A 72,089-nucleotide genomic window follows, 5' to 3' on the forward strand; every position below is an offset into this window, starting at 1 on the left:
AAGAAGAAAATTGAAGTAAATAAGATTAAGGAGCAGGGAAGATATGAGATTTATATTTTTCTAGACCAGATAATTATGATCTGACTCCGTTTAAATTGGACTCTATGAAAACTGGTCCAATAAGAGTTGCCTAGGCAAGACTAATTTGTGTTCAATGAATTTTAGATATTTTTCAGTTTCCTTACTTTTTTAAAAGCCTGACTAATTGGAAGGAAATTTAATTCAGCATATTGTATGAACATTTATTTTGATGAGTTTAAGTTGGCAGGAATGTATTTATTCTATTGGAATAAATTACTAGATTTGTCAATCCCCCTCCCAGCCTCTGGTAAAAGCACTTGCCCTCTTGTTAGGAAAATGTCCTCCCTCCTCCCCCAACTGTCTCTTTGCCATGAGATTTAGTGAATGCTGTCTTTTTTTTTTTTAATTTTTTAAAAGAACCTTTTCTTCCTGGCCACAGGGTCTGGGTGATGAGGAGGCAACTGTTCTAAATTGGGACAGCCTTGGTAAGTAATCCCACAGCTATACACATTGGTTTAGGAATAGGCATATCTGACCCAAACTAACGCAAATCAGAGTCTTTTCCCATTTTTTTAAAAACTGGAGCTAATGAAAAATAGTAGTCCCTCTTGGAGGCCAGGACTTGTAGGAGGCCATGTACCTTGTGTGGAATGTAGAATTGCATAGGAGATAATGAACTGCCAGGAGAAGAAAAGCAGAATGAGAATCCTGAACTCGGCTCCTGGATCCCGTTGTCTTTGAACCCAATCCTATGCACATCCTTTCAGGTAGTTGGAGCTGGCCTTGTCTTTTGGGCTGAGATTAGGAATGACCAAGGCCTAAGATCTAGATCTTTGAGATAAGATAGCATCTTATCTCTGATTGCAAAGGCTGGACAATATTCACTTAGTTTTTTTTCTTACTGTTTAGAAATCTTGAAAAACTCAAAGGTAAGTTTATCTTCTCAGGTCAAGTTCGGTACTTAAGTTGCTTATTTGTGTATATTCATGGTGACTTAAAGTACCTTATTTATGTTTGTCTACATTCAGATGCAACTAATATGCTGTATAGGTAGTAGGCATTTTAGACAGAAGCTGAAATTACAAATGAACAGGCTGTATGGAAGGCAGCTTAAAATATGACCTTTAAATTTTTTATTGTGCATTTTTGGACTGCCCGTTCTCATTCTATGTAGTTTTATCTTTATACAGAGAATTCCTGCTATGATAACCAACAAGGATTTAGATTTGTATCTGGGCATTTTTATTGTGCTACATATATCTGTTGTGATGTAGAAACATAAAATTTATATTACATTGCGCGCACGCACCCGCGCACACACACACGCGCAGGCCCCTCAATGAAACCCATAATAATGCAATTTGCTATTACTGAAACTAAGATCATCTCCACTTATCACCGGCTCTTTGTAAAATATTCTAATGATAAATGGAAGCTCACTGGTAAATTTTTCAAAGTCAGTTTAGATGATTTTTGTTGCAAAGGGTCCATATTGCTCTGAATTATATGCTGGCCATTTATGAAAACAGTTACTATCTGTGGCCTGCCAGGAGTCTGTTGAAGCATACCACAATCATCAATGTTCATATGTAGATAGACATATTGCTATCTTTGACATCAACAGATGTAGCATTTTCATACCATACAAAAAGTAATGGTGCCTGACATTTCTAGGTTGAAAGACCTACTTTGTTTCTTGCTCTAATGAAAATAGACTTTGTGGCCGTCTTGTTCACTTCAAGATTGTATGTAAATGTTTCTATAAAAATAGAGAGGGTTCTTTTTATTATCTCATGGAAGCTGGGAAATGAAAGTGAAGAGACAACATTGACAGACAAACCAAAGATGATTTTAAAAATAGTTTAAATTCTACATATCAAAAATAGAATTGAGATACAAGTAGTACTATTTGTTTTTTCTTTTCTTTCTTTCTTTCTTTTTTTTTTTTTGGTAGATGGTGAGCTTGTATGACATTTCCATCAAGAACTAAAGGATAGAATACTTTAGAATAGAGAGATTCAAACAGCTGAAATGTCCCTACTCCTAGTATCATTTCATATTTAGGACATTATTCTGCTGCTGAGAACAGAATGAAAACCCTATGACTTTGATTCTGAAGAGAGACCCTCGCAGTATCAAATGAGACATCAGCACCCAGGATTTTCACAAAGTCCACCTGAATCAGCTATATTCTGACCAATTTCTTTTCTAGTGAAGTGCTGAAGTGTTAAACAAGGTGACATAATTTTTTTAAAAATTTTTTATTGTTATGTTAATCACCATACATTACATAATCAGTTTTTGATGTAGTGTTCCATGATTCATTGTGTGTAACACCCAGTGCTCCATGCAGAACGTGCCCTCTTTAATACCCATCACCAGGCTACCCATCCTCCCACCCCCCTCCCCTCTAGAACCCTCAGTTTGTTTTTCAGAGTCCATCGTCTCTCATGGTTCATCTCCCCCTCCGATTTCTCCCCCTTCATTCTTCCCCTCCTGCTATCTTCTTCTTCTTCTTTTTTTTTTTTTTTTTTTAACATATAATGTATTATTTGTTTCATAGGTAAAGGTCTGTGATTCAACAGTCTTACACAATTCACAGCGCTCACCATAGCACATACCCTCCCCAATGTCTATCACCCAGCCACCCCATCCCTCCCATCCCCCACCACTCCAGCAACCCTCAGTTTGTTTCCTGAGATTAAGAATTCCTCATATCAGTGAGGTCATATGATACATGTCTTTCTCTGTTTGACTTATTTCACTCAGCATAATACCCTCCAGTTCCATCCACGTTGTTGCAAATGGCAAGATCTCATTCCTTTTGATGGCTGCATAATATTCCATTGTATATATATACCACATCTTCTTTATCCATTCATCTGTCGATGGATATCTTGGCTCTTTCCACAGTTTGGCTATTGTGGACATTGCTGCTATAAATATCGGGGTGCACGTACCCCTTCGGACCCCTGCATTTGTATCTTTGGGGTAAATACCCAGTGGTGCAATTGCTGGATTGTATGGTAGCTCTATTTTCAACTTTTTGAGGAACCTTGCTACCTGAATATTTTGACTGGTGAGGACTCACTGGTCACAAAAAGGATTAACAGCTGAATATAGTACAATTGTAGGTTGAGGTCGTAGTTGGTACAACTGTAGAACAATTGTAATTGGTGTTTATATCTTGGGAGAGAAAGTGCATTTTTATTCTTAGATCTAATGTGGGTGATATTCTCTAATACTGTAAAGTTTTGAAGCTGACCAGCTATGTTATACCCACATGGTACAATAGGGGGCCCTATGGCAGTGGAACCAAGTGGGTGAAGGTCCCCTGACAGTTTTCAAAAGGAACTTTTATCAAAAATTTCCTGATGATAAGCCTTAGTTTGTATTTTTTTGTTTTCAAAGATTTTAATATTTGTTGTGAAATTCTTTTAGTAACAATACTAACATTTTAGTTTACTTAAAGGTATACATGTTTGAGCAGAAAATTTAGAATATACAGAAAAGTAAAAGTAAGGAAAAAAAATTGGTACTCATTATCTCATTGCCCAGAAATAATGACTGTTAAAATATTGACAGTATGTACTTTCATTTGTCTATGCAAAGCCACAATAAAAAAAATCAATCTTTTAATCATATAAATTATCGTGTTATTTCCTTTTCTGCTTTTTAAATATAAAGTGATATAATAAACATTCGAATTAACTGTTTTCTTAAAAGATTTATTATAATGGTTACATGAGATTATATCCTGTGAATGTACAAAACTTCAATTAATTTTGTTGTTTTGGGAAACTTACATAGTTTATAATTTTTTGATGTATATAATGATGCTCCAGTTCATCTTTTTGTAGGAGTTTGGCAATATCTAATAGCAGTGGAGCTGTGCCTATCCTATAGCTTTGCCATGTCATTTTAATAATATACTTGAAAGAAATTCTTGCCTATGTGTTGTAGAAGGAAAAGTGTACATTGCTGCACAGTTTACAGCAGCTAATTGTCCTGTCAATAGGGAATAGATAATACATTAAGGTTCATTATACCATGGAATAATGCATAGACTTGTTCACTGAATATAGGAAGCAGTAGTACAGTACAATGAGTAAAAGTGAACAAATCAGGTGAGTGAGTCAATGTGGACAAATCTCTAAATCTTAAGTTCCAGATCAAGAAGAAAGTGGCAAAGAATTCCTAGTATTTCATTTATGAAAAATTTTAAGGCACAAATATACTGAATCTTGCTTATGGATAACCCACCTGATAGCCTTCTCTACTGATTGCTAGAGATGAAAGGTCATTGATTTGTATAAAGCCAGTCCTCCCACTTGTAGACAAGACCCGAAACTTTTTCCCTACTCAGGGACTCTGCTCCAGTAATTCTCCCTGATCTTTTCTGCATCATCATTGTTTCCTGCTCTCCTGGATCACTGCCAACATTTAAAAAAAAAATCTATTTACCTTACTCCCCCACCCTTCCACTACATTGCTAGCTAACATTTTGTTTATCTGCTCCCCCTTGAAGCAAAATCCATAGAAATCTCCAATTCTCTACTCCCATTGACTCCAGTCAGGTTTTCACTCTCCTCATTGCCCTAAAACAGCTTTTTTCAAGGCCATCAGTGACCTCCCAGTTGCTAGATCCGATGATTGGCTTTATCAGCTTCATGTGATCATTTCTTCTCCCTGATGTACTTTCTTCACTTGGTTGCCAAGATACCCCATTGTCTTGTCTTTCCCCCTACTGATCTGGTGTCTTTGCAGTTCCTCCCCTATTCTCAGTCCTCTCGATGTTGGAGTGCTTCCGTCCCCAATCCCAGGTTCTCTTTCTTGCTTCTTATGCCTTGGACCTTTTGTTCTTTTCTAGTTCAGTGGCTTTAAATACCACCTCCAGATCCCTCTCCTGCTGTATTTTTTAAAAGATTTTATTTATTTATTTGTCAGAGAGAGAAAGAGAGAGAGCGAGCACAAGCAGGGGGAGTGGCAGGCAGAGGGAGAAGCAGGCCCCCTACTGAGCAAGGAGCCCGATGCAGGACTCGATCCCAGGACCCTGGGATCATGACCTGAGACGAAGGCAGATGCTTAACCAACTGAGGCACCCAGGCACCCCCATAATAAAATATTTTATTTTTTTATTTTTAATTTTTTAAAAAGGATTTTTATTTATTTGAGAGAGCAAGCGAGAGCACAAGAGCAGGGGGAGGGAGCAGCAGACTCCCTGCTGAGCAGGGAGCCCAATGCAGGGCTCTATCCCGGGACACTGGGATCATGACCTGAGCCGAAGGTAGACGCTTAACCGACTGAGCCACCCAGGCGTCCCTCTCCTGCTGTATTTTGTCCATTACCTTCTAAAGTACTATAGAATATATTTGTTAATGTGCATTTTTTATTTTCTGTCTCTCCTGCCATGTAGAAAGTAAGCCTCCCTTAGGGCAGGGATCGTTGTCTCTTTGTTCACTGATGGATCTCAGACACCTAGAACAAGCTCTAGCAGCAACAGTAGACTCCCAACCAATTCTGTTGAATATATTATCTATTAAGAAAGCTAGAACATGTTATGGGCATGATGATCAGCAACCTTAGAATAGTGGTACCTTTGGGGAGGTAGGAGAGGGGAAAAAACATGGGGAGCTTTAGCTATAGATAATATTTTATTTGTTGAAATAAAAAATGAAAGATAAAACAAAGTTCATCAGAAACTATAACAAATTTTAATACCTATTAAAAGAGTATTTTTTTAATTTTATGCATTTTTAACATACTTCAAAATTAAGAGATATTGTGATGAATATCTTTGCATATAAATCTTTCATTTTCCATTACTTCCTTGGGTTATATTTTTAAAGGAACTGCAAGGTTGTTTTTTTTTTTAATTTTATTTTTAGAGAGAGAGAGAGAGAGTGAGCAGGGAGAGGGACAGCGGGAGAGAGAGAGAGAGAATCCTAAGCAGGCTCCACGCTCAGCACAGAGTCTGACATGGATTCGATCCCAGGACTCTGAGATCATGACCTGAGCCAAAATCAAGAGTCAGATGTTCAACCCACTAAGCCACCCAGGCGCCCCAGGAGCTGCACGCTTTAAGAATGCAAAGACTTTGAGGTTCATGATACTTACTGATAAATTGTCATTAACCACTAGAGTACAAGGGGGCTGTGATACTGTGATTTCTAATGAGAAATTGATACTTGATCTTTGTCTTGTTTCTAGCACAGGGCTCCTAAAAAGCCTTGGAATTTCCTAAGTGAGGAGAGCAATAAAGGTGTCCTTTGTTATGTTAATCAGTAGCTTTTGGAAAGCCCCTCAGGTAATCTCAGGTTCGGGGCTGGTTGCCCAGAGAGCCAGTTTGTGATTAGAGGATTGGAACTTTTCAGTCCTACCCCCAGACCTCCAGTGAGAACAGAAGGGCTGGAGGTTGAATGATCCATCACCAATGGCCTGTGATGTAATCAATCATGCCTAGGTAATGAAGTCTCCATAAAAACCCCAAGAGGTTTGGGGGATTCGGGTTTGGTGAATGAGTGGAAGTGTGGGGAGAGTGGCATGCTTGGAGAGGGCACGGGAGCTCTGTGTTCATTCCCACATACTTTGCCCTATGCATCTGCTACATCTGGCAGTTCCTGCGCTATGTCCTTTTAAATGGTAATCTAGTAAGTGAAATGTTTCTCTGAGTTTTGTGAGCTATTCTAGCGAATTAATGGAACCCAAGGAGGGGGTTGTGGGAACCTCTGATTTACAGCCATTGGGTCAGAAGCACAGGTGACAATCTGCATTTTCGATTGGCATCTGAAGCAGAGGGCAGTTTTTGTGAGACTGAGCTTAAACTTGTGGGATCAGATGCTATCTCCAGGTGGACAGTGTCAGAATTGAGTTGAGTGGTGGGACATCCAGCTGGTGTCAGAGAATTGCTTGGTGGCGCACACTCCCCAACCCCACATATCAGAATTGGGTGACAGAATGGTTAGGCCCAGGGAGCCTGGGTGGCTCAGCTGGTTAAGTGTCTGCCTTCAGCTCAGGTCATGATTTTGGGGTCCTGGGATCGAGCCCTGCATTGGGCTCCCTGGTCAGCAGGGAGTCTGCTTCTCCCTCTCCCTCAGCACCCCCACCCCACTCGTGCTCTCTCTCTCCTCAAATAAATAAATAAATAAATAAATAAATAAATAAATAAATAAAAATAGTAGTTAAGCCCATTTTACCACAACCTCACCAGAAATAAGTAGAATAATCCTAATCATTACTTTTTATGGAGTACTTCCTATAGACTGGCACCATCACTTGACAAAAGTATCTAATGTATTCTTTCCAACAACCCTATGAAATTAGCACTATTATAAGCCCCATTTTTCAGATGAAGAAACCAAGGCATGGATACAAGTATCTTGCCCAAGACACTCAGCTTAAAAATGACAGAGCCAGTATTTGAATTCATATCTACATCCCACTAAAGTTTATGCCCTTAACTAGGGCATGATAAAATTTTTGCTAACTTGAAATGTAAAAAGTTATCTTGTGTATTTAGGCAACTTGTTTTCACCCTGAAACAATGCTTATAGAATTATTCTTATTCTTGAAATTCAGTTTTTTTTTCTCCCAATGTTATGTCATTTCCATTCATTTTCTCTGGAACACAGTGGACACTTTTGATCTGTCCTGAGTCTTATTTCATTTTGTTTCCATTTATTCTTTTTCCATTGTCCTACTTTCCTTAATATTTATTCTTTCATTTTATCATGCTTCTTTCTTTTGTTCTCTACATTTTGAAAACACTTCTAAGGTTTGTCTTCTATACAACTAATAACTTTCTTTTGTTTTCTTCTAAACAGCTTCCAATGTGGGTTAAAGCCCGATAATTTAATACTCTCTAAATGCATCTTTATCTCATCCCACTCTGTTTCCTTTCCAGATCTTACTGTTTTAAGCTCATCCTGCTTTCCAACTGCATCACCCTATTGGTCCCTTATGGCTCTTTGTACCACTTTATGGAGGTGATGTCTGCTTATATTTTATTGAAGACATTGTATGTTAAGGAAAGTATTTACTTCTCTTTCCTGTGATAAAGTTTTATTAAAGACATTTTCTCCTCTAGACCTTTATAATGATATTTCTTTTTCCTTGTTATGGTTTATTTTTCCATTGGTCCTTTGGATTTCTTCTATATTTAGCAATAAAAAATGTGAAGCGATCTATCTAATTTTTCTTGACTTCTGTCCATCTTCTTGACTGCAGGATGAACTCCTTTCTGGGATTTGTAGGTGGACAGCCAGTGGGAGGGCCTAGATCCCAGGATATTAAGTTTACCAGTTTTCTTTGAATCAGCTTTATTGTACAAAGGTGAGATCTTTATCTATCACCACTAACTCTCTGCATTGATCCTTACATCTGGGTTCCCTGGCATGCAGAAGCAATAAGTTCATTAAAAATTGTATTTTTCATCATGCATTAATGGCCCCATATTTGTTTTTGCCTATAAATACTTTAATTTTGAGAAATTCAGTGCAAGGCATCCTAACAAATCTCCCTTGTTGTTCTCCTTTTGTTTTTTGGGAGCTGTAATTACTGAATTGCTGTAGAAAGATGAATGGTGAGAAAGAGAAAAAAGAGTACTCTAACTTACACCCACTCCCATGCTCCCCATCCTCTCCCCTTACAAAGTGGCAATAAAGCTTCAAGGTTTTCTTGTTGACATAGACCTGGCCTCTATCAGGGGACAGGCATATAACCTACATATAAAATGTTTTCCTATATTGTTAACGGCAAATGAGGTATTATTTGATGAGGAAAACCATAGTTAACTCTCCATATGTTTTTCTCCATACAGAGCTAATAAATGGTAGCCAGAAAAAAATTCTAAAATATTTTTGTGAAAATGTTCAGATTATTGCCAGAAGCAATAGCATGGCTTTATCATTTCTTTCCCTGACTTTTTATTTTGGAAAATTTTAAGCATATAAAATGAGCTGAATAATAATAAAATGAATACTTTTGTAGTCTTAACACAGATTTACTAGTTAACATTTTGTTACATTTGCTTTCTCCCTCTTTTCCTCTCTATCCCTATGTTATATTATTTGACACTAAGTTGCAGGCATCATAACACTTCATTCATAAATACATTAGCATAGATCTCCACTTCCAGGCATGATGGAGTAACAAAGGCTAGACTTACCCTCTTAAAGAAACTTAGAAAATGGACCAAACATAAAGAGCAACTGCTCTCAAACATTGAACAACAGATAGCACAGGGGCATGATTACAAAAAGAAGAAACAAACAAAATAAGCCCTATAATCACTCTGGGTTTCTTCCCACGGCCAGTTTCTGGAGAGAAGACATGGGAAGGGGGGTACTTAAAAAGAACCATACAAACATGCTGAGTTAAAGAGATGGCGATTAGAGTTTAGGGGGACTGGTGTTGCTAGAAGTTGCAGAAAGGTAGGAAAGAGAGATCCAAGAATATGTATAATGATTTTTCTTAACACTTTGCTGAGTACTATGCCTCACATGGCTGAGTAAAAGTGACCAGATAACTGTAAATTGAACAATCACAAGAATTTACACAATGTGGGGGAATTTCATGTTCCAATCAGTCAGAGTGTAGTTGCTCCACTAGGACATTCACTAGAGACCTCAGATAGGTTATGATTTAGTGATTCTGAACTATTCCTGGAGTAAAGGCTCCTCTAGACCCATCGTAGAAAATTTTATAAACAAGTCTTAAAGGGAGAAAATTGATGTACAGGTAACACTGTCTGCTAAAATAAAGCCCCAAATTCTTTAAAGGATACAACAAAATCCACAGACCCTACCACATAGCATTCACAATGTCCAGAATCCAGTAAAATTACTGGATATGCCAGGAAGCAGGAAAACATGACCTGAAACCAGGAGAGAAATCAGTCAGTAGAAGCAGATCCAGAAGTGAAATGATGATGGAACAGCCATGATAACACTGTATAACTATTTAAAAGAAAAAATATATATAATGGGAAGAGAAATAAGAAATAAGAGAAATGAAAGCACCATGTAGAACTTCCAGATACTAAAAATTACAATTTTTGAAATAAATATTTCACTGGATGATATGAAAACAGATTTTATGCTGCAAAAGGACAGATCAGGGAAGTAGAGGTCCTAGAATCTAAAACGAAGCAAACAGAGAAAAAAAGAAAGACCAACCAACCAACAAACAAACAAACAAACAATGCATTCTCAGGTACCTGTGGGATAATATCAAGCAGTCTGATGTATGTATAATTGGAGTCCTAGAAGGATAGAAGAGGGGCAGTAGAAATATTTGAAGGGTTAATGGCCAAAAATTTTCCAATTTTATAAAAAACATAAACTGACATATCCAAGAAGCTCAACAAATGACAAACAGAATTTTTTCTCTCTTTCTTTGTGTCTGCTTGTCTCTCTCTCTCTCTCTCTCACACACACACACCCCAAGACCCATCATAACTAAATAGCTAAAAATCAGTGATAAGGAGAAAAATACTAAAATCAGCCAAATTAATATAGACACACTTTGTACAGAGCAAGGTTTCTCAACCTCAGCACTATTGAAAATTTGGTCTGGACAATTCTTTGTTATGGGAGCTGCCCTGTTCATTGTAGAATGTGTAGCAGTATCCTTAGCCTTTCCCCATTAGATGGCAGTAACAACATCTCTCAATGACAATGAAAAATGTCTCTAGAGGCTGGCAGATGTCCCTGGGGTGGAGGGAGGAGAGTTGCCTCATATCTAGAATTACTACAGGAACAAAAATAAAATAGATTGCAGACTTTGTACCAGAAATTGGCAAACCAGAAGACAATGATATAAGATCTTTAAAATGCTGAAAGGGGGGAAAAACCCTCAAACTAGAATTTTGTATCCCTTGAAAATATTTTTCAAAGGAAAAAGTTTTTATTTCCATGAAACTAAACCCAAAAGAATTCATTGCCAACAGGATTGCACCAGAAAAAATGTTAAAGTAAAATTTTCAGACTAAAGGAAAATTATACTAAATGAAAACATATTTTTAAAGATTTATTTATTTATTTATTTATTTATTTATTTAAGAGAGAGAGAGGCAGAGAGAGAGACAGAGAATGCGGAGGGGCCAAGGGAGAGGTTGATAAGCAGATTCCCCACTGAGTGGGGACCCTGACACAGGACTCGATCCCAGGACCCTGAGATCATGACCTGAGCTTAAATCAAGAGTCAGACGCTTAACTGACTGAGCCACCCAGGCACCCCAGAAACATATTTTTATAAAGGAATAAAGAACACTAGAGATAGTATATGTGCAGGTAAATATAAAATACTTTCCCCCCTTTTTCATTTCTTTAAAATGTCCTTAACTGTTTGAAGCAAAAGGAATAATATATTGTGAGACTAATTGCAATAGGACGAAGGATGAAGGGGAAGAGATGGAAGTATACATTATACACAAAGTAGTATAATAGCATTTGAAGGCAGCCTGTGATAAGTTAAATATGCATATTATAACTCTAGAGCAACCAGTAAGACATATGACTATCAAATCAAGATGGGGGGCACCTGGGTGGCTCAGTCGGTTAAGCGTCTGCCTTTGGCTCAGGTCATGATCCCAGGGTCCTGGGATCGAGCCCTGTGTTGGGCTCTCTGCTCTGTGGGGAGCCTGCTTCTCCTTCTCCCCCACTTGTGCTCTCCTGCTCTCTCTCTCTGTCTCTCAAATAAATAAAATCTTTAAATCAAGATAGGGATAGAATGGAACACAAAAAATTCACTTAATTAAAAAAAAACCAGAAGGAAAAAGGGAATAAGATAATGAAGAATAAAAGGGGAAAATAGAAAACACCTAGCAAGATGATAGATTTAAACCCAAATGTATTGATAATTATATTAAATGTAAATGATCCAAATATTCCAATGTAAAGATAGAGATTGTTAAACTGGATAAAACCTGATTCAATACTGTCTAAATATATTAGCATTTATCTCTTAGGAAACAAGAATATTCTCCTACTCACTTAGCATACCCAAAGATTTTTTTATCTTTGATAACACTGACATTTTGTGAGTGCAAAGCACTTGTCTTGTAAAATGCCCCATATTTTTTATTTGTCTGATTATTTCCTCCTGATTAAATAAGGTTTAAAAATTTTGGCAAGAATACTATATAAGTGATCATAAATGATCTCGATTACAACATATTAGAGTCATATTATCAGAAGAGTTCCTGTACAACTTATCATTTAAACTGGGACATTTTTGAAGGGGAAAAGAGGTATTGCTAACAAGTACTCTAAGATATGAGGTGAAAACAGGGCATGTCCCAGGTAAACTGGGAAATTGTCACCTAATTATTGGTGAAATAGTAGCCCTCCCTGCAGTTACTGTGTCAACAGTGGCCCAGAAGGAGATGATCCTTTTTCTGACATATCATCAAGAGGTCAATAGTAGCCTAACAGTATGTCAGAGTGCTTATGTCACTTACCTCACTTCATCTCATCATCTAGGCATTTTATCATCTCACATCATCACAAGAAAAAGAGGGATGAGTACAATGTGGTATTTTGAGAGAGAGAGAGCACATTCATATAAATTTTATCATAGTATTTTGTTACAATTGTTCTATTTTATTATTGTTAATCTCTTACTGTGACTAATTTATAAATTAAACTTTATCAGAGGTGTGTATGTATAGGAAAAAATATAGTGTATATCGAGTTTGGTTCTATCTGTTGTTTCAGGCATCCATGGGGGCTGTTGGATAAAACTTTAAAGGGAATACTTTATAAAAATTAAAAATTTTAGAGTGAATAAAGTAAAAAGTTAAAACTTTATAATGAATAGGGGGACTACTGTACAAAGTTTGATCACTTGGTTAAAGTGGCATTTATTAGTGGAATCAGTCTATTTTTTTCCTTTGCAATTATTAAAATGTGGGATAATACATTGAGAACATGCAAATATTATGTTCCTCAATCATATTTTACATAACGGTTTTAGTACCCACTAATGAGCTGAAGTAAATTATCACATTTGAGTTGGAAAATGGCAGCTTTCTTATTCTATCATTTCTTTTGAGTTTCTTATGTAAAGAAGATCTTTCCTTAACTTCCCCCTTGCCCTTTTAATATTCTAATGGACTCCTATATTAGAATCATCATTCTTTATTATGCTCAAATCATCAGAAAAATTGATCAATGGGATCCCTTGCAATCTGGCTTCTTTGTTGTTTTGTTCTGTCCCATTTGTTTTTGAGTACTTTCTTCCTTATGTTACAAGATGTTCCCATTTAAATTTGTAAATTTCCTTTCCTATTGGTTTATCTATTTATGTACTGAAATTATGTTGTTTTAATTATTGATCTTTATAGTTTTAGTATCTAGTGGTGGTAATCTCCTGTTATTATTCTTCTTTTTCAGGATTTTTGGATTTTTTTCCCATATGCACTTTAGAATTAATCCATGTAGCTTCGGAAAAAATATGTTGGTAATTTTCTTAGAATTACACTGATTAGTATAGTAACCTGGGGAGAATTAGCATATGTTTAATGATACTAAATTGCCCTGTCCAACAAGAGGTAATGTCTTTCTATTTGTTTTAGTCTCCCTTACTCTCTTTCACTCTCCCTTTCTTTCTCTCTTCCTTCCTTCCTTCCTTTCTTTCTTCCCTCCTTCCTTCTTCCCTCCCTCCCTCCTCCCTCCCCTCCCTCCCTCTTCTTTCTTCCTTTCTTCCCTCCTTCCTTCTTCCCTCCCTCCTTCCCCCTCTCCCCTCCTTCCCTCTTCTTTCTTCCTTTCTTCCTTCCTTCCTTCCATAGAGTGTCAATGTTTTCTTTTTCAAGTTTGTTTTTGTTACTTTAAGTGAGTTTTTCTCTTTCAATATATCTTCCAGCTGGTGTCATTTTTAGTTTTATGAAGGTTATTTACTTTTTGTGTGATAATTTCATATCCTAATAGATTACTTAATTTTTTTAATGTTTGTGTTAGTTTTATCATTGGTTCTCTAGGTTCTAGGTTTTGAAGGTCCACTATAATGTCATCTACAACATAGAGATAATTTTAGTTCCTTTCCCCCCAATTCTTATGCTTTTAATTGTTTTCCTTTTCTAGATAGCCATGGCTCATGACTCTAGTGCAGCTAAATATAGTAGTAGTGGTAGGGGATGTTAGCTTTATTCTTTTTTTTTTTTAGATTTTATTTATTTATTCATGAGAGACAGAGAGAGAGACAGAGGCAGAGGGAGAAGCAGGCTCCCCGCGGAGGCCGATGCGGGACTCGATCCCAAGACCCTGGGATCATGACCCGAGCCGAAGGCAGACGCTTAACCGACTGAGCCACCCAGGCGTCCCTGTTAGCTTTATTCTTGACTTAGTGGGGTGGTGTCTAGTTTGTTCTCATTATGTAAACATATATATAATGTATTTTTAAAATGAGCATTGAATTTTTTTGAAGATATTTCAGCATTTATGGAGATAGATGATTTTCTTACTTGCATTTATAATACGGTGAATCACATTAATGTGATTTCTTATATTCCTGAAATGAATTTTACTTGGTCATGGTGTATTATATATTTTTATAAATGTGCTCTTTGATTCTGTTTGCTCATGTTTTCTTTAGTAATTTTTTACTGATGTTTGTGAGATTGTTCTGTAGGTTTGTATGTGTATGTGATATTTGTCAGGATCTTTAGGTAAAAATGTTGTACTTATTTCATAGACAGTAAACCCTGAAAATTTCCTTCATTTTCTCTACCTTGAGCAATTTAAGAAACATTGCGGTCATCTGGTCTTTAAAGGATTGGTAGATTTCCATTCAACCATCTTGACCTGGCACTTTTTGTAAGGGTCAGGGAGGGTACTTTGATGACATGATTTTTTCTGGGAAAAATTTTCTGATTATGTTTTCTCTCTATGGTCATTTTTTTGGAAATTTTTTTTTTAAAAGATTTTATTTATTTATTTGAGAGAGAGAGAATGAGAGCGAGCACATGAGAGGGGTGAGGGTCAGAGGGAGAAGCAGACTCCCTGCCGAGGAGGGAGCCCGATGTGGGACTCGATCCAGGGACTCCAGGATCATGACCTGAGCCGAAGGCAGTCGTTTAACCAATTGAGCCACCCAGGCGCCCTGGAATTTTTTTTAATAAGAAAAAGAAGCCTTCATTTTACTAGTTGAGGTTGAAGGTTTGGATGGGCGTATGTATTGAAAATCATTCACACTGGAAAATAATTATTAAATCAATGAAGAATTACAACTGACTGCCATATCCAAAGCTTTCTGATTTTATTGAGAGAGAGGCACTTTTTGGAGTAAAGAGGTTAGCTAGTGAGTAAGAGAACAAATATTGGACAGTAAAATTCGATTTTGCGAGGCAGGGGTGGAGAACACCAATGAGTAAAATAGTGAAGAAAGGAGAAATTGAAGAAAAAAAAGGGGCTAAGAATATCACCATTTTTTCTTCAACTGACCCATTTCCACATAAGCATGGAAAACTTCCGTGAGGAAGCTATAACCCAAACAGAAGTTAAAGAGGGAGTTCTTGCCCTTCAGGAAATGCAAGCAGCTTGGCCAAACATGACCCCTGAAGATGTGGACTATCTCAACTCGAATTTCATTGAGAGACTATGAAATTAACTAAACAGTTTTGTGTATTAATCCTCACTGAACTGTTTGTGAATGAGTTTGTATGTTCTTCATTGCCATCAAAAAGCACTTTAATGATCTAATTTCATACACAGACACATACATATGTGGTGCATTGAAATATAGGCCATTTTGTAATAATTGGGGAATTGAATAAAAGTTAAAGAAAAATAGTTCATCTTTATTACGCCAGATTAGTCTATGTTCTGAGCACTTTGCATACGTCAACTCATTTAATCCTCACTCTACCTCTCTGAGATAGATGTTGTTATATAATACTAATACTTAATAATAATACTAATTTTACAGATAAGGAAACCTCTGCGGGCATGGAGAGATTCACTGGCCCACCTAAATTTACATAGTAGGAGATGGAGAAGACATTGATTCAAATGTAGGGGTTTGCTTTGGAGTCACTCTGCTAAGAGTTCATGCTGTGTACTTTCTGCCTTCAAGGAACCTGAACACTGTTATGAACACAGCTCTGTCTACACACAGTAGGCACCACAAAGAGGCGGTATTGTGCAGTGGGTAGAGGGATAGCTCTGTGCTCAAAATCTGCTGCCATCAGCAAAGAGACCTTGGGTCAAGTTCTCAGGCCTTCTAAGCTTCAGTCATCTGTTTGGAAAATGAGATAATGATTAAAGTAACTTCAGAGATTTATGATGAAACTCAAGCAAGATACACCATCCGAAGCACCAAGCAGAGGTCTCTCACATTTTGAACCACTTCATAAATGACAGCAACCATTTTGTTCCAGAGCTTTGCAAGGTGTACAACCTGTCCTCTGGAAACACAAATTCGGAGATCAGCCAGATAAATCAAATAGCTAGACACAGGCTAACTGGGGGCCCTGACTTAGGAAAACAGAGGCTGTGAAGGGGATTGTCAGGAGAGAGACAACATGGCTGGTTCTGGGGGCTAAGATGGTGGAGAAAGTGGTATTTGAGAGACCTTGAGTTTATAATGCACCTCCTGGTGTGGGGATGAAAAGTCTGTTCTGCTGAGATTCTTCTTGAGAAGTGCAGAAAACACAGAAAGGGGAACGTGTCATGTGACTGTGCACTCTGGGCCCAGATCGCCTGGGTTTGATTTCCACTAGTTGTGTAATCAGTAGTTAAAGCTTATGGATCTGGTTTCCTCCTCTGTGAAGTGAGAATAATAGTAAAACTTACATGTGATATTGTTGTATTTAATACATACAAAGCACTGAGTGTGGCTACCATAGAGTAATATATATAAAAGTGTTAGTATAAAATAATGAAAGTTAGCAACTAAGGGTTTCACTTTCCTCTTGATCAAGAAAGATAAAGAACTAGAAGATGCTCATAGGACCAAACCCTGAGTGTAGCTGTGCTGGGAGAGGTCCAGAAGGGATAGCTGAGAAAGAACCTGGTGAGTGGGATCTTTCTCCAGTGTCCCATATCCCATCAGCGGTAAGCTGGGACATCTTAGCAGACAGCAGTGCCCAGTGTGATTGAGGGGTGGTGGAGACCATGAGAAGAAATGCGTAGGTGGATGTGAAAAGCAGCTCAGCTTTCAAAACCTAGAGAGACCTCTTCAGCCTTAGTGACACTAGCCCTCCTTGGGAGTGGCAGGGCTTGGTATATTCCTGCTTTGACTGGTTCTACAGGAGGGACATTCTATTTTTGTGCCAAGTCACCTAGAGGCAGGGATAGAAAGCTTTTACTTCTTGGGTCATTATCTCCTGGAAGAAACTTATCTAAGATGTTAATTACCCAGAACGTGGGTTTCAAGGAATGGGAACAGCAGGTGTTTAGAAAGGCTAAGTGGCTGAATGGCTTCTTTTTGGGGGAAGGACCCATGCAGAAGAGGCTCCAGGGGACACAGCACTTGTCCACTTGTAAGCACACCTTACATTGGGTTCAACTCGTGGTCACGGGAATTGACTCTGTTTTTTGGACCACGGCTGATACTTGAGTGGTGATGATTACAAATTCTGCACTTCAACCATTTCAATGGTGATAGACAGTACAGAGATTTGGAAAGAGCTGTTTTTAAGACAACTAGTCAGGACAAGAGGGGATGGATTTGTACTGCCTTGCATACTTAAGAGTTGAAAGAAGATGATAGAGAAAAATGCCCCTTTCAATATTAAAGCAAAATGCTATGTCACCATATCTTTGCTAAGTCTCAGTCAAATATATTTTTCACTTTGGTTTGCATCTGGCTCCTGACACATTTGCCCATTGTCCAAGGAGGTCCAGGGCCTTCTTATCTTTGTGGGCTCCTGACATCTTGATTTTCTGTAGCTGCCCCAAGGCATTAAAGGACTCACACATGATGGGGTTTAAGTCACTATCTCTTGTCCAGTGAAATTCTGACATTAAAAATATGTTGCATACGAAAGAAAAAGTTGAAAAAAAATTTAAGACATTATGAGTGGGGGTTATCATCAGGTGACTCATGCAGTTTTGAGGAAACGCAGGTGTTATTTAAACAGGGAGGCAAGATCTGTAGTGGCCCAGGGTTCTTGTGGGGAGCCCAGCACATTCACCCAAGACTTCATAACTTGTCTTTGGACATGTCGCTTCAGCTCTGAGCCATGAGTTTTTCTCATTTGCAAAATGGTATAAATAATGAATGTTTTCCTCATAGATGGATCTAATAGACATCTATTCACTACTTATTATTACTGTTAGCTCTGTGATGTGATGTTTCATTAATTAGAATGTTAAACTGCCTTTGTTCTCGCCATGATTCTATCTTCTTATTTAAGTCACAACAGGATTCTAAGGTGCCTTTTGAATCACCAAAAGAAGGTTAGATTATGCTCATTAAATATGAATGTTTAGGGCAAGGATTCTCAATTGAGGGTGATTCTGTCCCCCTGGGGAACTTTGGCAATGCGTGGAGACATTTTTGGTTCTTACAACTGGAGAATAATACTGACATCTAGTAGGTAGAGGCCAGGATGCTGCTTAACATCGCACAATGCACAGGACAGCCCCTAAGACAATGAATAATTTAGCTTAAAATGTTAATAGTGTTAAAGTTGAGAAAGCCTGGTCTAGAGTATTTTACTGTAACTGCTTTAGTAATTATAACCCATTTTCTTTATGGCCAGAAACTGTTTACCAAACACAATGCTTTATTAACCAGAAACCCTTTTCTTTAACCTTGCTGGATAATAAATTTAATATATATTATTGAGGCATACATGTTAGGAATACCATCTTGATCACAAAGTTTGAGAAGTTCTGAAGTAAACAATTAAGAGAGCATGCAATGATGTCCACAATAGCCAAACTATGGAAAGAGCCAAGATGTCCATCAACAGATGAATGGATAAAGAAGATGTCATATATAAAGAAGATGTCATATACATATATATATATAATGGAATATTATGCAGCCATCAAAAAAAGAAATCTTGCCATTTGCAGTGACATGGATGGAACTAGAGGATATTACGCTACGCGAAATAAGTCAATCAGAGAAAGACAAGTGTCATATGATGTCACTGATACGAAGAATTCTTAATCTCAGGAAACAAACTGAGGGTTGCTGGAGTGGTGGGGGGTGGGAGGGATGGGGTGGCTGGGTGATAGACATTGGGGAGGGTAAGTGCTATGGTGAGCGCTGTGAATTGTGTAAGACTGATGAATCACAGACCTGTACCTCTGAAACAAATAATACATTATATGTTAAAAAAAAAAAAAAAGAAGATAGTAGGAAGGGAAAAAGAAGGGGGGCAAATTGGAGGGGGAGACGAACCATGAGAGACTATGGACTCTGAGAAACAAACTGAGGGTTTTAGAGGGGAGGGAGGAGTGGGGGGATGGGTTAGCCTGGTGATGGGCATTAAGGAGGGCACGTACTGAATGGAGCACTGGGTGTTATACGCAAACAGTGAATCATGGAACACTACATCAAAAACTAATGATGTAATGAATGGTGACTAACATAACATAATAAAATAAAATTAAAAAAAAAAAGAGAGCATGCAATGTACTTTTTCCAGAACTCTAAAGAATGAGGTGGTTTCTTTCTGTGTCCGTGGCATAGTTTGAGCTAGAGGGGCTGGTGCCATCAAGGGTGTTTAATATTTATTTATTTTTGTTATTATTTCCAGTCTCAGGACCCTGGCTTCATCCAGAGCACCCGATGTAGCACTGGACACCTTAGGGGATACATAGTTGCTCTGGAAATGACATGGAAATAGCATTGCCCTAAAACCAAGCCTGTCCTTAAATAGCCAACTCAGTCACCTGCCATTTTAACCTTGCTCATAAAAACCCATGAGTGTAATAATGAACTCTTCCTTAGTTTTTATCTCCCTTCTCTTCTTTTTCTACATACAGGCCTGAGAAGGTCTGTAGAAATCCATGGAAGTGTCGTTAAAAGGGCTACTCTCCCCAGGCATTTGTGGAAAAAAAAAAAATGATGATGAAGAGTCTAGACTTTGAACTCAGAGTGTCATGTGCTTGATTGAGCTCAAGCACATACATACATCCATGACCTTGGACAAGTCATTTACTCTGGAAGCCTCAGTTCTCTCACTCAAAAAATGAGGTTTATTATGAAAGTAAATGCCTATGTGCTTAGAATAATAGATGTTAAAGGAATAGTAATGGTGTGTTATGATGATGACCATCTATCAGAATCTGTCCCAGATTACCTTTTTCTGTTTCATTTCATGGTATGCAGTGTTCAGGACACTGGACCACTTGCTGATCATGGTGCTTTATCATGCTCTGATAATTTGTTCATCCTACCCTTCTTCGTGGAACACTCACTCATCTACCTGTCAAAAGCTAAGCCGTCCTGCAGGGCCTAGTTCATACGACATGTGTCTTGAGAAGCCTTCCCTGAACTCTCCACTCACAATCAAACTCCTTTGTGCTCTTGGGGCAATTAAGACTTCCTTTACACAGCTCTAAAAGGCTGCTTACAAAGTTGCTCTAGGTGTGTGTCTCTGAGCTCCATGAGGGCCCACAGACCCATCTGGCTCACGGGATGCTCTGTGAGTATCTCCTGAAGGAACGGATTGCACTTTGCTTTGGTTTGAGCAAGTAGAACATTCAAGAAGGAATAGACTATGATTGGATCAAGGCCCTTTCGCATGGCCTGGAAGACAGAGAAGAGAAAGCACTTGAAAGTGGAGGCCTTCCTGTTCTTACTAGAGAAAGTGATAGAATAGGATGGAAGAGGAGAAGATGGTATTTCCAGGGAAGTTTTTAAAAATCCTTCTGTTCCCTAAATCATGGTTGCTTTCATAGACCAAGTAAATATTCACCAAGTATCGACCATGAGCCACGGACTGTGGAAGGTGCTGGAAATATACTGAGGAACAAGATAGTCAGGATTCCTGGTCATACCTAGTAATAGTCCTTTGTCCTTTCCTACACACGGATTGTGTCCTCCTGTGATCTGGTCTCCTTTAAGGCATATTTCTCTAGATTTAAGTAAACCAACTACCACATGACTGAATCTTTCATTTGGTCTTTGGAGCCTACAGCTGTCTCTGGGTGGCACTGGCCCAAAGGATCACCTATTTTGAATGTGTCACATCACCAGGTATAGGAATTATTATCGTTTGACAGATGTTAATTTGTCCACATTATTCTCCTCCAAACTACAAGCAGAATAAGAAATAATTACTCCATCTCTGGAAACTATCAAAGCTTTAGGACTGATGTGAACATTGAAATAATTGTAGAAGGCTTGCTTTTATAATCCAGTAGCTATTTGTTTGCAGTTTAGCATCCCTGGTTTGTGTTCTTTGGAGATTCAGGGTGTTCTTTCGTGATTAGGACTCATTGTGTTTATGATACATATTCACTCACGTTTTTCAAAATGGATATGTGCATGAATTAGGCTGGATTTCATAGTTTCCTTTTCCTTTCCAGGTGAGCTTAAAAATCTGAAGGGGGGAAACCCCACAGCCGAACAGGAGCATTAGATGCATGCCACCCCCCCTCCTTTATTCATTTCTAACTAATGCTTTTCATCTCAGAGAGTACATGAATATGTAAGTGCAAGTGCTGCTTATTGTGAACTCGGAATAAAGGGGAGTGCTGTAGATTTCAATGCGTTTGGACCATAATGTGCTGCTTTCTTGATAATGGGCTCTTGGCATTGAAATGAAAAGCAAACATATCATTAAGAAGGCGCTCCATAAAAACTGTCTGTCATATATCTTAAGCTTCATTAGTTTAGATTAATGACTTACTTGATATACATGACAATAGGTGAAGCAAATCTTTGTTTATTTATTGACAATTAAATGTGGCGGTGACATGCATAAACAGGCTTCCCTCTGATTAGTTCCATGTTTTAAAGTAACTTTGTGTTATAAAACTTGTTAACTACAGTATCATTTTATTGAGCTCTGCAGGGTGAATGATGTGATCTACATTGAAAGACATCAATATTGCTGCCATTCCTGGCAGCCACTGGAGCATTGTGCTCACAGATTGGAGTTGATATCTCATTGTACAAATTCAGGGACCCAGAAAATGTCCAGTTATTGAGCCTCTGCCCTGTGAGGACAATGTTCTATTCATGGAATCTGGGTGCAAGGTCACAGACTGAAACCTGAATGAAGGATACGATTCAAATTCGCTTCACAGTTTTGCTGAGGACCTCCCTGAAATTCGGTGTTTGGAAAGCACGGAGCTTTTCTCAGAGTATCCTACTGGAGAATAATGCTTCCTAATGCTATGCAAAGGAGTGTATAAATAAATACAGCACATTCTAATTAGGAGGCTGCTATGGACGAAGCAAGCTTACCTTTTATGAAGATGCTCATGTGTCTGTATTATGTTGATTCTGTTGACATAAGAAAGCTTCCAAGAACACCTCTCTCAGACATACTATTTTAGAAGAAATTGGGAAGGCAGGGGAGAGAGGAGAAAAGGGGAGAAGGGCAATGTGGCATAAAATTTATCTGCATGCTAGTCTCTCTGAAATATTTGTGGTTTGCCTTTCCATGAATTCCAAAGTTGGAGGCTGTCAGGGATAATCAGCCCTTCCCATCACCGACACCCCGTGGTTCTCCTTAATAGCTCCCTTTTATGTGCCGTCAGCCCTCCAAAATATATTTAGAAAAGACTTATTTAGAAGGAGGCATAAAATAAAATCCATGTTGCAGTTGAGTATTACAAATGATTTCTGGACTCTATTCTGTGCTATTAGGTTCTCTGTAGAATTTTCATACAAAGTAAAAAATAAACTCAGCCAGCTTGAAAGAGAACTCGTTTGATGAAAGAAACCAGCTTATTGTACAAAAGCCACTCACAACATCACGTGAAGGCAAATCTCCCTGAACATGGGAGTCCAACGAAGCATGTTTGCTTTACTTGGGAAATACTGGCCCCCAAATCCACACCTAGTGATCTTTCCTATAGAATATCCTAAGGAAAGTCCAAATGCGAAGGAGAGGATGATGTTCATCTGAGTATTATCTGATTTTACCCACAGCCCCTAATTTACCTCATGCACAGACCTTGTCCTAAGATGACTTGGCAATCATTTTGTTCGTAAGTGTTGATAGCGTTTCATTTGTTTGTTATATAAGATCAATGCCTATTGATAGAGGAGTAGCCAAATTCTGCTCCTTGAATTACACTTTTCCTTTTCTCCTCATTCAATAAGCCATTCCCCTCTTTCCTCCCCCAGTGCCCCAGTCTTGATTAGAGCCTCGTCAACTGTCACATCTTCGCCTGGGAAGAGCGAGCTGGTGCGTCTAACCTTGTGGACAGGGTCTTCAGATGATAGCGTGGTGGGAGTAATAAAAACTTGCCCTCATAGCATATCCGTCTTCTACAGAGTTTGGCCTTTGGGATAGTGCTAAGCCCTCCCAGACGAGCAAGACCCGTATGCTGAGGTCTGGGTGTGGGGACTTCCTGTAGGGGCCCTGGGGATTAAAAAAATAACTTTTATCTGTGTCCTGGCTGCTGACTCTTCTCTCTTCCTCCTGTGTTTGAAGACCTGAAAGTCCTGCTGGAAACACTGATGTGGTGAGTTTTGGATTTCTCCAGCACGTCCATGCTGTTGCCATCGAGTCCTTCTGAAAGTTCTCACATGAGTAACCATTGCCCTCAGTTAGCAATGAAGAGCCCCTGGGTGACCAGCCACGACCCATTACTTGTCATGGTGGGTCACATCCTTATTTTTAAAAAGACACTTTTCTGGTATAGAAAAGTCTGTTTGTGTTTGGAAAGAGAAAAATAGATGGACAGCATTTTCCTAAGAAAGATGTGCCCTCTCCCGGTGAAACATTGAAACTTTTTCTTCCTTGTGATTTTGGAAACATATTTTGAATTTCTGTTTTGATATTGTTTCATTATCTTTTATGAAGAAATAACAGTCTTCATAGATTTATCTGTGGTTTATATCTCTGGTTCATGTTTATGAACTAGGTTTTTTTTTTTTAATAACTGGGAGCTGTTAGATTGTAATATACATCTGAAGTGATGTAAGAAAACTGGTCAAAAGATAAATTGGCTAAGGCGTGTTTTATTATTTGACAGTGGTGCTGAAGCTGACACAGAATTATGTAAAAGAAATCGGTGTGATAAGGTTTTGTATGAGACCAGTAGCAGCTGAGCTCTTGCAAAGCACGATCCTTACCAAACCACAAAATTAAATGTAAAACATTGGCACTTTCAAGATAATAAACATTTTTTTTTTTTTATCAAAACAAGCAAATGAACATGCTAAACTTTCCTAATGCCAGATTAAACCGAAGCTGTAAACATTTTTTTCCCCTTCTGAGGAGAAAATTGTTGTATTTGTCCATGTTTCTCCAACTCTGCCTCATTAGGCTTGATTTACCTATTAGGAGGGGCTATTCACAGGCTAGCCTGAGCTCCTAAAGCACTAATTCTTTCCCTAAAATGCTTTGCTTATTTTTTAAATTTTTTTATTTTTTTGCTCTCCTTTGTTCACAAGACTCAGCCTTTCTTTCAAAATTGCACCCTCTCTTCTCTGTTGCAGTGTTCCTAGGATCCGAACACAAATGATCATTTACAAATTGAAGGTTAACACAGAAATGCATTGTACTTGTGATTTGATGAGTAAAAACAAATCACAAAATAAGGACAAACAGCAGTATTATCCTATGGGAACGAGCCTTGTGTATTGATCTATTATTTCCCAGCTTGAAATGTGCCACTATTGTAGTTTCACTTGATTATGAGGCTTTTTTATCACTTTCCCTGGTTGATTCAACTTGAGTGCTTCTGACATTTGCAAAGTTCCTCACATATTCTGCTGAGCAGCAGGGGAAACTTTGTTAATGAAGAAATAACAAGCTGAAGATTTGAATAAATATTTAGCTGATTGAAAGGAGGTATACAGTTAATTTTTTTTTTTTTTTTAATGCTGACAACTGAGGAAACTCACCGACATGCTTTGCTTGTGTTAGCTAAAAATGGGTTCCAGTGGATTCTTTACTGCACCACAGGGCACTTTCATTTCCTGATTCTATTATAAACTAAGTGGCCACCTGAACCTGCCAATGAACTTGTTCTATTGTGTTTTTCTATTTTTAATCCTGAAAGAGTAAACACATTTCTCATCAGATGTGTTACAGAGCACCATACATTGGAGAGATTTATGAAGGTGCCATTGGGTTATTACAGACCATTCATTTATAAATAAGTGTCTGTTCTGAGAGGAAACTGTGAACGATAGCAGCATTTCCATCATTCCACAAATCTATATTATAAAAGTATGTAGGTATTTTTTTTTTAATACTTGCTACAGTGGCATGGAAACAATCTGGATTTTGTGCCTTTTTAGGCTGTGTTTTCAGCCCTAATGTATGATTAAAGTTCCGGTCTCATAACCAAGGTGGTGTTTTATGAGACTCACAGTGGCAGCTGTGGGAAGGAGCAGAATGTTTCCATCAGGCTTCAAGGATTAATTCTGAGAGCTCCGTGAGCATGGCTGAGCTGTTTAAGGAGTGGTTGCTTGTGGACATGGACATCTGGTGGAAACTCCTGTTTTCTCCTGCAGTCTCCGCGCAGGTTCTGTCCCCTGAGAGAGAGCTTCCTGTGTCTGTTTCTAAGACACGTACCTATGTTGGCAGAGCATTTTTGGCACACAAGATTTAGTATCCTCATCTGAGAATGTCTGAAGCTATCTTCCAAAGAACCCCCCATATACCAAAATCTTTGAAAAAGACTCTTCTTTGAACCAGTGTATTGGGTGAAGGTGAGGAAGACCCCAGCACGTTTGGCATGGATGTTACTGAGTAAATGTCTCCTTCCATGTGTGACAGAACGTTCAGGATCATGACACTTAAGGTTGGAAGGTGGTCTACAAACCCCGAAGTGCCCTCTAAAATATGATGGAAAAGTCTTCAATTAAATGAATGATCCCAGGCACAAGGGGGCAGACATCTCTTTCTCAAAGAAGCCTATACAATCTTTGCATAGACATTGTTGTTGGAAGGTTTTTTATATTGAGCCAAAATTGGTTTCTCACTTTTACCAAGACCCTAGTGTTGTGTTTTGGGCCAGATAAAACAGGTATCCTCTTGTTCGGCTCACCACCGCTACTGATCCTTGAGAGTAGCAGTGACGCTCTTCTTTTATATACTAAATATCCATTAGTTCCTCTGGATCAGTGTTTCTCTCTACACTTGCATGAGAGTCACTGGGGGAGATTAAAATGCAGGTGGTTTTTCCAGATCATTAGATTCAGTTCTGTATTACGGTCGAGAAATCTATTCACCCAGGAAATAGAGGTATTGCTTTTATTCACGTTTTATAAATGAGGAGACTGAGGCAGAGACAGTGAGTAATTTGCCCAGGGTCCCCTTGCTAGTAAGTGGCACAGCTAGGATTTGAACTTCAGATCTTTAACTTTTGAACTTTTTGAACTTTAAACAGGGGTTTTCACTGCCACCATTTTAAGGGGGAAATGTAAGGTAGCAGCAGATAGTAAAGGATCTTGAATTATAGAAAAAGAACTTAAGACTTAATCATCTATGAATGGTACTGATATAGTAATAATTATAAATAGTACTAATACAGTAATAATTATTCTTTACTATACTGAATAATTGTGTCCACTGTGGTACCTACTCAGGGGGCACTTACCAGATTTTTTGGAGCAGAAATTCTGCAGGATTTTAAAATTTTGTCAAAGATAAGAATGAAAACAAACAAAAAGGAGCGATTTAATCTTTAAATAAATCTGTGGAATAGTTGGTTAAAAAATTTAAGCAGGTTTCTTAACTGCAGTACTTATCAGAGTCTTTAATGTGTTAATATCCATTTTTATATTCAGGAACATAATATATTATGTGGGGTTCTCAAATGTACTTGACAAATGCAGTTTTTTCTCTCTCTCTCTCTTCCTTGCCTTTTTAAGGAAGATCTCTTGAGGGGAAGCATCTTAGAAAATTCTTTGGGGAATGACCTACTAAGGTATGCCTTGAACATTTGAACGCATAATATCAACCGTAACTTCTGGTCACCTACCTAGTTATTTAACCCCCAGTACTTCTCCTACAAAGGTTGTTCGAACAGCAACATCGAATAGTCATGGCTTTGGAGTTTGTTTGTATTTACTTATTTATTTTTAAAGATTTTATTTATTTATTTGAGAGAGAGTGAGAGAGAGAAAGCACAAGAGAGGGGAGGGTCAGAGGGAGAAGCAGACTCCTGCGGGGGAGCAGGATGTGGACTCGATGGATCCTGGGACTCCGGGATCATGACCTGAGCTGAAGGCATAAACTTAACCAAGGATGGAGCCACCCAGGCACCCTGGAGTTTTTAAAAACTTACTTTACATAAAAGAGTCCATCTAAGCAGCCTTACAGGCCCATGTGACAGACTGTACTGAAGTATTCTGGAGCAGGAAAGCTGTAGGATTTGGTAGCATTGTCTGGATAGAAATAAGAGGTCAAGGGCAGCAGTTCAGATCAAAAGGTGCTGCTAGAGCTCCCAGCACAAGAATGTTAGAACCTGGTGCTGGAGTTTGAGATGTATGAAAGGTCACCAATGGTGCAGAGTAATGAGTGAGTGTGAAAGGAACGGAAAACCTAGGAAGAATTCATGGTCTGAAGACTCTAAGACCAGGGGAAAGAAATAATGTTGATAACAATAGGGAAGTTTTGCTAGTTATACCAGATTCTGGCATAGGGTGAGGAGGGGAGGGAACAAAGAATAAATGTTCAGCAAGCACTTGATATGTGCTCCATAGTTACTCCCCTTTATCAAAATTCATAAGAGCTTCAGGGGAAATCATTCTATAAAACAAATAAAAGAAGAATTTCTCTCCTTGAAGGGAGCTGGCCAAGTCTTGAGTTCTACATGATTCCCTCTTGACTCTGTGGCTTCATGGTTGGCTCTGAGAACCCCTGGCATTTCTCATGAACATGATTGATCAATTCTAAACAAACATGTTGAGTTTGAGGTGATGGCAAACTACTCAAATGTGAGACATTTCATTGTGAGTTGTAAATCCAAGAATTGAGTGCTTAAAGTAGTTAATGTGGTTCCAAATGGAGAGCTACTTACTGGCTCTTCATGCATTGAACATATATTCAATAAATGCTCAAATAAATACATTTCTCAAGAAAGACTTGTGTGGCCATGTTTTTGGGAACTGGAGTTGTGATATTGACATGAGATATTGAATATTTAAAGAGACAAAGCTCTTTTGCATATGATACAGTTAATGGGTTGAATATTTCTCCATCCTCATCTAACGAATCACTTAATCCCAATCTGTAATATAATGAAAAGTAGTTTGCCATGGGAGGAAAAACAATCATAAAAAAAATTGCATTTCCTTCATGAAAATGGAATTTTGAGAGTTTGGCCTACAAGTTTCATAGAAAGAAATGCTATCTATAAAATTCACATCTTCCATTTCCCAGACAATGTACTTGTTATCTTAAGGCCCAAACAGAAACACGAACTCTTACTGAAGAGTATCAGTAAGTGCCCCTTACCCCATTTTGTTTCTGATTGACTGAAAGTTCAGGAATAACAGCAGTTATTTACAGTTAGTTACATTTGTAGAGTGTATGAATTTCCTATGTAAATGACCTTAATAGACTGCCTTAGAGGATGCAAATCCTTGTTGTTTAGTTTTAATCTTGATGCTGGGAAGCAAATTTGCAATTGCTGATGGATACTGTCCTTAGGTTCAATCATCAGCAGATGTTAACTAAACTACAAAGGCATCATTTGGCTGAGGCAACCTGTTAGCCATGGGGATTATCAGATTAAAAATGGAAGTGCACTCATTACTGAATCAACATTATGTGTCAACAGTACTTTCTGGGTCATGCATAATAAATATGAATATCATCTTGGATGAAAAAAATTACTGGCTTTATGCAACACGTAATGTTGAGAAAAAGTTTTGACTTTCATTCTTAATCCTGTTCATAATCTTTGCTAGTGAGAATAATGTTATATCAGTGCTTTTCTAGTCCTATGAAGAGGCAATGTTGCTGTAATTCAACAGAACTGAGTCAGTTCTTAAAATAGAGATGTTTGTAGAACAGAGAAGAACAATTCATCAACCTTAATGGAAGTATCCAGTGAGAATATCCAGCTCCCCTTGTTCCAAATTTGTGTTCATAAAACAACCTCTGCTTTTATAATTTGTTTTCCTGGGGAGATTTATCTACCAAGATTGGGTTTGCAAATAGTCTCCATTTGTAAGTCAGGTATGTGTGTCTTTGTAAACCTTTGAATTTATATATGGTTGATGAAGTTGTCTTTTGTAAGTTTACTTAGCCCTAGTGTTCCCTTTTAGCTTGATGGATAATGGGTGTCCTTAAAAAGTTTGAATTTGGGGCTCTGCAATCCTAAGGTCAGTACCTGGAATTATACCCTTCTACCGAGGAGTAAAAACCAGAAGGTCTATTTTTCTGACATTGTAAAATCTTGTCAGCACCATTTGTCTTATCTATGACTATTGAAATAAGAAGATGTCTGTATATGACATTTCTAATGTAAATCAGAATTGAAGAATTTTCTCACTCTTTGTGCCTGCTGAGTCGCAAATCCTTTATGGATCTATGGTAGACAGTCCCATTGCTGGCCCTGCCTCTTGGTGTTTATGTCCACATGTGGTCCCTCTCATGCTGACCATGGGTTTGGCCACTTGATTTGTGTTGGCCAATAGAACATTAGCAAGTAAGATGTAAGCAGAACATTTATAAATGTTTGAACAATGGGTCTTGTTCACTCGGAAAGCTACCTTTTGGGAGCCGGTTGCTATGCCATAGGAAAGCTTATGCTAGATTTGAATAGTGATAGCCAAGTAGAAGTAACCAGAGGCCCTGGAGGATGAAAGGACATCTTAGAAATTCCAGCCCCAGCCATGGCCCCAGCTGCAAGTGCTATGTGAAAGACCTCAGCTCCATCCTGTGAAGCAGAAGATAAACCCAGAACAGCCCAGCTTAGTGTACAGAATTGTGATAAATAATACATCATTATCCCTTCAAGCCAGTAACTTTTGTTGAGTGGTTTGCTGCACAGAGGTAGATGAATGAAACGGTTCTTTTGCCATAGTTATAGACCCCTTTATCTTAAATAGATCAGTATTAAATATTCAAAGGACATGATATCCAGTTTCTGGGGATAGCTTACTGAGTAGTACTTATCCAAAGTCCCTTAAGCCCATTTTTTAACCTCTTTCCATACTTGAATGGTATTATACTGCCACCTGGTGGCAAAGACTAATTGTTCTGGATGTTTCATGGAATCTGGTGAGTTGAGCCAGTAGCATTTGTGAAACTGTTAAAATATGAAAATGTGCACATAAGCACAGAGAACTCCGGGGACCAAAACGAACGAGGAAAACCATTTTGTGAAGTGAAAGGGCTGAAAATGACCGAGTGCATGCCCCTTGCAAGAGGGCTGAGGCCAACTCTTAGCTCTTAGCTCCCAATCTCTCTAGAACTGCTGGGGGCTGTAGGCCAATATGGCGCCACGGCAAGCAGGCTAACTTTCATCTCTTTTCTCCTAGGCTAAGAAAGAGAAGGGCTGGTACTCAGAGGTGAAAGTTCACTGCCTGCTTCTTTCTTCATCATCTGAGTATGAAGTGAAACGTTCCTCAGCACTCTTAGGGATTTGCTAAACCTTTTTGATGTGGGCAAAGACTGCCGTGAGTGGGGTGGAGAGTGGGTAGGCAGTGGAAAATGAGAGTTTTCAGGTGCTGACTTACTTTGATATCACCATGCCGGCTTTGCAGTCATCAGCAGGAACCCATACTATCAGGAAGCGAAGCAGAGAAGCCTGCTGCGGAATGACTCAGCAAGCATGGCCACCTGGCTCAGCCCTCCTCATGCCACTATGGGCTCTCTCCCCTTGTAACTGAGCTAGTCTGGGTTTGTGTCTAGGGTTCTGTCATTAGGAATACCCTTTCTTTTTGCTGATTGATTGAAGGGGCTACTCAAATACTTCTGGGGCTTGGGAGGATACCCTGTGTCAGAACTGCAAATTTCTTTCTAGAGTTAATTTTTTTTTTTTGTCAAAGAAAAATAAGTAATTATATTTTTGTTGTGTGTTTACCACCAAGATACATCAGCACAACACCTATTGTAATAAGTAGTGGGTGTTTATTTACGCTCATGCTAAGTCTAGAGGAGAAAAAAAAAACTTTCTTCCAAGTAAAATGATTTTATCTGAACTTAGGATGTTGAAGGAAACACAGTACTTATTTTATCTTTTCAAGTTGAAGTAAATTTCTCTTAACATAATATATGTTACAATAATAGCATCTAGTTAAGATTTCATTATGACATTTCAGTTCAATATAATACACAGTCCCTGCCATGTTTTTATAAAACATTACTCGGTATGAGATATTCACATTAACTACAATTGCTGAAATGACTGATGTTTAAATCTAGCGACAGTTTCTATCATTATTAAACTTCATTATAAAATAACGTATGTGGGTGGAATTGTGGCTTGATGCTTTTGTAATTTGCTCTCTACCTTTTCAATGTACTTTTCAGTTACATCAACTGAATCATTTCATCTCATAGACGTAAAGATGAAGGAAAAGAACAAAAACATGGCCATTAACGGAAGCAGTGCAAATGTGCATAGTTAATGGAAACCATTTTGACATTTTGTATTTGATTCCATGGTGTACCTACTCAAACAATTTCAATGGCGTATTAGAACAAAATGCTACATTGTGCTCTTCACTAAGAATGCAAGTAATAGACTTCAAAAATTACCTTTTCACTGGAAGTATTATCTGCTGGAAATGAAGAAATGTTTTACATTATGAGAGGCTAATAGCAGCAAGAGGAAGCCGTGGGCTGGCATGGTAACTCAGGCAGGGGAAGGATTTGACTCTTTACTCTCCAAAACGCATTCTTTCATTTGATAAATACAACAACAATATTTTTCGAATTCGTGGGTTCTAATTTTTTACATCTGTTGACTAAATTGTTACTAATCCAAGTAAAGGCTTGTGCTGGTTAAGATGGAGCCCAGATCTTGACTTGCTAAGGCAGAGTGACTGCTTTGGAATATGCTAATTTTGATTCTGAGACGCAGACTCGTAAAAGTAAAGAGAAAGTTTAAAAATATCTGACTGAAAGAAAAATAGCTCCTTGGCCTTCCATTGTACATACTAATGGGCAGCTTATTTATTGGGAACAAATATAGTTCCTGTGGATTTTATTAAAGATGTGATTTATAGGAGAATTTTGATATAGGACAGGAATGAAGATGCCAACACGTTAAGGAAGTAGCCCCAGTTTTAGGAAGTATACACACACTCTATCTTTCATTAAACTATTTTCTCACACAGGAATACCTTATCTGATTTTCATAACAACTTTGTGAAACAAGCATGATTTCTTTCATTTTCTTCACGTGAAAACACACTCAGAGAAAATAGGTGGTTTGCACAAGTTTACACAACTAATAAGAGACATTTCCAGGGAATGAACCTGCCTCTTGAATCTGAGGAAAACATGGAGGTGGGGAGAAAAAAACAGGAAAAAGATCAGTGCTACAAGACCAAGTGTAAGAAGGCTTTTAGTCAGGGCTGGCCGGGTTTTAACTCTGGATGTTGACACTGATTTAGGGTGGAAGCAAGGCTGGTCGAAGAGATGTCAGTGATAAAACTTGATGATGGTTTTGTTTTCAGCAATATGGATAACATAAATTAACCAGGTACTAAGTGACTTGATATCTGACTGTAGGTTCCAGCAGAACGAAACATCAAGATCTGGCTTCCCATATACCTAGCACCTACCCTGTAGCTAACTGTATTGATAGAATAACACACACTGCCCATGGTTGGCAAAAGCCCAATGCTGACCTCAGTGAATCTCTGCTCTGGTGTCTTGGCAATTTGATGGAAAAGGGAGAGGTAGAATCTAGGTCAGAACTACAGGGAAACCCAAAGACCTTCTTCTGTAAAAGATAGGCTTTGAGGAGAGAAGGCAAAAGAGAGGAAGCCTGGTGCAACCTCCCTTTCAATACCTTCTATTCTCTCTGTGTATTTTTGCAAGGCAGCGGGCAACACAAGTTCCTAGCTCTTCGTCCACTCCAGGCATCGAATGGACACCAACGATTCAGAGTGTCTCATGGTCCTGTTGCTCAAGATGGGGCCTTCTGTGAAAATTTACCCTCCTCATTGCTTGTCCAGCAGTTACAGATTGGTTGGAAGCCTTTCCTTATGTAAAGGTTAATAAGAGGCCTGAACACCAAAAAATATCAATTTCTGTGTTGTTTGAGAGAAGAAAAATGATAAAGGTCTACAAACACCCAGGTGGCCAAAAAAATTTTTATTTATTTTTTAAAGATTTATTTATTTATTTTAGAGAGACACAGAGAGAGAGAGTGAGAATGAGTCAGGGGAGGGGCAGAGGGAGAGATTCCCAAGCAGACTCCATGCTGAGTGCAATCTGATGTGGGGCCGGTCCCATGACCCTGAAATCAGGACCGGCCAAAACCAAGAGTTGGATGCTTACTCAACTGAGCCACCCAGGCACCCCAACCAAAAAAAACCATTTTAACATGAAAATAAAAATTAGTCAATTCACTGGTTGTGCTGGTCTTAAACATAAATCAATTCTTATTGTCCTGGCCAATTCCTCAGACAATTGAAACAATTGTGTGTGTGTGTGTGTGTGTGTGTGTGTGTGTGTGTCTTGGGGAAAGAGATGCATAGTGTGAAAATTTTTCTTTAAAACTAGCTCCTTCCTTGGCATGGAAAACTTATTCTTCTAGAGCACTCATCAGACCCCTTCATGTTGGAAGAGGGCATATGATTATAAGCATCACCACGCAGAGTGTACAGCCCCCAGTGAGGTTCCTTTTTTAAATATCTCCATTTGAGATTAAATATGTCAACAACTAGTGCATTTCTCCTAGTTGAGAAGGCATAGTGTTATTTCCTCAGCTCTAATTCATCTCTGCAGATTCTGTTTTTAAAGCGGACACTTCTTCAGTTCTGAGGTAAAGTTCCTATCTCTAGAGAGGGCAGGCTCTAGTTTCTCTATGAAGAAGCAATCGCCACATTTTCTGGTTGAGGGATTTCTAAAGACCAATTTCCATATAAGAACATCGGCCAGCAGCTGAATTGCTAGTGCTCTTAGGCAAGCAGGGGACTCATCTTTAGCCATTTGGATAAGTGGTTTGTCACAGAGGCATTGTGGGGTGTGGGGACTAAGCCAGGGCAGGGCGGTGGTGCTATCCAGGGAGGGCAAACACAGTGAATTACAAAGGATCAGGAGAACAGTGGAAGATGTCCCCTGGATATGTTGGGGGTGGAGGATGGAAAGTCCGTGCTCAGGGGGTCTTCAGAAGCTCAGTCCCAAGCACATTAGATAACAGGCAAGGGGGCAGAGACTTAGTAAGGGTTGGGATTGGGGCTTTTAGGACACTCAGGGGCTGGACTCTCATTGGCTCACTGTCAGAAAAATACTAAGCCTCACGTCCTGGTGGGGTTGGACTGATGGGACTTTCTCAGACTAATAGACTATGGGCAGTCAACACAGTTGACTGTTTTGTAAAATGGGAACCGTGGAAACATGGAAGGTTGTTGGGCTCCCATACTTACACATGGAAGGTTAGGGAATTGGTTGGGACAGATTTTGGTAGGATTTTGACTTGATGGACACTGTTTACAAGGACAACTATAAGGTTTTGAGAGAGTTCTCTTCTGGAACAATTCAGGTGCTGGAGCTACAAAAGGGATGTCTGGACCTCAGGTGCCCCAAGTGCAGGGAACAAGTTTTGCTGATTCCTGGGAGGAGGGGGCACTTGCTGCCTGCCTGTTGCCAGGTAGACAGGTGTGTAGGCAGAGACAAGTGACCTATTAAAGCATATGCTTCTTTGTGGAAGCTAACAGTAATAATTCTCGTGATAGTTGTTATTCCAAAAACATACACACACATTTTGGTTGTTCACATAAAGGTATTTATGCCAAGAATGTGTGCCATGGTGCATCTACAACTTACATTTGGACCACTACCTATTAAGACACTGCAGTGTTCTCCAAAATGAGAAACAGCAATTTTCCTTAGAGAAACAAGAAAAAAATAAACTCTAGAAAAATCTGCCATTGGATTTCAGAGATTTCTGTCTAAAACTGTTTAGTTTTCATCAAGCAGTACTTTAAAGTATAAACTGTTGTTACTTAAACCAATAAGCCATGTCTTCAGCTCTAGGCATATGCATTGGAAACTATATACAATGAAGAAAAAACTGGAAAAAGGATGATCACAGGATGTGAGAGTAAAGACAGACAATGATGCCAGGTGGTGCCTTGGAGCATAATAACCAGAACAGTATGTCAAAGCACAGCAATCAATACCAAAGAAAAATCAACACATATTCAACGTCGTCCTTACAGTGTTAAGCTGATTATCCACTTCAAGTAATTGAGGCAGTAAGATGAATGTGTTCAGCAGCCTTTATTTTTCTGTTTTAGAATGCAGAGCTAGGTATAAAGGTTAACTGGTGTCTTATATTGCTTTTCGTTCCTTATCTCAGTCATAGATTTCCAAGGAGAGAGATACCTTTTCCAAAGACTGAGTAATGCCTGCGTAGTTTCTATTATTTTAAAACCATGCTATCAGTGTAAAAGAATGTAAAAAGAGCAATTTACGATGTTTTCAGTTACATACACATATACATAAATACATATAGACAAGCCTGAAACATATAGGCAAGCTCATATCCATACACTAATACACAGCATTTATATCACTTGAAGGCTTCAGGTGCTTGAATTTCAGGTGCATGAAACTTCAAACAGACCCTTTTAGAACAGATATCTCCACCTTTATTATTTTTATTTTTTTATTTTTTAAAGATTTTATTTATTCATTTATTTGAGAGAGTGAGAGAGAGAGAGAGCACATGAGAGGGGGGAAGGTCAGAGGGAGAAGCAGACTCCCTGCCGAGCAGGGAGCCCGATGCGGGACTCGATCCAGGGACTCCAGGATCATGACCTGAGCCGAAGGCAGTCGCTTAACCAACTGAGCCACCCAGGCGCCCGTATCTCCACCTTTAAGGAGGAATCATCATCTGTATGGACAGGAGACTTGCACTCCACTTGCTGAGCTAAAAAATGGGCTTGGATAACTCCACACTGAGGACATTTCCAGGTCTCCATTAGGATTGGAGAATGTCTGTTCTCTTTAACCTTTCTTTCTTTTTTTTTTTATTTTAAAGATTTTATTTATTTACTTGTCAGAGAGCGAGAGAGAGCACAAGCAGGGGGGAGCTGCAGGCAGAGGGAGAAGCAGGCTCCCCACTGAGCAAGGAGCCCGATGCGGGGCTTGATCCCAGGACCCCAGGATCATGACCTGAGCCGAAAGCAGATGCTTAACCAACTGAGATACGCAGGTGTCCCCAACGACTTTAGCCTTTCAAGACAATATGGTTGTCTTCACTAGTGAAACATTCTGTTACTTTATCACTCTATTTCATCATTATTAACGCTTAAAATCCCTAATGTGTTAGCTTGTGAACTCTGTTGTTTTTTACTTGCTGGGGAAGCACCCTTCATGAAGGAATATCATGATAACATGATTGTCTCGACTTCCTGTTCACAAACCTGAAGTTCTCAGTCCTTTAACCTCCCATAGAAAATCCCTTCACATCCCTTCATTTTCAAGATTTTAATCTGAATCTTTTCTAAGCCTACATACGTATCTTAAGTCCGCATGCCTTATTTATACCTCCTCAACGACCAATACCCTGAGAATGGCCAACTTCTCGTTCTTTTGAACATCTCATAATAATTCTTCTGTAGCTCATGTCAAGCACAGCATAGAGGTTAATAGCATAGCCTCCGTAGTCAGCAGACCTGAATTTGAATCCTAGTTTTGTCTTTGTACAAGTTGCATAACATGTCTAAGCTGTATTTCCTCCCTTCGTGCAGATGAATCATTCAAGTCAAGGTACGTGATAAGTGTTCCATAAAAATTAGCTTTCATAATTACTGCATTGGTATTGTATTTCTGTACTGCATAGATTTCCTTATGTATAAATGCTTTATATATGGGTGCTTCCAAGCAGAACCCCAAATATGTATGTTAGGGGATCAGACACACAACCAGGCTTATTAAGAGGGCTGTGGGGCCGGCAAAGCAAGCATCTATTTTTATGAGGATTCTAGGAGATTCGAGGGAAGGAATGTACCTATGGGTGGTTGAAAGTCAAGGAAGCAATTTTTAAGCACGCTTTTTCTCAAATGATCCTTCAGTCCAGATCCCCAAGGTTTCTGTCTAAGACGTGGGATAAATGAGTTCCATTTAATAGCGTATAAAAATAATAGGAGTGTGTCAAGAAAATCTCTAAAATATACTGAAGGCAAATGTCAACATGATTTTGTGCCTCAGGTGACAGACTATGATGTTATTGGGCTGAGAATATTTTTTCATCTGTTTTAGTGAAGTGACTGTTGAAGCATTCACAGCACAAGTAGAGCAAAGAGGACTCTCTATGGCATAGAGTTGGCCATGGGAAGAGGGGAAAGCCACAGTCATCTCTGGAACCCAAGGACCTTGGGTGCTGGACCCCACTTCCTATGCGGTGGTGTTAGTAAACAGGAGAGACTTGAACAGAACTCACAAGGGCACAATAAAGTATGCATGAGGAGCAAACCAGTTTCCAGAAGAACTCGATGTGCCAGCACAGTTTTGATACCATAGCAGAACCTGAGGATTTCCTGAATTTGTTGGGTGAGTTTAAGATAGAATGGGATTGCCATATTCTGTGGAAGGATGTTCATCTGGAAAAGGACTGTTATTGTGATGCTAGTGTATAGCCTGAGCTGATGAGGCATGAAACAGTGGATTAAACATTTTCCTCACAACTCCCTGTAGATCCCTTGAGGGCAGAGCCTTACTCACCTGTATTAGTCTGCTCACCTTATTATAAATGACTGTAATAGAATCCCACAGATTGAACAGCTTAAAAACAGAATTTTATTTTCTCACAGTTCTGAAGGCTGGAAGTCCAAGATCAAGGTCCTGGCAGGGTGGGTTTCTGGTGAGAAATTTCTTTTTGGCTTGCAGATGGCCACCTTCTCCCTCTGTCCTCACATTGCTCTTCCTCCCTGAGTATGCACTTCTGGTGACTCTTTCACTTCTTATAAGGACTTCTTATATAGGACTTTTACCAGTCTTACTGGATTAGGGCTCCACCCTTATAACCTCATTTGACCTTAATTACCTTCTTAAGAGGCTTATCTCCAAATACAGTCACATTAGGTTTAGGGCTTCAACATAGGACTTTGGTTGGGGGGGGTGGTGGTGGTACACAGTTGAGTCCATAATCTTCTGCCCTATGGTCCATCAAAATTCATGTCTCTCAGGGTGCATGGGTGGCTCAGTCAGTTAAGCATCTGACTCTTGATGTCAGCTCAGGTCTTGATCTCAGGGTTTTGAGTTCAAGCCCTGCATTTGGCTCCATACTGGGCATGGAGCCTACTTAAAAAAAGAAGAGAGAGAGAGAAAAAATTCATGTCTCTCTCATATGAATAATACATTTACCTTATCCCAACAGCCCCTAAGTCTTAACACATTCCAGCATTAACTTTAAAGTCCAGAGTCATATTTAAATATCATCTAAATTCAGTATGGATGAAACCTGAAGTATGATTCATCTTGAGGCAAAATTCTTCTCTGGCTGTATACCTGTGAAGCCAGAGAAGTACTTCCAAAATACAGTGGTGGGATGGGCATAGGATAGACAGGCTTATTCCAAAAGGGAGAAATTGGAAATAAGAAATAGATGATGGGCATCAAGGATGTCTAAAATCTAGCAAGGCAAATTCCATTAGATCCTAGACCTTAAGAATAATCCCCCTCCATGCTCTGCTTTCCAGGCCCACTGGAATGGTTGTCTTGCCTTCTAGAGCCACTGCGGTGGCCTTGCCCTTTTGGTCATGGGTTGCAGCCTTGTCCAAGAGGCCTTTGTTGGGGGTACAATAGGCCTTTGCCTGCTGAATCCAAGGAGGTGGCCCCACCCTCTGAAACTGAGGAGGAAATGGCCTTCCCTGGAGGCCCGTGTACTCTGAGCCTGCGGTGCCATTGGTAGCCCTGCCGACCCCTGAATCACCTTGGGGCCATTATTCTCTTTCTTTGAAGGATGCAATATGCTTGTAGCTGGATAGCTCTATTGTCCCAGCCTGTAGAGCCCTAGCAGTCCAGAAGCCTTTCTGTCCCCTTAGTCCAAATGGGCAGTGTCTCTGCTAGGAAAATCTCACCTGTTTCTGGCTTTTGCTGAGATGACTGATTAAATCCATAGGTATAGTTTCTTGATGGACTGCTTGTCCAGCTGCACCTTTGGTGTTCTCTTCAGAACACGCTTTCTCATTTTTTGGAATATGGATAGGCTGAGAATTTTCCAAGTCTTCAAGTTCTGGTTCCTTTTTGTTTAATAATTCCTTCAATTTATCTCTCTCCTCTCACAACTTACTATAAACAGTTAGAAGGAGCTAGGCCATGCCTTTAACACTACTCTTTGAAATCTCCTCTGCTAAAAGTCCAGGTTGTTACTCATAAATTCTACCTTTCACAAAACACTAGAACACAACTCAGCCAGTTTCCAGCAACATGTTTCTCATTTTTGTCAGAAACCCCATCAGAAGCACCTTAAAAGTTCATTTTCCTATCAACAGTCTCTTAAAGCAATGTAGGCTTTTCCCAACATGTACCTCAAAACCCTTCCAGTCTGTACCTATTAGTTTCCAAATTACTTCCATATTTTTAGATATTTGCTATGTCAGCACCCTACTTCTTGGTATCAAAATCTGTCTTAGCTTGCTTGGGTTATCATAACAGAATACCAAAGACTGGGTAGCTTTAATAATGGAAATTTATTTTCTCACAGTTCTGGAGGCTGGAAGTCCAAGATCTGATGAAACCAGGTCTGATGAGAACTTTTCTTCCTGGCTTACCGATGGCTACCACTCACTGTGCCCTCAGGACCTTTCCTTTATGCATGTGAACTCCTGGTTTATCTTCTCTTTTTATAAGGACATCAATCCTTTTGGATTAAGGCCCCACCCTTGTGACTTCATTTAACCTCAGTTACCTCCTTAAAGACTCTATCTCCAAATATAGTTACACTGGTGTTAGGGCTTCAACATAAGGATTTTTTTTTGGGGGGGGGGCATATTTAGTCCATAACATAATTTTTATTTTATTAATCACACATTCACTGCAGGGGATACATCTTTATTAATAAGCCTGGCTTGCTACAGCAGACCATCAGAAGAAATGGAGTGGGGGCTGAACATTGAAAGTATGAAGATTAAATTGGTCTAAAATAATCCTGGACCCAGCATATTAGAACTCCATCAGTTCTCACCAGAAAAGTCACCCCTATACAACCAAACCTGAATGCACAAGATGTTTATGAAATCCTTAGGAGATGAAATATTGGGAGCATTTTACTCTTTTATTTTTTTATTTTTATTTTTTATTTTTTTAAAGCTTTTATTTATTTATTTGACAGAGAGAGACACAGTGAGAGAGGGAACACAAGCAGGGGGAGTGGGAGAGGGAGAAGCAGGCTTCCTGCAGAGCAGGGAGCCCAATGCGGGGCTAGATCATGACTTGAGCCGAAGGCAGACGCTTAACGACTGAGCCACCCAGGCAACACGAGCGTTTCACTCTTTTAGTGAGCTAATTGAGAAAGGTGGTAGGAAGGAACAAAATTAAGGTATCTGTGACTTAGACAAAGAGTATGAGAAAGTGCAGACTCTAGAAGACCCCAGAAGGATTTACCTGGGCATGTGGTTCTAATACTCAGTAAATCACACAGCAGCCACAGGACAACAAAAACAGAGAGTGCCAAAAAGTATCAGAAAAGCTGATATGAAATGTAACTTGGTACTCATTGATTTTGATACAATTTTTTTATATCCTGGAAAGGTTAATTCTACTTGGTGAATGTATTTTAAGAAAATAATTCAAAAGTGGAAAAGCTAGTAGATACCATTTCTTAACATTTAGTGTCTGGTTTACTGGGTATTAATTAGGGTATAACCACATTATAAACAATTATACAATCTTTAAAAATGATAATTATACATTAGTGCTTATGTAGAAAGTATTGTGTTGTCACATTAAGGGAGGCAATCCAGAATTAAATATATATATATATCACATGTTTTTGGTTATATATCTGTATATACACACACACACACACATTTATACAATGTTTATATAAATGTGTGTATAATGTTTATATAAATATATATGAATATATACCAATTTATATGTAAACTTGTAAGTATATATAATTTTACATAGATGTTATATATAAATATACAGTGTATATACAGTGTATATATGTTTTTAAATATCTATACATAAAAAGCAGCTATGTTATATAGCTGAGAAAAGCTTGAAAAGTGTATGCCAAAATTAAGAATGATTATCTTTAGGTGGTGAGACTATGAATATTTTTAAAAATATATTTTCTTTCTTTTTCAACATTGTGAAACATGAGCATGTATTGTAAGTGCAATAAAAATGAGATAAAATTATTTATCCTTCAAAAAACATATTCTGCTAAGTTACCCTATCAGATAGTTGTATGGATTTTATCCCTGCCTGTGAGAGAGCCCACTTGTCACACCCTCAGTTGTTGGGATCATATTTTGCCCATTTTTGCGTTCCTCCCATGCAAACTGACAGTGCCTGCCATTTTGTTGAATGAATGATACCCTAAGGTATTTTCTGCCATCAGGATCCTTCTCTTCCTTCCTGCTGTCCCTAGTTGTACTCCTTGCCGAGATTTCTGCAATGGGCTCTAATATTCTTACAACTTGTTTCCCTTTCTCCTCCTACTTGCGCGGCTTGCGTTGTTTCTTGAATAAGTCACTGAAACTGATTGAATCTCCGTTTCTTAATTTTTAAAAAAATAAAAAAAAAGTGGGAAAGGGGTAAAGTGCTCGAGAGACATTAGAAGGAAGAACAAGGGGATGCTACTTATTTCCCTATGAAACGGTAGCACTCGGTGCCATGCACCCACACCTCCTGGAAAAGCTGTTAAAGATTGCAAATCAAAGGGAAAGAAAATGAATCATTTCCATGCCTATGGGACAGGAGAGAAGTTAAAGATAAGTAAAAGATAGTCTCTGAAGAAAAGACATAAAGTAAATCAAGATTAAAAACTGTGCTTTTTTGTTCCCCTTCTTCACAGAATCCACTCCCCGTTCCTTTATCCTGCTATAATGTGGCACAGGCACTCTGGAATGCTATGAGACGGGAGACAAGAATATGAACAATGAGCTGAATTTTTTCTTGCCTCCTCTAAAATTGGTCTTCAGCAAAGTGAAAAGGAAGGTTTGATTGCTACATATGAGTATCTCCCCAGAATTCAAACCAAGACTTAACTTCTCTCTAACAACATGAACCTGAAATGAAATAAATCACAGCTCACAGGAGACATTTTTGCTCCTCCTTTTAGAAAAAATAATATTATAATCTAGTTCATTGAAATTTGAGGGGCACTAGGGTGAGCATTAATTGTACACAGGTAACAAACGTTAGGGACTTACATTTTCTGAAATTTTAGCCTCCCACCCCCCACCCTGTGTTGCCTGGAATCCGAGATTAAGAAAGGCTACAGAGTTTGCTTTTGAGACTTTGGTGTGGTTGCTATGACAACAAACTTTAGGGCATTGTTGTCTACATGGAATCGCAAAATGACAGATGGCCCATTATGAAACTGTACATATTTGGAGATGAAAAGAAAATACATCACTCTCAAGTCCGTTCATTGTGCTGGTATAAAAAAGTGGGGATATGATCACTGAGAGGGGTGAGAATAGGCGCCCGGAAAGGAAAGGTTAAAATAAAACTTTATTCATCTTGAAACCATGTCCACTGACCTGTAGATTGCTTATAGATCGCTGCCTCTCCCTGCTTATATAAAGAATTCTATCTAATCAGGTATTTATTTGGCACCATTCAGGGCAACTTTGAAACTTTCTGTATTATGACTACAGTTAGGAGGCCAAAATGAAATGGTGTAAGGACAACAGGGTAAAACTCTCATGTAATGACCACTGGGAAAGTTTGGATTCCTTCCCCTTGGGTGCTCTTGACAGTATGCTGGGTGATATAGAGGATCGAATGGCCAGAAAATCTGGGTGTTTTTCCTTGTAGGTCTGTATCAGATATAACCTATTGGGATTACAGGTCAAATGGAATAATATCAAACTTCAGACACATGATGTGAAGTTCTGAGCCAGGTCCTGAAAATCAACATTGCAGATCAAGGAGATAAGTTTAGGAACTTACTGTAAAAGGCTTAGCGATGTTGGCTAAGCTGGTAAAGCTCAGTATGGGCAAACATTGATATGTCTGCCAAAGGATACTGTTTATTACCCAAATCTTGATACCTAGTCGAGGAAAGTGATAGTCTTGTGATTCAGTGATCATTTTTCAGAATGTCTGCAGAGGTGTACTTACCTGTCTACTTTCTATTATCTATCTATCTATCTATCTATCTATCTATCTATCTATCTATCTATCTATCTATCTATCTTCATCTATTTATAAATGACTGAAAATCCCTGATAATGAGTGTGGATCTTGAGTCATGCCATAGGCCACGTGTTAATGGAACTAGACACATTTGACCTGTTTTCAAATACAAAGGATGATGATGAAGAAGGGAATCCTCTGTGGTCCCAAAGGGGAATTTCCAGAAGAGATGTCTCAGCTCAATATTTTGAAAACTTTCTGAAAGCTTTCTCAAAACAGCATGCTGCCTTAAAAGGTAGTGAATTCCCTTTTATTAGAAGTTATTAAGCATCGGGCGCCTGGGTGGCTCAGTTGGTTAAGCGACTGCCTTCAGCTCAGGTCATGATCCTGGAGTCCCTGGATCGAGTCCCGCATCGGGCTCCCTGCTCGGCAGGGAGTCTGCTTCGTCCTCTGACCCTATCCCCTCTCATGTGTTCTCTCTCTCTCAAATAAATAAATAAAAATTAAAAAAAAAAAGAAGTTATTAAGCATCTGTGTTTGGCCTCATGGCAGGTATGTTGTCAGAAGGACTTACTGATCAGATTGGAGCCTTGGCTAGATGGCTGCAAGCCCTCTTCCAGCTTTGAGATCTACTATTCTCCAGTTCCTGAGCTGGGCCTACCATGCTCATCAAACTCCTGAACCATCAAAGTCCTACATTCTTCAGGCCCAGATGCTTCTAGGCAGGGTCCACAAATCATTCACAAAATTGGATAGTGCAGTTGAGAAGGAGTGGATATAAGGACAAGGCCAGCATGACTAAATTTATTCTTTTTGATGACTCTGTGGCATATTTTTAACCTTGGCCTCTAAGGATATAAAGTCAATACATTAACCCTGATGACACTACCTCTTTACAAAGATTCTTATTTAAGTAATAGAAACTTAAGGCTTGTCAAAACAAGGAAATGAGGCCATTTCGCCTTTCTAAAGAGCTCCTGTAGTAAATCAAAACATATTACGTTGAATAACGCTTTCTCATATTTTAGCAGCATAACATTCATCAAGAAATAGTTTTGCTGGTTAGAATTTTTGTTGAATGTCATAAAATGTTATTAAAAAATCTCTAATCTTGGGAGATAGCTGTATGTGTATTGCGAATACACACACACGCACACACAAATGTGTAAGTACTACTCATTTTTCGCATGTTGGCATGTTGTAAAATTCTGTTTTCTTTTCATTCCTAGATGTTGTAAATAAACTGGATCTGTACAGTAGGTTTTTGTCAGACTCCCAGAAAGACAATTTTATTTTATAGCACATCCTAGAGTGACAGCCAGAAACTGTTCTGCACCACCTCAGTACAAACAAAATTAGCTTTTCACAATATTTTTGCAGATGTTAAAGGTCATTAATAGAATGAAACCAGATGACTAAAGCAATACATTTGGAATGATTGGGTTTTATTTTTCTCTCTAGCTTAAAGACACAGAGTTCCATTTTCTCTGTTACTTGGCTACATTTCATTTTTTTTTTTCAGTTATTTAATGGTTTCCAAAATCATAGAAGTAAAAGTGGTAGGATATGTATTTCTTGGCTGATGCCACCTTCCTTTTTTTGATGGAGTTGGAATTTTATGAGGATGAAAATAGTATTAACTGTTCAAAAAACCACACTGTTTAACAATTGCCCTTGCTTTCTGTTTTTACTGAGGTCAAATTTTTGTTATGAGTCATTTGAAATCCTCTTTCCAATTAAAAAGAGAAGAGATAATTAACTGGAAGAAATGCTACTAGATTTTTCTCTCAGAATAGAAAGGAGAGAGCTCTTTTTTTAAGTACCGGGACTTGATTAAGAGGTGCTGTGTGCTTTGTTAGGACAGACTGGACATGCTGCCCGTCCTATCTGTTTTATTTGCAGCGTCTGGGCCACAAGGAAGAAGCTACAGTTAACAAACTACAAGTGCGTATGATTATGACAGCAATACTTACAGATCAGCTGGAAACACCTATACTTCTGGAATGATCCTGCCTTTTTTATTCAGCAAAGGATAAGTTGGAAAAAATTTTTCCATCATGTTAGTTAAACAAAACGCAACATGACTCACTCCATTTTTTAGTGAAAATGAGGTAGCAACAAAAACCTTCTCCTGGTTTCCCAGAATGCCTCGTGGATGTATGGTGCCTATTGAAGAGGTTAATGGGTTGCCCTCCTATCTGGGACAGTGTAGCCCTTCCCTGCCTTCTTCCTCGCCCTCCCCAACATAGCAAACCACACAGGAAAGTGAACTTTTCTGCAGGGGAAGGTCCTTAAGAAAGTGGGAGGCAATAAGATGGAAACACAACTGGATGGGCTGGATTGTGGTCAGTGACACTTTTCCTATGGAACCAGACGGAAAGCAGAAGCATCAGTCGGCAGCTGAGGAGGTGGGCCAGTGAAGGCATCTGAGGCCTGAACCAGATTGTTCCATCATAGCACTGGGTTCAGTCTCTCCCTGTGGGCTCCCAGGACAGTTTCCTCCACTATTTAACCCAGTAGTCATGATGCAGATAGTCATGAAAATAATAGTGTGTACTTATTCGAGCCAGTGCAAAGGAGAAGCATCCTTCCCCCTCCCCCACTGAGGTTAGCAGGGCTGGTGGCTGAAGTGAATTTTGAAAGAAAAGTACATTTCTAGGGAACAGAGTTGAGCTGCCTGGTCTGTCTGTCCCTTCCGGTCTGAGGTAGGTCTACCAGATTCTAACTACTGGAGATGCTGTTGTTGAATTTTGTGAATATTTAAAAATATTTAAAAGTGTAAAAATAGTTTATTCTTATCTTCAAATGTGTTTGATGTGAAAGAAAGATCTACCTTTGTAAGGTTTCATAGGAAAACCAGTTGTCCATGTATTGAAGAAATAACCCCCCCTTATTTCAATGCTATCATATTCCAAGTTCATGTACGCACAGGAAACTGTTTTTGATCTTTTATAGCCCTTTCCCTTCACTAGTGCTCCCTATTAGTACTATAGCTCTGTAATATATTTGAATTCTTGGTACTCTTCTTGTTATATTTCAAAATTATATTGGTTATTCTTATGCCTTTATTAGTCCTTACAATTTTAGATTTAGTATTTCAAATTCCGTAAAATCTTATTGGCATTTTGATTATAAATGAGTTGAATTGATAGAAGAAAGTGGGGAAAATTCAACATCTTCAAGATAATGGACTTATCTACCCCAATTTTTCTATTTCTATCTCAATTATTTTATGTCCATGAATACAGTTTTACATTTTTTCCCCACCCAGGTTCTGCCTGTATTTGTATGACAGATGCTAGTACCACTCCCACACAGGCTGAGCCAGATACCATTTTAAGTAGTTTGCATGTATTATTTCATTTAATCTTCACATTAACCCTCTGAGAAAAGTGCCAATTATTATTCTCATTTTTTCAAATGAGAAAATCAGTCTAGAGAGAATGAGTAATTTGACCAATGTCATGAGGCTATTTATTGAAGGAGCTGAATTGAAACCAAATTGATCTGACTCCATGGATTCTAATCATTATGTAAAGGTAATTTCTGGCTTTCTTCGTGCTCTATGGATTATATTGTTATTGCATATGAAATATTTTTATTATATTTTTTATTTGGATATAACTGGCATATAGGAACGTTATTAATTTTTGTACATTGGCTCATCTCTAGCAATCTTTCTGGGCTCCCAGACTACTTTTAAAAGTTGCCTGCAGAAGGAAGCAGTCAACAAAACCAAAGGACAACCTACAGAATGGGAGAGGATATTTGCAAATGTCTTATCAAATAAAGGGCTAGTATCCAAAATCTATAAGGAAGTTATCAAACTCAACACCCAAAGAACAAATAATCCAATCAAGAACTGGGCAGAAGACATGAACAGACACTTCTCAAAAGAAGACATACATGAAGAAATGCTCAACATCATTCAGCACCAAGGAAATACAAATCAAAACCACAATGAGATACCACCTCATACCAGTCAGAATGGCTAAAATGAACAAGTCAGGAAACAACAGATGTTGGTGAGGATGCAGGGAAAGGGGAACCCTCTCAAACTGTTGGTGGGAATGCAAGCTGGTACAGCCACTCTGGAAAGCAGTATGGAGGTTCCTCAAAAAGTTGAAAATAGAGCTACCCTATGAACCAGCAATTGCACTACTAGGTAATTACACCAAAGATACAAATGTAGTGATCCGAAGGGGTACGTGATCCGGAGGGATATGTAAACCCCATGTTTATAGCAGCAATGTCCACATTAGGCAAACTATGGAAAGAGCCCAGATGTCCACTGACAGATGAATGGATAAAGATGTGGTATATATATACAATGGAATATTAACCATCAAAAAAATCAAATCTTGCCATTTGCAGTGACGTGGTTGGAACTAGAGGGTATTATGCTAAGCTAAATAAGTCAATCAGAGAAAGACAATTATCATATGATCTCACTCATATGTGGAATTTAAGAAACAAAACAGAGGATCATAGGGGAAGGGAAGGAAAAATAAAACAAGATGAAATCAGAGAGGGAGACAAACCATAGAGACTCTTAATCATAGGAAACAAACTGAGGGCTGCTGGAGGGGAGGGAGGTAGGGGGATGGGGTAACTGGGTGATGGACATTAAGGAAGGCATGGGATGTAATGAACACTGGGTGTTATATAAGACTGATGAATCACCGAACTCTACCTCTGAAACTAATAATACACTATATGTTAATTAATTGAATTAAAAAAAAAAGTTGCCTGCAGATTCTTTTGGGTTTTTGTACAAACACATTGTATGCAAATAATGACAGTTTTGGCCTTTCCTTTTCAATTGTTCTACTTTACTTTTTATTTTGTCTTATTACAATGGCTAGTACCTCTGGTACAGTGATGAATATTAGGAATGCTAGTGGGTATCCTGGTCCTTTTCCTAACTTAAACATTTCTGCTTCAAAAATGTTACTCAGCATGATGCTAGACATAAGGTGAATCCTCTATTTTGGCTATTGAATTTCCCTTCTAAAATATATTTTCTAAGAGCTTTTATCATGAATGGATATTGAATTTATTGAATGACTTTTTTTTCACTTTTAACCTGGTAACATGACAATTAACATAAATAAATCACCAAATGTTAAACTGTTCTTGAATTCCTGGGTTACATGCTACTTTGTTGCAATATTTTAAGTTTTGAAACATTGTTGGATGGGATTCACAAAATTCTTTTTTCTTCTATTTCTCCCCTCTATTTCCATTCTCTGGAATATTTTGTTTAAGTTAGGAATTTTGGATTACTCTAAGATTTAGTACAAGAGTCACCTTGTGACTCTCTTGGAGGGAGTTTTCTTTAATGCTTATTCAACTAGTTTTTTTTTTTTTTTTTAAGATTTATTTACTTTTAGAGAGCGGAGAGAGGCAGAGGGAGAGGGAGAGAGAGAACCTTGAGCAGACTCCCTGCTAAGTGCGAAAACCCATGCAGGGCTTGATCCCACGACCCTGAGATCATGACCTGAGCCAAAATCAAGAGTTAGATGCTTAACTGACTAAGCCACCCAGGTGCCCCTATTCATCTATTTGCAGATTTTATTTTGTCTTGACTAAATTTTGAATTTTTTAATTTCAGTGAAAATTGTCAATTTCAGCTGGGTTTGTATTTATTGACATGTTATCCACTGTATTCCACTATGAGTAAAAATATTAAGTCTGTTTGTAGTTATCCTTTTCTCCAATTCCTATTGTTATTATTTTCATGATTAATTTTGCCAGAGATTTTTCTGTTTTATTTTTTCAAATGTCAACTTTTCTGTTGTGTTGTTGATATCCACTGTTTGTGTACATATGTGTGCACATTTGTGTGCTTTCTGTTTAATCAAAATTTTCTTTAAGTCATGTTTACTTCTTTCTTTTTCTTTGAGTTTATCTCATTGCTATTTTCTACTTTCTTGAGTCAAATGCTTAACTCATATATTTTTAACTATTATTATATTCTAATATGGGAATTTAAAAGTATAAATTTGCTTCTAAATATTTCTATATTCATATTATATAATTTTCAATATATATTTTTAGTGCTCTAATTGTTATGTACTTTTTATTATTTTTGTGGCTAATGAATTATTTAGGAGTTTTTTTTTTTTGCTTTTTTTAGGTTTCATACAATTTTTTGGAAGAGCAGGAGAGCTGTATTTTAAGATTTATGCCCAATTTTACTGCATTATGGTTAGAGGTAATGTATATGATATCAATTCTTTACAATGGTTGAGTGTATATGATATCAATTCTTTGGAATTGATCTCTTTCTGGATCTATCTTCCTGTTAATGTTGTTATTCAAATATCTGTCATTTTTGTCTCCTTGATGTATCAGTTTGAAAATTAAACTAAAACTTTCCTATTATTATGGTATACATTTCTCCTTGTGATTTTTTAAAAAGATTATTTATTTATTTATTTGACAGAGAAGGAGACAGCGAGAGAGGGAACACAAGCAGAGAGAGTGGGAGAGGGAGAAACAGGCTTCCTGCTGAGCAGGGAGCCCAACGCAGGGCTCAATCCCAGGACCCCGGGATCATGACCCGAGGCGAAGGCAGATGCTTAACGACTAAACCACTCAGGCACCCTTCCTTGTGATTTTTAAATTTTTTGTTCTGCTTATTATGAGGTATGTTGTAAATTATAGTCAAATTCATAATTGTTATATATTTTCGGTGAAATTTCTCTTTCTCAACATGAGCTGTTCCTTTTGGTCCTTTTTATTGCTTTTTGCCTAAACTCTGTTTCGTCAACCTAGACTTTCTTTAGGTGATTATCTGCCTTTATTTTAACTTTTTCTGAGTCATTTTATTTTTGTGGAACTCTAATAAACATCGTTTGTATTTTGATAGGTGAGTTTAACCCTTTTATACTTATTTTTATTATTAATCTATTTGGGTTTATTTTTGCCATTTTATTTTGTGTTTCCTACTCACCATACTTTTTGAGGGATTTTTTTTAAATCTTTTTTTGCTTTCTAAAGAATTGATTGAACAAATTTTCAGCTATAAAGTGAATACAGTTTGAAGATCTAATGTAAAACATGATGACTATAGTTGATAACAATGCATTGTGTAATTAAAATTTGCTAAGAGAGTAGAACTTAATGTTCTCACTAAAAAGAAAAGATAAATATTTAAGATGATGAATGCGTTGTTTTTTTTTGAGGAAATGTATTGTTTATTACATTTGGCTATAACAGGCATGAAAACAACATGATGACCCTGTTTCGATGCTTCCTGTATTATGGAAGTGAAATTTGGGAAGTTAAGAGATGAACTAGAAACCACAGCAAACACATTACGCACCTGTGTGGATACATAGTCAACTAGGAACATGACAAATCGTAAAAAACTTGATGATCAGAGAATATCCTCTGTAACATTTCAACGTTTTGAAATGTGTTAATACGTTTTTTAGGGCTCACATATGGTCTGTTTTGTAAAATGTTCCCTGTGTGTTGAAAAAATATGTATGATTTATGCAGTTGTTGAGTGAAATGTCCGGATTACCAACACTCTGGTCAAGTTGGTGGATCCTGTTCCTTTACCTTTCTATACTGTTACTGATTCTTTTTTTTTTTTTTTTTTTAAGATTTTGTTTTTTTTTTTTATTTTGCGAGAGAGACAATGAGAGACAGAGAGCATGAGAGGGAGGAGGGTCAGAGGGAGCAGCAGACTCCCTGCTGAGCAGGGAGCCTGATGTGGGACTCGATCCCGGGACTCCAGGATCATGACCTGAGCCGAAGGCAGTCGCTTAACCAACTGAGCCACCCAGGCGCCCTATACTGTTACTGATTCTTTACTGCTGTGCCTATTAAGTACTGAAAGAGGCTTGTTAGAATCTTTAACTATGATTATGGTTCCATGCATTGCTCCTTCTAGTTTCTCCCTTAATATATCTTTTTTTCTTTTCTTTTTCTTTTTTTTAAAAATTTTATTATGTTATGTTAGTCACCCTACAATACATCATTGGTTTTTGATGTGGTGATCCATGATCCATTGCTTTCGTATAACACCCAGTGCTCCATGCAGTACGTGCCCTCCTTAATACCCATCACTGGGCTAACCAATCCCCGCTCCCCCCTCCCCTCTAAAACCCTGTTTGTTTCTCAGAGTCCATAGTCTTTCATGGTTCATCTCTCCCTCCAATTCCCCCCCCCCCCATTTTTCCCTTTCTTCTCCTAATGTCCTCCATGCTATTCCTTATGTTCCACAAAGAAGTGAAACCATATGATAATTGACTTTCTCTGCTTGACTTATTTCACTTAGCATAATCTCCTCCAGTCCCATCCATGTTGATGTAAAAGTTGGGTATTCATCCTTTCTGATGGCTGAGTAATATTCCATCGTATATATGGACCACATCTTCTTTATCCATTCATCTGTTGAAGGGCATCTCGGCTCTTTCCACAGTTTGGCTATTGCGGACATTGCTGCTATGAACATTGGGGTGCATATGGCCCTTCTTTTCACTACATCTGTGTCTTTGGGGTAAATACCCAGTAGTGCAATTGCTGGGTCATAAGGTAGCTCTATTTTTAAATTTTTGAGGAATGTCCACACTGTTTTCCAAAGTGGCTGTACCAACTTGCATTCCCACCAACAGTGTAAGAGGGTCCCCCTTTCTCCACAACCTCTCCAACATTTGTTGTTTCTTTCCCTGTCCATTTTGGCCATTCTAACTGGTGTAAGGTGGTATCTCAAAGTGGTTTTGATTTGGATTTCCCTGATGGCTAATGATGATGAACATTTTTTCATGTGTCTATTAGCCATTTGTATGTCTTCTTCAGAGAAGTGTCTTTTCATATCTTCTGCCCACTTTTTGACTTGATTATTTGTTTTTTGGGTGTTGAGTTTGAGAAGTTCTTTATAGATCTTGGATACCAGCCCTTTATCTGTAGTGTCATTTGCAAATATCTTCTCCCATTCTGTGGGTTGCCTCTTTGTTTTGTTGACTGTTTCCTTTGCTGTGCAAAAGCTTTTTATCTTGATGAAGTCCCAAAAGTTCATTTTTGCTTTTGTTTCATTAGCTTTTGGAGATGTATCTTGAAAGAAGTTGCTGTGGGCAATGTCAAAGAGGTTACTGCCTATGTTCTCCTCTAGGATTTGGATGGATTCCTGTCTCACATTGAGGTCTTTCATCCACTTTGAGTTTATCTTTGTGAATGGTGTTAGAGAATGGTCGAGTTTCATTCTTCTGCATGTGGCTGTCCAATTTTCCCAGCACCATTTATTGAAGAGACTGTCTTTTTTCCATTGCATGTTTTTTCCTGCTTTGTCAAAGATTATTTGACCATAGAGTTGAGGGTCCATATCTGGGTTCTCTATTATGTTCCATTGGTGTATATGTCTGTTTTTGTGCCAGTACCATGCTGTCTTGGTGATCACAGCCTTGTAATATAGCTTGAAATTGGGCAACGTGATGCCCCCAGCTTTGTTTTTCTTTTTCAACATTTCCTTGGCGATTCGGGGTCTTTTCTGATTCCATACAAATTTTAGGATTGTTTGTTCCAGCACTTTGAAAAATGTCATTGGAATTTTGATCGGGATGGCATTGAAGGTATAGATTGCTCTGGGTAGCATAGACATTTTAACAATGTTTATTCTTCCGATCCATGAGCATGGAATATTTTTCCATCTTTTTGTGTCTTCTTCAATTTCTTTCATGAGTGTTTTGTAGTTCCTAGAGTATAGATCCTTTACCTCTTTGGTTAGGTTTATTCCGAGGTATCTTATGGTTTTTGGTGCTATTGTAAATGGAATCGTTTCTCTAATTTCTCTTTCTACAGTTGCATTGTTAGTGTATAAGAAAGCAACTGATTTCTGTGCATTGATTTTGTATCCTGCCATATTACTGAATTGCTGGATGAGTTCTAGTAATTTGGGGGTGGAGTCTTTTGGGTTTTCCACATAAAGTATCATGTCATCTGCGAAAAGAGAGAGTTTGACTTCTTCTTTGCCAATTTGAATAACTTTTATTTCTTTTGGTTGTCTGATTGCTGTTGCTAGGACTTCTAGTACTATGTTGAACAATAGTGGCGAGAGTGGGCATCCTTGACGTGTTCCTGATCTTAAGGGAAAGGCTCTCAGCTTTTCCCCATTGAGGATGATATTCGCTGTGGGTTTTTCATAGATGGATTTTATGAACTTGAGGAATGTTCCCTCTATCCCTATACTCTGAAGAGTTTTAATCAGGAAAGGATGCTGTATTTTGTCAAATGCTTTTTTGGCATCAATTGAGAGGACCATATGGTTCTTCTCCCTCCTCTTATTAATGTGTTCTATCACATTGATTGATTTGTGAATGTTGAACCACCCTTGCATCCCGGGGATAAATCCCACTTGGTCGTGGTGGATGATCCTTTTAATGTATTGTTGGATCCTATTAGCTAGGATTTTGTTGAGGATTTTGGAATCCATATTCATCAGGGATATCGGTCTGAAATTCTCCTTTTTGGTGGGGTCTTTGCCTGGTTTGGGGATTAAAGTAATGCTGGCCTCATAGAATGAGTTTGGAAGTTATCCTTCTCTTTCTATTTTTTGAAACAGCTTCAGTAGAATAGGTATTATTTCTTCTTTGAATGTTTGGTAGAATTCCCCAGGGAATCCATCAGGCCCTGGACTCTTGTTTTTTGGGAGGTTTTTGATCACTGCTTCAATCTCATTACTGGTTACTGGCCTATTCAGGTTGTCAATTTCTTCCTGTTTCAGTCTTGGCAGCTTATAGGTTTCCAGGAAAGCCTCCATTTCATCCAGATTGCTCAGTTTATTGGCATATAGTTGTTGATAATAATTTCTAATAATTGTTTCTATTTCCTTGGTGTTAGTCGTGATCTCTCTCCTTTCATTCATAATTTTATTAATTTGGGTCCTTTCTCTTTTCTTTTGGGTAAGTCTGGCCAGGTGTTTATCGATCTTATTAATTCTTTCCAAGAACCAACTTCTAGTTTCGTTGATCTGATCTACTGTGTTTCTGGTTTCTAATTCATTGATTTCTGCTCTAATTTTAATTATTTCTCTTCTAATGCGTGGCTTAGGCGTCATTTGTTGCTTTTTCTCTAGTTCTTTAAGGTGTAGAGTTAGTTGGTGAATTCGGGATTTTTCTATTTTTTTGAGTGAGGCTTGGATAGCTATGTATTTCCCCCTTAGGACCGCCTTGGCAGTATCCCATAGGTTTTGGACTGATGTGTTTTCATTCTCATTGATTTCCATGAATTGTTTAAGTTCTTTGATTTCCTGGTTGACCCAAACATTCTTGAGCAGAGTGGTCTTTAGCTTCCAAGTGTTTGAATTTCTGCCAATTTTTTTCTTGTGATTGAGTTCCAGTTTTAAAGGATTGTGGTCTGAGAATATGCAGGGAATAATCTCAGTCTTTTGGTATCAGTTGAGACCTGATTTGTGACCCAGTATATGGTCTATTCTGGAGAAAGTTCCATGCGCGCTCGAGAAGAATGAGTATTCTGTTGTTTTAGGGTGGAATGTTCTGTAAATATCTATGAGGTCCATCTGGTCCAATGTATCATTCAAAGCTCTCGTTTCCTTGTTGATTTTCTGCTCAGATGATCTGTCCATTGCTGAGAGTGGAGTATTGAGGTCTCCTACAATTAACGTATTGTTATCAATATGACTTTTTATTTTGGTTAACAGTTGGCTTATGTAGATGGCTGCTCCCATGTTGGGGACATAAATATTTACAATTGTTAGATCTTCTTCTTAGATAGACCCTTCAAGAATGATATAGTGTCCTTCTGTGTCTCTAATTACAGACTTTAGTTTAAAATCTAATTTGTCTGATATAAGAATTGCTACCCCAGCTTTCTTTTGAGGTCTGCTGGCATGGAAGATGGATCTCCATCCCTTCACTTTCAGTCTGGATGTATCTTTAGGTTCAAAATGAGTCTCTTGTAGGCAGCATATGGATGGGTCCTGTCTTTTTATCCAATCTGCAACCCTGTGCCATTTTATGGGAGCGTTTAGGCCATTCACATTGAGAGTGATTATTGAAAGATATGAATTAATTGTCATCATGTTGCCTGTGAAGACGTTGTTTTTATAGATTGTCCCTGTAAATTTCTGTTGTATATCACTCTTGGGGTCTTTCTCCTTTTATAGAACCCCCCCTTAATATTTCTTGCAGGGCCGGCTTAGTGGTCACATATTCTTTCAGTTTCTGCTCATCATGGAAGCTCTGCATCTCTCCATCCATTCTAAATGAAAGCCTTGCCGGATGAAGTATTCTTGGCTGCATGTTCTTCTCATTTAGTACCCTGAATATGTCTTGCCAGGCCTTTCTGGCTTGCCAGGTCTCTGTGGATAGGTCTGATATTATTCTGATGTTCCTCCCTCTGTACATAAGGAATCTCTTCCCCCAACTGCCGTTAAGATGGTTTCCTTGGTTCTAAGATTTGCAAGTTTTACTATTACATGCCGGGGTGTTGGCCTGTTTTCCTTGATCTTGGGAGGGGTCCTCTCTGCCTCTAGGATGCGAATGTTTGTTTCATTCCCCATATTAGGGAAGTTCTCAGCTACGATTTGCCCAAATACGTCTTCTAGTCCTCTCTCTCTCTCCATTCCCTCCGGGATTCCAATTATTCTGACATTAGAACGCTTCATGGTGTCACTTATTTCTCTGATTCTATTTTCATGGATTCTGAGTTGTTTTTCCCTGGCCTCCTCTTTTCCCTTTTTATCTATTATATTGTCTTCCAGGTCGCTTATTCACTCTTCTGCCTCAGTTACCCTAGCTGTTAGATTATCTAGATTGGATTGGATCTCATTGATAGCATTTTTAAGTTCTGCCAATTCACCTTTCATTTCTGCCCTTAGAGACTATGTTGCCATTAATTGATTTCTCCATTCTAGCCATTGTCTTCACAATTGCTAGCCTGAATTCCATCTCTGACATCTTGGTTATATCTGCATCCATTTGTAAATCTGCAGCATAAGTCATAATCTCTGAGTCTCTTCTATTTTGGGGGCTCCTCCTCCTAGTCATTCTGTTGATGGGTGTTTGAGGGAATGTATAGAGTCCAAATTATTGACCAGAACCCAAGCAAGATGCACCTGTTTTCTTGGGACCTTAGGGTTGCTGGCCTCTTGTTTTCCCAGCCTGTCTTCTGCGGGAGGGGCCTGCCGCGCTGTTACTCAGGCAACCCTGTTTGGGCGGAGTTGCCCTGCGCCCCTGTGGCGGGGGATGGGCTCAGCGGGAATCAGTTTTGGGGGCTTTTGTTTTCTGGCGGCTTTCCCTGGCAGCTTTCCGCGTCTCTTCCGTGAGTCAGAGCAGAAGATACCGTTTCCAACCCTCTGCTTCAGAGCAGAGAGATTGCAGTCTGTTCTTCAGTGAGCTTTCCAGGCCACACCGTCTCCGTTTCTGTCCATGCTGCTATAAACTGCAGCGCCCTGGGTTGTGCGCCCCTCCACAGCGCTCCCAGTCCTGCCTCCAGGTCGGGCTGTCTCTGCCCTTTGTGCTTCTAAAACCGCCAGCAGCTCCCAGTTCGCAGGCGCGACCCCACCGCTCCGGGTTTCCATCCTGGGGGCTGCAGTTCACTGTCGTGACCCCGCCGCTCAGGGTTTCCACCCCGGGGGCTGCCCTAAAGTCCTTTCCCCACCGCTACCGGTCTGCGAGTCTGTGCCCCGTCCCCAGCGCACGAGGCTGTCACTCACCGGCGGTGTAGGATCCCCACGGCCAGGCACCCTCCCGCTGCCATTTATCCTCCGATATCTGCCTGCAGAATCACCGCTCTCCGCTTCGTACCTCAAAACCAACTGCCTGCGATATTCTGTTTGCAGAGATCCAGATCTTCTTACATCTCAGGCTGGTTTGGTGGGTGCTCAGAGTGGTCTGGTAGATATCCAGCTCAATTCCGGGGACCAGTTGAAATAGGGTCCCCTACTCCTCCGCCATCTTTTCCCCCCTCCCAAGATGATGAATGTGTTAATTAGATGGTGTGACTCCTTTCATCAAAAAAAGGCCTGGTTGAATTTTTTCCTCCTTTTTTTCTTAGCTTATTGGAAATTACACATTACATAGCTATTATATAGTATAGCAGTTTTCAAATACTTTGGTTTTAGAGACTGTTTACATTCATAATATATATTCAGGAATCCAAATAGCTTTTGTTTATGTGGGTTATATCTTTCAATATTTGCTATATGAAAAAATGTAAAATATTTATTTGTTAAAAACAAAATTTTACTACATATTAACATAAATAATGTGTTTTTTGAAAAATAACTGTATTTTCCCAAGCAAAAACAATTAGTGAGAAGGGTGGCATTATTTTACATTTGACAAATGTCTTTAATATCTGTCTCAAAAAAGATAAGTGGATTCTCATATCTGCTTCTGCACTTAATCTATTCCAATATGTTGTTTCAATTGATGAATATCAATAAAACCAAGCTTCGTGCAGATATGTGGTTTTGAAAGACTCTCTGAAATGAGTGACACTCACAAGTCCTCAGACCCATTTTGAGAGCCACTACAATAGTGTTACCTATAAATTTTTAGGATACACACAAAAACATATTTTTCCTCAAAGTTTAAAGTCTATCAGAATTCCTTTTCAAACAAAAACTTCGCATTAGCAACCTCTTTCATTTCTTCATCCTATAATTTCCATGTTGGAATTGTCTAAGATTATTAATATATTTTTATGGACAAAATACATTTGCATTTATAAATAATCAACAATTTTGCTCATTGCAACTTCTGAGTTCATTTTTTTATGCTGAAGAATATCTGTGAGTAGTTCTTTCTGACAATCTGCCAAGTGGCAAATTATTGAGTAAATAATTATGTCTGAAAATATTTTTGTGTTCTGTTGTCTTCTAAATTTCTTTCTTTTTTTCTAGGGAACAAGGAGTCAGTTTCTATCTTTTATTTTTTATATTTCTGACATTGTCTGACAAGGAGTCAGTTTTTTATCTTTTATTTTTTAAGACAGAAATATAAAAAATAAAAGATAAAAAACTGACTCTTTGTCCCCTATGAGATGGAATATATCCTAAAGTTTCTAATCTCATACACACCTACACAGAGCTCTGAAAGATAATGGGGTTCAGCCATATATATATTTAAAAAGTTTTTAATTTCATATAAAACTCTATTATAGTTATTTTCTATTTCTATAAATGTATATTGGCAGGAGACATGCTTTTCATGTTTGCCATTTCTGTAAGGGTACCACACAAATATTAACAAATATTTGTCAATTTAGTTATTTAGTTAACAAACACTTACCAATCTTATACTGAGTGTTGGGCACTGAGATAGAATGGTGAGGAAAAACAAAGTCTCTTCCACTTGATTCAAATCACTGAATTCCCATTATATGCCAGGCAACATTGTAGCTACCCAGGATATAGCTCCATTCAAACACCCTATAGTCTGTAAAGGCAATGGATATTAGTAATCACACATACATGTATAAAACTGAAACTATGATAAATGAATGTTATGAGATTTGACTTTGTCTAGGAGATCAAGGGAGGCTTCCCTAAGCAAGTGATGATTGAGCTGCTATCTAGGAAAGGAAGACTACTTAAAAAGGTGAACAAGAGAATGGAAGAATTGCTTCTTACAGAGAGATTAAAGCATGTGCCCAATCTCTGATGGCAGAGAGCATAGTGTGCTGAGAAACTGCTAGAAAGCCAGTGTGGCTGGAGTGTGACCTGGGGGAGGAGGCAAGTTGTGGGACAAACCGGGAGAGGTAGAGGGCCCTGCAGAGCATATGACAAAGTTTGATCTCTATCTTCTGAGCAAAGTGAAGGCAATGCATTGCTTTAGTCATGGGAATGAGAGATGGGCGTGTGACATAATCAGAACATGCTCTTTGGAAAGATCACTCAGGTTGCAATATAGAGAAATTTATCTGTGGGTGGGGGCAGATTAGATGGCAAACATTCAGTGAAGATGTTATTGCAGTAGTGTAGACACCTTTGGTGAGGTGGACTCGGTGATGGTGGTGGAAATGTGAAAAGATGGACAGAAGGACTTGGAGGTGGAATGCGGGCGACCTGGTGACAGATTGCATAGGCCAGGGGTTGACTGATTTTTATCTGGTTTTCATGGGAAATGGCAATGTTATCTTTGACAGAATATTAGACTGTAGGAGATTCGGATTCTGGTCTTGGATTTACTGCTGTCTTACAATGAAAGACTTCGATGCTACTCAAGTTGTCTGAGCTTCAGATTTCTCAGACGATATTGTATGTGAGGGCAGATTTCACACCCGTCTTGCTCACTGATGTATTCCTGTGCCCAGCATAGTGCTCTATATAGAATAAGCACTTCACAAACAGTGATATTGAGAGGTGGAATATGTTAGAATCACATACAATTTTACATCCAAAAGATGTTGCATGGATCATTAGAGATGGATTTTTATAAAATACAGATCAGTTTTATTACTGCAGTGTTGGTAGTAATAGTAAATACATAAAATATTTTTCTATTATATCCCTTTATCTCTTTTATATAGAAAGTAATTTCCAACACAAAGTTAAATTTTTGGTATTATTATACACTATTTGATTTTATGTGAGTTCCATTTGCACTGAACTCTGCTTGAGTGTGTGTGGACAAATCGCAGTTCTAGAAAAATCTGTGGTTGTGTTTTACTCTGAACATCAAAGGCCCCAATGAAGTACCTCAGTAAACAGATAACCTTACCCTTAATGCTACCCCTGCGGGGCAAATTATTTCTTCTTTATTCAGGTATAATTTGGTGCCTGATGAAGTTTGCCCTAAAATTATGTTTCTAAAAGCTGAAAGCCTTTAAGATTTACTTGGAATGTGTCAAGTGCAAAGTTTTTGATATGATGTATGTAAGGCCATATGCAAAATCAATAAAATATTAAATGCCAAATTACAAGTAAACCTGCAGGTAATTTATTTTTTCCTCATTTTCTAGTTAGAACTACCATTTTAGGATTATTTGAGATTGTATGAGTGGCTTCCATTCTCCCAAAGATCTCTGTTTGCGAGGCATGATAAAATGACCCATGATACAAAGACCTAGCCAACTAGGGTGACCAGTAGTGTGATCATGTACTCTTTCTATGAGGCAAAGCTCCCTTTCCAGTTGATTAAGATTTTCTCTAGGGTTCAGTAATTTTTTAAGTTTTCATGCTACTAGTATGAGATTTACATTTTACATTTCTTCTTGCATTCAAGCTTGAGATTGTCTCCTTCAAAGCACCTCTCAGATGTGACCTCTGCTCGGTCACATTGCCACCTTGTTCATGCCTGCATCACACACTTTATGCCTCTAAAACCATAACAGGAGCTGACAGGTACTGCCCTGGGCTTCCTTCCACCTCGGCACTACACTCCATTTCACAGAGAAGGAATTAAAGCCAAGAGCGTGTACCTGTAGTCAGTGGCTGACCTAGGATTCAAGCCTGCACAGTCTGCCAACCATCTTACCAAATGTCCTGTCTGTTTTCTTCCCTTCTGAGTCATCTTACATCCTGCCATCCAGTCACTCCTTCTCATAGCGATTCCTCACGATACACTGCAATGTTGCCTGGCTGCCAATCACATCAAGCCCAAGCCCCTCTGTAGAGTTTTTAAGGCCCTTCCCCGTCTGGCCCCACATAACTGAGATTTATTTCCTAAATCCTCCCAACATGCCACCTCTATTCCACATCTAACCTCCTACCTGATGCCTTCCTGCTTCATGAGTCTTGTAGACCTCTGCCTCTCTGTCCTCCAAATATTCTTTGGGTCATCTAAGTTTAATTCATGTCATACTGTTCAGCTGATACAGATTTGAGTCCTTCTGCTAGATACCTTCCATTTTCATTCATTCAAGAAAGAGCAGGACTGTACTGCTGGGGGGAGTCCGCTGAGTACGTTCTCACAGGGACCTCTGAAAAGTAATATGGAGGGGAGCTCTGTATGTCATCCTATATCACTGAGACTTGATTTCCATGCATATGCCCTTGCATATGTATATTCATTCTTCTCTATTGTTATTCATCTTCAATAACGAAGCATGCACGCTTTTAATAAGACTTAACCATACTTTTTCAATTGTGGCGGTAGAGATGGAACCCGTGTAACTATCTTATTCCATCTCCCAATGGTAAATTGTGTAACGATATGAAATTCACTTTAAACATTGCAAGTGAAAGGAGTATGTGATTTAAAATGTCATGCTTTGGAGATATTGTATGAGCAGAATTCCTATAGTCAATCATCCAAAGCAAACTATTATTTAGGAACTATTTGAAAATAGATAAGCTGAAAATATCTTATTTTAAGAATAAGAGAAAAGTGATGCTGTATCAAAAATTACTTTTTCATATCAACATATTGGATTTTAGGTTAAACTTAGTGTTATTTACTTTAAAGAATCATAAAAAGTTAGAACTTCAAAATATCTCAGGAAGGCAATAACTATTGGTGAGAGCACATCTTACTTAAATTTCTCTGAAACTAATTTCTTTCAAACAATACACTATCAGATTAAAACCAAACAAAAATATTTTTAGTATTCTGAAAGTTTGGCTTGTTGCTTTAGAATGTTGGAAAAAATAACTCTTAGTGGGCTCAAACTTTTCTATTAGACACCACACACACATACATAGAAATATACACATAAGGGCACCTGGGTGGCTCAGTCGTTAAGCGTCTGCCTTCGGCTCAGGTCATGATCCCAGGGTCCTGGGATCGAGCCCCGCATCGGGCTCCCCGCTCTGTGAGAAGCCTGCTTCTCCCTCTCCCACTCCCCCTGCTTGCGTTCCCTCTCTTGCTGTCTCTCTCTCTCTCTGTCAAATAAATAAATAAAATCTTAAAAAAAAAGAAATATACACAAAAAATTATCATGTAAATATACAACCTATGGTGGAAGAAAATGTTAGGGGCCTGCAATTCTTATTTAACTCTGGAATAATTTGAAATATATAAATATTGAGAGGCTTAAAATCTTAGAAATTAATATCTGGAAGGGACATTAATGGTTGCACACAAATTACATACAGCTGAGAAACTCAGGCCCAGAGACATGCTCAAGGTAGTTAAAATTTAAAAGATAGTGATACTAACAATACTAACAATGATAAAACTACTTCTTTTGAGTGATTACTATGTGCCAGATAATGCGTTAAGTGTGTTAGTAGAAGATCTTATTTGGTCCTTATAGGTAAGATTATTTTTCCTGCTTTACAGATGAAAAAAAATGAGGCCCAGAGAAGTAAAATAATTTCCATGCCCCAGTTTGATAAGGCAAGTATACATTTCTATGGCCTCCTTTTATGCTATTTGAGACTCAGAATAAGGAATTACTATAATTAAAAATAATTCAAGGGAGTAAGAAAATGCTTTTTGTTTTGTTTTCAAACCACACCGCCTCCTCTCCTGATACGTCCTCACTGACACCACTGTGACCATGACTGAGTTATCTAACGTGAGCCGGAGTTTACATAACCTGTCCTTAGGATATCCATCTTGGGGGGTTTGTTCTTTTGGTCAAAATTTGCTGAGCATGTAAGCATGATGGTAGATGCCGTTCTGGGAGAATACAGTATTATAGAGCAGAGAAGTAGAAATCAAAGCCCAGGGTGTGGGAGGATGTAAGGGCAGGGGAACCTCATGAACAAAGGCTTTGAGTTGGGGGAGCTCAGGGTGGGTTGGGGCATAAGGTTTCCTATTCAGCTGGGGTTCAGAGAACATCTTTGTGAGGTAGACATTAAAATTGAGGCCACGTTTTCTCAGTTTGTTTTTTCCATCTTCCATTGAAAAAAAGGACTATTTCCCTTTTGCTCTCCCCCTCCCACCCTCCACATAGTGCTTTGACATCCTGACAAGTGCATGAGGTCAAGAATCCATTAATGTGGCTAACCCTCAATCATAAGTTACTCTTGACCGACAAACACCAATTTATCAAATTTATTTAATTATTCATGAAATTATTTGAATAAAAGGAACTCCTTCATAATTTTTATTTTTCTTGAAATGCAGTAGAACATCATCGAACGGAAGGATAATGACTTTGGAGACTCCCGGCGCCGGGTTTAAATACTGACTGTGCCACTTGCTGGCCGTCATGTATGTGGGTAAGTTTCTTAAGGCCTTTGAACTTCATTTTTTTTTCATTTATTAAATGAAATAGTAATGGGTCTTGGGTCATGATGAGAATTAAGTGAAATAATTTGTGTAAATCTGTTTGGCAAATGGCGGCTAAACGTTGTTGAATTAGTTAGTAAAATGAGTTGAACTGAAACAAGATGAGAGGCGGTGCAGGGTAAGAAGGAGAATTAAATAAAGGGACTATGGCAAGGTGGCCCAGGACCAAGAGTGATCATGTTCACAGAGGAGGAGACCCAGCTCCTATGACTGTTGACTGTCTTGCAGTTGCAAAAGACACAGCTGTCCCATCCTGCCTAATTTAGTCACAGATCAAGCGCCATCATGCTTTTGCCTCTTCCCAGCTGCTTTTGCTGTGGACGGGGAAAAGTGATAGCTGCGGTACGCAGATCTCCCGCTGACAAATTGTGAAGCCAGGGGGGTGCTTTGTGAGTTACTTTATCTAAGCTCAAGCTAATGAGGGCGTTTAGCACAGCCCTTAGCAATTTGTCAACACCTTGGCATTCTAGAACCACTTCCCAGGGCACTGAGTAAACATTTACGCGTTAGAGACTAAACAAGCTTCTCATTAAGAATCATGTTATATGGTCTCTCTGTACTTTATCCCACTATTTTAGAAATGAAGGAACTTTTCTTTTCAGCTGGTGGTTTAGTAGACAGTCACAGGCTATTTTTAAGAGAGTTCTAAAGGCTTTCCTGCCAGAGATTTCCAGGGGTCTTCTAGATATCCGTGGTGGGAAATTCTTTTGCAAATCCACCAACCCAAGCCCTTAAATATACATGTTATTCACATAGGAAGGATTTCCAAGATGACAAAATATGAAAGAAAAAAGAGGAAGTGAAATAATTTCAGGACACTCTGTTCTTGTCAGTATCTATTTTGGGTTAATGACCTGAACATACGACTATAAACTTCATAGACGTGTTGGTGCTTTTTATCAATTCATTTGTTTAAAAAAGTACTGCTAGAACGTTAACTTCTTAGTTTTGACAAATGTACCATGGTTATGTAAGATGTTATCATTAGGGGAAGCTGGGTGAAGGACATACGGGAACTCTCTGTACTATCTTTGTAACTTCTCTGTAAATCTAAAATTATTACAGAAACTTTAAAAAGTTTAAGCAAACATTAAAAATATTCACAGAGATAGCAAAATGAGAGATCTAAATTTAACCTTGTCTTCCATCGTCTTATACAATCTTATAAAGTGCAAAATAGGAAAAGGGTATTTACTGAAAAACTATAGTGTGGTGTTCTAGGCAATGGTGATACAAAACCAAACAAAACAGAAATATCCCTGCTCTTGTGGCACTTCTTTAGTGCAACAGGTGAGTCCAACAGTAAAGAGTAAGAAGGAAAGAAGAAAGGAAAGAAGGGAAAAAGAAAGGAAGAAGGGTATAATTTTACATAGGGTGGATCTCACTGAGGTCCTGTAGAGGTGCTATGTTGGGGGGTGTCTGGGGGAAACACATTCCTGGAAGAGGAAAAGCCAATCTAAAGCTGTGGGCAAGGACAAGGTGGCTGGAACAGAGGGAAGAAGAGGAAGACTGGGAGGAGAGGAAGTTTTCAGTCCATCATGGTTATGGCTGTTCACTTCAATTTACCTCATGGTAAATACGTTTTGCTTATGTGGGAGGAAAGAGAAGAACATTTGCCAGTCCCTCACAATAAACCCATAAAGTGGGAATAACTACTCCCAGTTTATAGGTGAAGAAACTGAGGCTCAGAGAGAATAAGTAGTTTACCCAAGGCCACACAGCAAATCAGTAGCAGAGCCAAGGTTCTGTCATTATCTCTGTGTCCCACATGACCCGTCCAAACTGTTGTCTCTGCCATGCTGCCCCCTCTGTGTCACTGCCCACGCCTCAATGGAACCCAAGAGTAATCGGGACATGGGAACAATCTTTTAGGTTAGATTTTATAGCAGAACACTTCATTCACATGGGAGATTTAGTCTTACACGGAGGACATCTACAGTATCACATTTACTTCATTCCATTCAAACATTTTAGTTGCTGAATAGAAAAAGAAAATGTAAATTTGGCAACACCTAAACAGGGCGAAGTCAAGTCTGACAACTTGAAGAGAACGTAACAATAAAATAAATACATGAGAAATGAACTCTGCAGTCATTAAAAATTGGGGGAACGTAAGACCACACTATTGTCCTTGGCATAAGATCAGAAAGAAAATCTCTCAGAAAACATCAGCTATGACCCAAACGAAATTAATAATGTGTAAATCTCAGACTGGCCAGGGATTGATTTAGGCAAGATTAAAAACATATTTTTAAAAAATCTAGTATTTGCAGATGGTTGAGAATTTTTATAGAAGCCATTTTTCTTGTCAAGTTGTGCCTACCTTCACAAGAGATTACTGCTGGAAATACCCAGAATAAATATTATTAGCTCAGCACTTTTTGTGACAGTTTCAGATTTGTGGTTTGATAAGGCAGAAGATTCTGTGCTTCCTTCTTGCAGGTATTGTTATTAGTAACAGCAAGTGGGGACGGTCGACAACATGCTAGCAGAGAGCATGAATCCAGCTCGTCAGCTGGAGAAAAGGATGAAGGGCTGGGCTTGCCTGCTCTTCCTTCCCCTTCCTTCCCCTCAGTTTTCTGTCACTCTGCCTTGTTGGACACAGTCCTATTGTTTCGCCCAGTCAGTTGGTACAACCCTGACTCTGGTCTGATACCTTCCAGCACTTTTCTGTTGTCTGAGATCAGCACTATCATCCTGTCTCTCAGTACCTGGGGGGGCAATGATAAAAGAATCTGCTCTGAGAGCACCATTATATGGAGTGACGGAATGAGCTCCTTCCAGGGATAACGCTTCTCACCACAAAAATTTTCAGAAGATATGCACCTGATCCAGTGACTTTTTCTTCCCCCCTCTTCTCAAGTTCCCATGAGAATATGTGAGAGTAATTTAACTAAGAACAATGTAAAAACCTTAAGATTCTACACTGAAAACCTATTGTTCAGACACAGATGGCTTTTCCACTCTGTCATTCCCTCCTCAGGGCCTGGAAGATAGGAAAGGGCTTGAGCCCGGGTGACATGGTGTCCTTGAGCTTCTCTGGTGCAAGAGTTGTGTTCCTGTCCTCTTATTTGGGACAAGAGCCTAAGTTCTGATGATGCAGCATTACAAGACAGTTGATCCAAAGGTTAGACTATTTTAGCATTTCTCGGCAGGATTAGCCAAACTTGATGAGTCAGCTGGGCTGTAGCTGGGTTAGCATTATTTAGAAGTATTTTTAGCCATTTGTCATCTGTTTCTGATAACTTGAGCTAAGGTGGCTCGCTGAAAATCACAGGGGAACATGGACCCTGCTCAGGACTGCGATTCTGAACATATGCAGAGAAATGTAGTACCACTGCAAATTCTCAGCATGGTCAATTGCTTTCTTTCCATAGCTCTCTTCAGAGTGGATATTACTAAGGAAATTGTATGTATATTTAACATTTTATTTTGCTGAAAGCAATATCACCAGGGGACTTAGATTTATAGTGTAGGCTCAAATTCTACTTCTTGAGTAACCTTTCTTATTAGTTAAGGGGCTCTGAAAGTCTATGTATAATTACAATACTTTCTGAATCCAGCTCAGCATTTTATAAAATGGTTATTGTTGATTGTTTTTATAAAAATTTTGCATTAGCAAAATAATTCCTACTTGAATATTCAAAAATAGATAATCATGTTTACTAATGACAATGACTTTCTCCTACTCTTCTTTTGGAAGTTAAAGTTAAACACATTGAATTCAAAGGCCCATAGTTTGAAAAGAAATCTTTACTTAATTATGTTCATAATTGGAGAGTATCTTCTGTTGTGTTAGAACAATTCTTTGGAAAACTCTTATTATACCTACCTGCTTTTTAATACATGGCAACAGATGTTTGTAGTCTAGGTGAGGGAACTTTCCTAATAATTGTCTATCATTTCCCCTTCTTTTTATTTATTTTTTATTATTTCCCCTTCTTTATAGGATATAAACCACGTTGTCACAAACTTGCACTCCCAAACTTCATCTGTAGTTTATACTGTGATGTAGCTGAAGATTGAAAGATAAGCATTCATCCTCCATCTTGAGAATGGACTCACTTCCCACCTGAAAACAAATTCCCAATTTCTTCAGGTGGAGGGGACTACAAGCCATATGGGAGAAGACACACTTATTCACACTTTTTTGCTTGGTAGCCAGAGAGACAAAGTTCTGAATCCTCGGTCTGACTTTGTCATCGGTTTCACAAACATTTCCTCTCCCGTCCGAGCTCCATGTGAAACAACGATGATGGGATCTACCGTTGTCAGTGGCAAGGGGGTTAATGTGTTATCACGTGCGTGGGATCCTGCTCAGTACCAGGCACTTGAAGGATGAATGATGAACATTCCCAAATGGTAACCGACTTGAAAGAAGGGATGATGTGAGTCAAATCCCAGCTAAGCCATCTTTTGGCCAAGCGATCATGGGCAATCTAGCTAATTTTTCTGAGCCTACATCTGCTGATCCATTAATTTTATAATAGTACCTGTTTGTTTGGATTGCTGCCTATAGGGTGCCTAGAATATGATTAATATATGCTGATATCTGGTCATTATTACTATCACGACTGTTGCATTTGCCTTTCTGGAAGCTCTTCTCACCTCTGCCTCCTGATTAAGGCAGGAGCTGCCCCCTGACAATTCCGTGTCTCTGCCTCGGGTGTGGTCTGGCTCCCAGGCTGATCATCAGGGGCCGAGCACCCATCCTTCCCCTCGAGTGTTCAGGGAATCTCTCTGTTTCCTCAAGGGTGGATGCCAGTTGCATTCTGCAAGATTTTGGCAGCTTCTTTCTGCAATTTTACATTGTGTTGCTTAAACAGGGATTGCTTTGTTGACACACTGGCCATTTGGGAACGATTGAGGATGGTACTGTTGACAGTCATGTTTACATTGTTTGTGTCTTTTTTCCCCCCTAGTTCTACAACACTTCAGGCCGAGGAGATTCTATCCACACTGCAAAAAGCATCATTTTCTTTCTCTCTCTCTTTTTTCCCCTTTCCCCTTCAAATACAACTTGCTCCTTATTTGTATGTGTAGCCAAATCGCTGAGGTGTGGCTCAGAATGGATGATGATGAGCGTATTTTAGAATCTTCTATCTTAGGACACACATTACTAAGTTTCCACTGGTATAACTGAAAAAAAAAAGAAAAAAGAAACAAAAAAAACACAAGAAACCAACTGAGAAAAGTCAGCTAACAAGATGAGTCAAAGGGGGAAAGGTTTCAAAGTTTAAATAAGGGATTATTATAAACCTGAGGACAGGGGAATGGAATGAGTGTTTTCATGGGCTCATGGGTTAAGTCAGATGAAAAAAACCTATTAAAATTATAATTTAAAAAACAGTACTCTTACATATTTAGACAGTTTGCAAATGCTTTCTGCAAATATCTCTTCTGGCTGAAAAGTGGAAGTTTTTTTTTTTTTTTAAGATTTTATTTATTTATTTGACAGAGAGAGACACAGCGAGAGAAGGAACACAAGCAGGGGGAGTGGGAGAGGGAGAAGCAATCTTCCCGTGGAGCAGCGAGCCCGATGCGGGGCTCGATCCCAGGACCCTGGGACCATGACCTGAGCTGAAGGCAGATGCTTAATGACTGAGCCACCCAGGAACCCCGAAAAGTGGAAATTTTGATCAAATTTTGGAAAGAAAGGACGAAAAAAGTCTTCAGATAATTTACAACCTATAAATAACTTTTGACAACATGCTAAACTTGGTGGATGATATTTTCCCATTAAGGCACTTGCAGCAAATGGACTAGATTCTTAGGAAATGAATCCAAAAGAAAGAACCATCAAACTTCTATATTCAACAACTTCCATATCATTAAAAATCCATATTCTAACCACAGAGGTGAGATGTGGAACAAGATAAATTTATAGGATGATTGCACTAATATGAAGTACTAAAACAGGCAAAAATAACCTATAGTTATTAAAATCAGATCTGTGATTGCCTGGGGCAGGAAGTAGGGGGAGATGAACTGGAAAGAGGCATAAAAGAATGTTCTGGAGTGACAGAAACCTAAGTATGGATTAGGTTGGTGGCTGTATGATTGTGTATATTTGTCAAAACTCACTGAACTGTACTTATAAATATGATGAGTATTTTATTATATGTCAATTATACCTCAATAAAGTTAACTGAAAAATTGAATTTGTATTAAGGCATAGAAGAGAACATAAATATTAATTATAAAAACTATTAAGAATTACAGACAATTATCACATATGTAAAATATAAGAATGAATAGGTACTAAACTCTCAGAAAATTAGAGCACATGATCCCTTGAAATGAATCTTTGGTAGGTTGTTGATTAAAATTGGCTGGCTTTAAACTAAGAATTGCACGCTTATTTCTTGTAGTTTCATTCATTTAATTGACTTTTGGATCCGAGTCAAAATCTTCAGAGTCCAGATTCCTAAGGATTTGTCTACAGGCTTTGGCCACATAATGACACAATATTTGGGTTAAGAGAAAAAACATTCCAGACGTTCATTTAGATGTGCACAAACATCTAAAGACTCTTGGCCTCATATTTAATTTCCTCAGTAAAATATGTATCTGTACAAAATTATAAATATGTGAATGCTACAGTCTTTTTCTGGTATTCCTCTGCAGCCTGATTTTCCCCTTAAAAAGAAGGGTTCTGTGCAGAAATAGGTTAAAGCAAACAAAACTCTGTGATCTTGGGGCATATATACAGGCATTCCTTGTTCTATTATGTTTTGCTTTATTGTGTTTTGCAGATATTGTTTTGTTGTTGTTGTTGTTGTTGTTTTATAAATTGAAGGTTTGTGGCAACCAAGAGCCAAGCAAGCCTGCCGGCACCATTTTTTTCCAACAGCATTTGCTCACTTTGTGTCTCTGTGTCACATTTTGGTAATTTTCACAATATTTCAAACTTTCTCATTATTATTATATTTGTTGTGGAGATCTGTGATCAGTGATCTTTGATGTTACTATTGTAATTATTTGGAGGTGCCACGAACTACTCCCATATAAGATGGCAAACTTAATGGATAAACATTGTGTGTTCTGACTGCTTCACCAACCAGCCATTCACTATCTATTTCCCTCTCCTCAGGCCCCCTTGTTCCCTGAGACACAGCAATATTGATATTAGGCCAATTGATAACCCTACAGTGGCCTCTAAGTGTTCAAGTGAAAGGAAGAATGAGAGACATTAAATCAAAAGGTAGAAATGAGTAAGCTCAGTGATGAAGACATCTTGTAAGTCAAGATGGGCCGAAAGCTAGGCCTCTTGCACCAGTCAGCCAAGTTGTGAATGCAAAGGAAAAGTACTTGAAGGAAACTAAAAGTGCTACTTCAGTGAACACACAAATGATAAGAAAGTGAAACAGCCTTATTGCTGGTATGGAGAAAGTGTGAGTGGTCTGGATAGAAGATCAAACCAGCCACAACATTCCTTTAAGCTGAAGCCTCATCCAGAGCAAGGCCCTGATTGTCTTCAATTCTGTGAAGCTCAGAGAGGCGAGGAAGCTGCAGAAGAAAAATCTGAAGCCAGCAGAGGGTGATTCATGAGTTTTAAGGAATGAAGCCATCCACATAACCTAAAAGCTGAGGTGAAGCAGCAAGTGCTGAGGTAGAAACTGCAGCAAGTTCTCCAGACCTACTGAAGGTAATTAACGAGGGTGGCTACACTAAATAAGAGATTTTCAACGTCGATTGAGATCACCTTCTATCGGAAGAAGATGCCATCTAGGACTTTCATAGCTAGTCAATGCCTGACTTCAAAGTTTCAAAGGACAGGCTGACTCTCCTGTTAGGGGCTGATGCAGCTGACTTCAAGTTGAAGCCGATGCTTATTTGCCATCGAAAATCCTAGAGCCCCATGCTTAATCTACTCTGCCTGTGCTGATTCAATGGAACAACAAAGCCTGGAGAGCACATCTGTTTCCAACATGGTTTATTGAATATTTTAAACCCACTGTTGAGACCTACTGCTCAGAAAAAAAGATTCATTTCAAAATATTACTGCTCATTGACGATGCACCTGGTCACCCAGGAGCTCTGATTGATGGAGATGTACAATGAGATTAATGTTGTTTTCATGTCTGCTAACACAACATCTATTCTGCAGCCTGTGGATTAAGGGATAATTTTGTCTTTCAAGTCTTATTATTAAGAAATAAATTTCATTACAGCTGCCCCAGGTAATGATTCCTCTGATGAATCTGGGCAAAGTAATTGACAACCTCTGAAAAGGATTGACCATACTGGATACCATTAAGAACATTCATGATTCATTGGGAAGAGGTCAAAACATCAACATTCACAGGACTTTGGAAGAAGTGGATTCCAACCCTCACGGATGACTTGCAGGGGTTGAAGAC

General features: G+C 38.7%; 1 long non-coding RNA gene across 1 annotated transcript; it reads left to right on the forward strand.

Moving 5' to 3' along the window:
* The first annotated feature begins 23,562 nt into the window (after positions 1–23,562).
* Positions 23,563–50,215, forward strand: LOC144381737 (uncharacterized). The gene is made up of 3 exons (XR_013447518.1): positions 23,563–23,621; positions 49,710–49,787; positions 50,019–50,215. It is a non-coding gene; the product is annotated as an uncharacterized LOC144381737 (long non-coding RNA).
* The last annotated feature ends 21,874 nt before the right edge of the window (positions 50,216–72,089 follow it).

The sequence above is a fragment of the Halichoerus grypus genome, chromosome 5 (assembly GCF_964656455.1).
Source record: "Halichoerus grypus chromosome 5, mHalGry1.hap1.1, whole genome shotgun sequence".
NCBI lineage: Eukaryota > Metazoa > Chordata > Mammalia > Carnivora > Phocidae > Halichoerus > Halichoerus grypus.